At 44.1% G+C, this 71,796-nt stretch overlaps 2 protein-coding genes across 2 annotated transcripts; both read right to left on the bottom strand.

Annotated features, from left to right (window-relative positions):
- Window positions 1–5,908: 5,908 nt before the first annotated feature.
- On the bottom strand, window positions 5,909–29,882 carry SMC3 (structural maintenance of chromosomes 3). Its single transcript, XM_054637537.2, has 29 exons — window positions 29,727–29,882; window positions 25,786–25,861; window positions 24,248–24,286; window positions 23,361–23,428; window positions 22,933–23,004; window positions 22,666–22,745; window positions 22,029–22,107; window positions 20,658–20,775; window positions 19,935–20,110; window positions 19,241–19,321; window positions 18,813–18,977; window positions 18,544–18,665; window positions 17,977–18,190; window positions 16,259–16,362; window positions 15,943–16,042; window positions 15,332–15,492; window positions 13,910–14,051; window positions 13,462–13,612; window positions 12,293–12,445; window positions 11,229–11,380; window positions 10,851–11,009; window positions 10,047–10,154; window positions 9,563–9,671; window positions 8,831–9,078; window positions 8,497–8,709; window positions 7,667–7,858; window positions 7,327–7,504; window positions 6,686–6,792; window positions 5,909–6,376 (listed from the first exon to the last, which is right to left on the bottom strand). Exons 1-29 carry the CDS (start codon window positions 29,739–29,741, stop codon window positions 6,305–6,307), a joined length of 3,654 nt encoding a protein of 1,217 aa, XP_054493512.1. The 5' UTR covers window positions 29,742–29,882; the 3' UTR covers window positions 5,909–6,304.
- A 12,062-nt stretch (window positions 29,883–41,944) lies between these two features.
- DUSP5 (dual specificity phosphatase 5) lies at window positions 41,945–51,878 on the bottom strand. Its single transcript, XM_054637305.2, has 4 exons — window positions 51,302–51,878; window positions 47,014–47,156; window positions 45,384–45,603; window positions 41,945–43,603 (listed from the first exon to the last, which is right to left on the bottom strand). Exons 1-4 carry the CDS (start codon window positions 51,693–51,695, stop codon window positions 43,203–43,205), a joined length of 1,158 nt encoding a protein of 385 aa, XP_054493280.1. The 5' UTR covers window positions 51,696–51,878; the 3' UTR covers window positions 41,945–43,202.
- Between the last annotated feature and the right edge of the window lie 19,918 nt (window positions 51,879–71,796).

Consider the following 71,796-nt stretch of genomic DNA (forward strand, 5'->3'; position numbering starts at 1 on the left):
AATGTTGCCATACTTCCATGTTGTGCATGCATCTACCCAAGATACCCATCTGAATCTTTTTTTATCATCAAAGCCATCTTACAAGCTTCAGCATAAATATCTTTGTGGGGTAAGAGAGGATTCATGAAGGCAACAAGACTGAGTAATTTAAAACTTGGTCTCACAAGCACTGCCTGGTCCTCCAGAGTATTTTTCTGTTTGAAATTTGTTCTCCGAATGAACCAGGGAACAGCACCAATCAAGTAAGATCAGCTTGAGCCTCATCCTCAGCCTTTGTCTGGTATGGCTCATGCAAAACTACTAGGGATCAAAAATCCTGGAGCACTGAGCAGAAGGTGTTCAAAGAATTGTCATTCATAAAAGAAAGAGGCTTGACAAAAGATTGTTTGAAAGGGGCTGTAGCCATAATAATGAGTTTCTTGGTATCCTTTCAAGAGAAATAATCCACACTATAACTCATCAAATATCCCCAAAGTTGTTATCTAAGGGCAAATATACATGATACTATTGTAGGAAAGCACAACTGGGAAATAAGTGTTCAAACCCAGAACTGACATGGCACATGTTTTTTTGAGCCTTCTTAAATAAAAAGTGTTTTTAAAGTAGGTCATAGATATCACCACTGTGCATTGCAAGAACTGAGTGAATGCCTCCTCTGCATTAGAGTGCTTTTACCATCTAAGTATGCAAACCCTATGCTGTTCTGTCCAAATTCAGACAAAATTTTGAATACAGCTGTAGGCTAAACTTAAGAAGACTATTTCCTCACTATGTCTTTATATATTCTAGATGTTTATATATATGTTAATTATACCTTGTAAAATTACATATTTTATAATTTATATATATTATAAAAGTTATAGCTGTTATGGCAGCAACATAGAGTAACCCCAGCAGTTTTTGGTATCTGTACTGTCAGACTGAATGTAATTACAAAGGAGTGAGAATGCAATTTATTCCCAAGTAACCAGTGCTGCAAACTACAGCTGTACTTGAGAGATCCCAGCTACTCAATATTTACAAGTGTGAATTCTAAAACTGGCCAGAAATTCATTCACAAGCTGACTTCCCCCAGTTTAAGCAAGGGGGTGTTTTCCTCTGCACTGTGAGGGCCTGCATCCAGCTGGCCAGATCTAAACACTGAAGGTCACAGATGCATTTTTATTCTTCAAAATGTAAGCAGAAAAACCTGTGAAGGAACAGAAGCAGATTTTCATTGTGCTCAAAGCTCCAGCAGCATCTGCCTACAACCTTTAATGATATCAACAGCAATTAGATGTACTTCTGACTCAAACACATGCTCTGTCTGGAATGCCTCCTATTTAAAGCCCAGTACACGCAGATTCTATATCATTGCCATCCCGTAACCCAACAAACATCTAATAGCCATAGCTGCAGAAGTGAGGTCTAAATGCTCATCCCACCCGATGTAAATCTCATTTCTAGAATGGTGGGAACTGTCAGGCATCAGAACCTGAGAACCTGCATGTCATTTCTCATCATTACATTTCTCCACAGAGGAATTAAGCCATCCCAAATGCAAGCCATGACTACAGTAAGAAATTATAAGCTCTTATCTGCATTAGCAAACAGAAGTTTGAGGTACTTAATAAATAAAAGAATAAAAATAATGTCAAGGACAACTGAACAATGACTTTTGTTCTTCACTATTGCTGCATTATGTAAGAAACATTTGCTTGAGACAAAATACATAGGCAGAAAACTAAAATCAAAAAGCTGAACTCAAGGCAGTCAAGGTGACCAAATCCAAGAATTGTCCTCTTGTGGTTGCAGCCAAAATATGGGAAATGAAAGAGATCGAGAAAGAAAGAGTAAAAATGACACTAAAGGAGGAAAAAAAGCAGAGTAACTAGAAATAAGGATCTCAGCCTAATTTAGCTTCCCTCTACACTTCAGTTGACTGTAAAGAGGGAGAAGAGGGATACAATGCCAGGACTGAGGTGAGAAATACCTCCAACTAAAATTGTCCCCAAATATATTTATAATTGCACACGAAGGAAGTGGCTATACATTTGCTTTTCTGTAAAACCAAATTCCCTCTTTCATAGCCCTCCTGGAAGTTAAAATGCTATCACTGGTGAAGTGAACTTTAGCACACATGTGAAAAAATATTTTCATCTTGGTACTGGGAATACTTTTATTGGCTATTAGTGAGACTGTAAAAGCATCCATTGTGCCCAAGGAAGAAAGCAAGCAGATGCTGGAAATAAAGATCAATGTCTGAAGACTCTCAGCTTGCAAAATCAACAGCTATTTCCCCCCAGATGAAGAACTGTTACCCATCAGAACCTGGTGCTCCAAGCACAGAGCAGCTGTTCTTTGGCTATGCTCTTGTGTGCCTATGGAAAAATACACTCAAATAGGAGCAGCTGAGAGGATCCCAGCAGTTACTGACTTCAACAGTCAGGGTAACTCATTTCGTACCTCGAATTTGACAGAAGAACTTTAACAGGAGCAGCCCACCCCCTCTGATCATTGGTGCCTTGGGAATCAGCACCTCCCACACCCACAAGTTCATCTGCATGAAGAGAACAAGGATCTCATTCACTAGAAAAAATTATTAGTAATTTCTCACAGAGGAACCAGAATCATGTACCTTTGTGATAAATTTTCCAATTTTTACTTTATTTGAACGTTTATTTAACATAAATTTATATATACTTTTTTTTCTAGATTGGTGAAGTTCTACCCAATAAGGACATTTTCGCAAATTATTAAGCTGTTAGAGGCTTTTATAAATTTTTAAAGCAAAAACTGTGAATTATTTCCTTTTACTTACATTCATGTCCATGTAAAACTAACTAGTATTTCTCAATTTGTTCAGAATCCTCGCAACAGCTGTAAGAGTCTCTGGAACTCCAAAAATCCTCACAGGAAAGCTATGATTTAACCCTCAACTTTAACAATAAAGCAAACTTCCATTTTGCATTTAGTCCAGTTTGGCTCCATCTCCTGCTCAAAGTTGCAAACTACATATTGTAACATTTAGATAAGCTTAAAAATATGAACGTCAAAGGTGTTAATCTTACAAAGTACTTGAAGAATGTTTGCTAGAGATGAAAACTATCCTAAGATATTAGAAGTGATCAGTGACTCAGGTGTTAAGTTTCACATACTGATAATTTGGAAAAAGAACAACTGAACACCTATATTGGTGAAACCAGTGGCACTCTGGATATCTACAATTCCTGAGATGTCCTACATTTAAAAGCTTGTAGCTTCACTGAACTCTGCCTTTAAAAATTCCAGGACACTGAAGAAACTCAGGGATGCAGCAACTCTCAACAAAGCTTATTTTTAAGACTCTAGAAAATTTAAAGCACTGACAGACTGAAAAGACAACTTGTAAATTCTGATACTGTATGGAGCAGATATGAACCATCACAAAGAGAACACCACCTTGGATCATCCACCTTGGAAACATTGCTCCAATCACTGCATTCCATAGCAATCTGAAGCAAACAGCAAGGAAAAGTTCTCTGCTACTCCTGATTTTAACAACAGTCTGGGGAAAAAAACCTCATTTAGGTTATAAGTACTGGTATTTTTTTAACAACAATACTTTCACCTTCATGTAAACACTTTCCTTAAAAAAAATCAGTAACAAATGAGGTTCTACTTTTCCTATTTTCATGCAGTTCTCTCCCATGCAATTAACTCTTCAACACAGTGGGCTGACATGGATTTTGCTACATCATCTGCCTGACTTCATCCCTGTTTGAGGCTCTCTTTAATTTTAACTGTAGCTTCTAACTTAGCAAGCCAAGCTCACTGCAAGGCATTCACACCACTTTAGAGGCTGTACTTGACATCTCAAGGAGGTGCTGCTATTTCAGCCTTTCCCATTCCAGTCCCCTGTGTACCAACATTACTGCAACATACTCAGTACACCCGATGAAACAACTGGTGGCATCATGTTTTTTCACACTGGCTACACAACAGAGAAGCAGCACAGCATTAAGGAGCATGTGGGAAGGAGTATGCTCGCAGGGCAACAAAGTGTCAACTTAGAAAGTAGCCTCTCTAAAAATGCCTTTTCAAGGACAGAATGAAGTTTAGCAGCAATTAAACAAAAAACCACCACCCCCCTCCAAACTTACCTTAAAGAGGGATCCTGAAAATCTTGATAAATCTCCCAAATTTTGTGCAAGTAGTTCAAACCTTATTCTTTAGCAGATGAGAAACTGAATGATAGCTAAAGGCCTACTCTTCCTCTGCACTACTAACAACATTGTGTTCAGTTGTTTCCACCAGATTGCTGGTTACCCATTTTCCTACTGTGCTTGTTAACCCATCTTAATGCTACACCCAACCCAGAGATCTCCTAACACAGTTGAAGTTGTTCAAGTTACTGAGCTGCACTTAGGCTTCTCTAGGCTGAGCATTGTAGAAAAAAACCCCAGCATCACCAAAACAAAAGCCCTTGCTCTAATCTACTTCCACTTTAATGAGATTATGTGATAAAATTCATGATCAGTCTTAGATGGATTTAGTATGACACTTTTAATAAACACAGTAATTAGCTTAATGGCATGTGAACTACTACTCTCTTCCAAAAATTCAAACAACTGTTGTGCTGATATCCCAGTAGTAGCAAGCCTAATCAGCTGAGAGCAGAGCTTACTACTACTACAGCAAGTTATGGATCTGGTGGTCATGGATTAGACACCTCAAGTGTGTCCTTACAAACACTGGACCAAACAGCACCAAATCAGTAACCTGAGGTGTCAACCTGTGGCCACATTCTTTGGGTCCTTCTCTGAACTCTGAACTGGCTTCACCTGTGAGTAATTCAGGAACATTCTGGTCTGCAGCAGCCACCCTAATGTGCATATTGAGAGCTCTGTATGAAGAGGACAAATTTCAGATTCTTCAGGGTTCTCAAATAGAGTCTCTTTCTATGCATTTGGGACACTTTGTTTCACATTTTTTACTTCTCTCTTCTCTTAGAGGAGTCTTCTCTGCAGCTACTGAGTCCCTGGAACTATAGAAAACTTTATGTCACAACATCCTCTTCCTCTAGGCCTAAGACTTACTGCAGATAGTTATTTCCCACATGTCTATCACTACCTGGGGAAGTTGCTCCATATCAGCTTCAGTACTCTTCTCTCACCCTACCTTGTGATGCAAGGATAAGCACTCCTGAGCCCAGCCATCAGTTCATGCTCTCCTTTCCTGCACTTCCTGAAGTCCTCAGTGTGTGCAGACCAAAACCTATCAGAGAGCTTTATTCTTCTGCTTTGTTGAACGTGCCCTACACAGAATAAATGCAACATACAAATTCACTTTCTCACTATACTACTGAAAGTTACATAAGCTACTCTTAAGGTTATTATGTTTTTATAAATGTAGTATTTTAACATCAATGGATTCTCTTTTTACAGCTGCTTTGCTACCTACAAAATTAATGGTTTGTGGTAAATCTTTAAGTGTTTCAGGAGAATGCATCAAGCTATTCAACATCCCTTTGCCAAAACTGTAGACAGCAGGAAAAGATTTAACTTCTTGACTGGGGACTGTCACTTGGCTCAAGTTATGCTGGTCTTGTAATGGGATGTAATGGAGGGGTTGTTACACAGGACAATGTGCAAAAAGGGGCTCTGATTTGTTTTGACACAGTTCTAGGGTCTTTTCAGGATTCTCTGATACCTACCTTTTTTCAGTTCAATAACCAGAACACGATGGATTTGGACAAGCATAGATTTGGGGCAGTTTTCTTCTGGCACTGGCAATGTGCAGAAGAGGGGAAAAGAGTGGCTTGGGAGAATTGCTTTGTCTCATATTCTGAAATATGCCACTTCAATATGACTGAAGTGTTTGCTCCATCTCAGTGGATTCCTCTTCAGAAAGACAATATAACCCAAAAACTTAATATATACAAGTTACAGCCATAAAACCAACCATTTTAATTGAAGCCATTAAAAAAAAAAGTGTGAGGCAATATAAATGATAAAACTATACTTAAGAAGAAATAGCTAGCACTTTCTGAAAAGCTTTAAAACAGCAACAAACACTTTACAAAAGATTTGAAGGAAGAGAATAAAATTTCCAAACTACAGGTATTGTATAAAGGTAACATTAACAATTATCTTATAAAATACAGCAACAGAGACAAAATGGATACTCAAGCTCATTTGAAACTAAGCCTTCTGGGGTCTTGGTTAAAATGTGTGTTCAAAAACTATTTTAAACAAGGACTAAATACTTCATCTTTTAAATGTACAGGTCCCTGGCATAAACATAGCACTATACACATCTTCCAAATAAGCAGTAGTAAATTCCTTTATCCATGCGTGGTGTCGTCTTCTACAAAGTCTTTGGCCATTTCTGCTGTGATCACATCAATATGACTGACCTGATGGAACAAAGAATCATTCAGTTATTACAGTACCTCCTGCAGAATAAGACAGACATTTCTGAAGGCTCCAGGACTCAGCAACAGGTCTATGATTGATTTATAATCCCTTTAAAGAATGTGACACTGGACATTTGCAGGCATTTAAACTCGCTTTCAAGAACAAGAGAACTCTTTGTAGAAGACTGTGTTATAAACAGAAATTTATCAGCTGAAGTAAGTCTGATTCACTCTGAATTCTTGCTAAGTCTCAAATGCACAACTTTTTTTAATTATGGTGTTTACTGAGAAGCCTATCATACTACTTACCTTATTTCTGAATTTTACACCATAGAACTTGTCAGCTGACTCAAGCAGTTCTGGCCTAAAAGTTGTTGTAATAAACTGAGCATGTTCAGCTAGTTCCATAATCATATCTAAAAAAGAACACAAAAATTCTTTATTAATGTAGCATTTTCAATAAAGTGAGACAGACAAAAATAGCAAACTCTTTGTCTTATTCAAAATGAGGTTTTGGTTAATGAAGCAAAAACCCCATAAATCAAGAAAGTATCCATACCAGTTTTATTTCCCAGATAATACATACAAGTACTCTCATTAAATTCCAGTATGAACTCTGACAAGTCCAGCCACTTAGCAAACCTAGTATGATATTAAACTTCTATGATGAAAAACAATGAATGCACTTTTCTATTCATTTTTAAAATCAAAACAGACTTCCAAACAGGACTGTTTTTCAACACACTGAAGTGCAGTAAGGAGACCCTTTAGATGCAGTAACAGAACAGAGCTTCTACATAAAACCAAGTTCATGAAAACTTCTCCATACACACACTGGGCTTCTCAAAAATGTGTTTTTATGATCAAAAGCTTTATTCTTAAACATCAGGGATGAGAAAACAAACTATTACCTTCAACCACAATGAAGATTATAAAAGGCAGACAAGTACCTGACACAGCTTTTCTATGCTGGGCATCCAAGGCTTGGTCGATTTCATCAAACAAGTAAAATGGAGCTGGATCACATTTCTGGATGGCAAATATTAGGGCCAGGGCCACTAAAGATTTCTGTCCACCTGAAAGTTGCTGCATTTCTCTCATTTCACCCTGCTTTCCTGTGAACGATACCTAAGAAAACAATGCAACAGCAAGATGATTTCAAAACATTAAACCACAGCATCACTTGCTATTAAACAAACAGGATCAACTAAATGCTGCCTTTTAAAAATATAGTTAAAAGACAACCCAAACGAACATTCAAGGGACTAAAAACCAAATATTTTTCCTTACCCTTATGCCAACTCCAGTGAACTGATCTACAGATGGAACACTGCTCTGAGATCCAGATCCCCTTTCGCTCTCAGTACTGCCTTCACCTTCATCCTGGGACTGACTGCCTTCCACATCTCCTTTCTTCATCACCAATGTGGCCTTGCCACCAGGTACTAACTTTTGGAATACTTCACTGAAATTTTTTGACACCTGAAAAAGAAACAGTCATTTTTACCTACTCATTTTTACAAAGTGAAACCTACTCATCAAAACCTACTCATTTCTACAGAGTGAAATCAAATGCAGACAAGTGCTTTTGCATGAACACAAAAAGTATCTGCTTTAAAGAAGAGATTCATGTTCTTAAGCAGAAGTGAGAAATGTATGCTGTACAAAGCTTGGCTTAAAACAAGAGTCAAAACAACTGTTTTTGTAGTAAGAGAATTCTCAAAATTTTTTTCAATAAAACGGTCCAATTAAAACATAGACCTGTAGCAAAAATAAGATTTGAATTCCTTTCACTAAATCTGGAGAAGACATTTGGTGCAGTTTTTTGTCACAGTTCCCAGAAAGGTTTGTACGTAAATATATAGGAACTCACTTGAGAGGAAGTATTTAAGAAGTTTAAAGCAAAGCTAGAGTTGTATTGGAGATGGGCACTTACTGAAAATGGTAGCCTTATTTACTTTTCAGTATTTAAAAAACCCACAAGCCTCAAGTTACATGACACAGTCTTCTCTTAGTATAGATTTATTTAGTATCCTCTTCTTCTCATATTGCTGCTACACCATGGGACAACTTGATTGATTTCAGCACCAGTGTCTTTATAATTGTTCCCATTTTGTTACCTGTTTGAAAGTCAGCTGAATAGCCTCATATTTCCTGAGTTCAAGGACATTCATCAGCTCCATGATCGATTTGTAGCCCCTGTCCAGTTCCTCTTGTCTTTTTATCAATTTTTCCTTCTGCTCTGAGAAATTCACAAACTGATCTAAAGCTTTTTTATTAACGTGACTGTATTTCTTCAGTTCAGTATTGCACTGCTCCAGCTTGCGGAATAACTGTAAACAGAAAACATGAACACATCAAAGTGACTTGCAATTCTAGCCACACTTGACACTCAAGATGCAGGTGACACCAATGTTTCAGGTCATAAAACATGAAACCAAGCACACTACTTACCTGCTTTAAACTTAAAGTCTGATACTTTTCAAAAGCCTCCTGTGGAAGTGAACCCAACTCTCGTATTTTCTTCATGCATTCCTCTTTCTTCTTGAGAAGCATGCCTTGCCTGTTTGTCATTTTTTCAAGTTCTTTTGTATCATGGTTAATAGCATCCATATGCTCCTTTTCCATGTTCTTCCAGCGTTCCATGCTCTTCTGAAGTTCTTTAATCCCTGCTTCTGTTTTGTCAATAGAGTTATCCAGATCTGCAATATTGGATAAGAATACAAAACCCAAAGCTTTAAGTTTTACACACCTCTATAAGATCAGTAATTATCCAATAAAGTATTTATGAAACAAAAAGATAGATAGACTAAAGAAGATCTATTAAGAAACAGAGGGTTAAAGTTCAGGCAGAAAGCTGAAAATCCCTCTTTTCTTTCCCATGAGTATATGGCTTAAAAAAAACCCAAACAAATGTACTACAGTCATATTGTTCAAGTCTAGAAAGGGAAGCAAAGGAAGTTTCAAGCCAAACTCAAGCAGCTGAGTTTTAAATGGGTTAGACAAAATTCAGGAACAATTATACAAGATCTTGCTTGTAGGACAGTTGCCTTTCAACTACCACACCCTCAAGTTGGAAGCCCAACACAAGTTAATTACATTGGGATCTATTTCTGAATCAAATATGGTATGTGTGAACTTTCAAAACCCTGGAGAGTTTTCTTTCCAAAACATGATGTTACCAACCATCTGACCGTGCCAGTGTATCCTTCACTCGTTTGTTGATAGCCTCGAGTTCTGATGTTGTGGCAGTAAGAACTGTGCCACCTTCTGTCTCTCGAAGCTCATTCAGTTCCTATGGGATAAATAAATACCACCAGGCTTCAGCATGAATGGGAACATAAGCCAGACAAAAAAGATACTTTCTGGTACTCTATATATAACTATTACATACATATACTACTCAATATTTTCATGATGTTCCAAGGTCTAATAAGTTAGATTTTCAAACAAATCTGGCATTATGATGGTCCTATTAATATACAGGCCATGTATTCACAGTAGCTTTTGTCAAAAACTTGCTGAAATTCAAATAAATACTTAACTCAGTTTATACATAGGGGAGCAAACCCCACCACAGATACATATAAGTATTTATGATTTACTTGTGTTAGCCCCAGAAATAAACCAAACCCAGACTGCACAAGCACATTTAAAAGAAAACCCTTACTTGCTCCACTTGGTCCAAGCGTTTTCTCAGATTCTCATTGAGGTATGTTTCAACTCTTGTGATAATGCCTTCTAATTTAATCCTCTCATTCAAAAGCTGTCTGTTTTCCTGAAGAAAGTAGAGAAGTATATTAGTTGCCTTACCTGACTAGGACTTTTTTTACCTTGTTATAGAAAAAAATTAATACAACAACAACAAAAAAACCCTCTTCACACAATTCTGTGTATTAAAATCTCACAGTTCTCTGGACTGTTCCTCTAATTTTAACGGACAGAAAAAATTCAAAAGGTGTCTAGTGTAAAAGTCAACTGTACAGATCAGTGAGTTTATTAATCTTTATTTGTATCTGAATTCAATTCTTAAACCCAGAAATGCTTTAGAGAGTATATTAAGAAGCAGTATTTTTCCAGCAACATGTGTATCAATCAAAAGCTTAGTTTTGTCTCACCTACCACTCACATATAGAAATTTTCCTTTCTCATACTGTGCATCCTCCCTTCACGTGATATCTATTTGTAATTTATTGTTGGAAAATCAATAGCAGAAGCAAGAAAACTGTGATGATTTCAATACAAATAGCCTTAATTCTCATACAATCAACTGGCAAATTTCACCTGGTGTGGGAGAAAAACTTGCAAATACCCTTTGCAAATGACAGAACTTTAAACACATCTACCTACCTACTACTGATGAAGCACTAATTTACTGACACTGTATTCATAAGTGACTTTTCATACAACAGGACAAAAGTTTATTGCTAAGAAAGGTAACACATTTAATAGCAAGATATTTTCATTTCCTTACTTGCTGTAGCTGTCGAATTTCATCATTAAGAGCATCCACTCGTTTCTGATCTTCAAGACTGAGCTGAGACAACAAATCCGTCCCCAGTTCTGCTTTTAATGATTCTCTAGTTGACTCCATGGCATGTAAACTTGCCTCCAGGCTCTGCAGGCTACGTTGCTGTGGGACAGATAGACAGAATCACTCCTCAAAACAATCTCTAGATTGAGATGAACTTCACCTGTTCATATTAACATATCTCTAGTTATCTAGTGACATATCTCTAGTTATCTCTTCATATTTCATATTATGATGTTAACCAGAAGGGAATGCATGTTTATCAGTAACATTAATGAAACAATTAAACCAAGCAACAGTTTTCAATATCCCCATACCAACCTTAGGCATAAATGTCTTTTCAGACTGCTGCCTTTTCTCCTTCAGCATTTTCATCTCTGACAAAATACTGTCTCGAGAGGCTTTGAATTTTCTCTGCTGTGTTTCAATTTGCTGCATTTGGTTCATTAGCTGGTCAATCTCATTATTAATCCATACTGTGGGCTAAGGAAAATTCTGTCCTTGTTTTAAAAATAATTTTATTCCTATTAGTACCTTCAATTTTTTTCTATCTGATATATTCATCTTTCATCAAAATAGCAAACAAATCAAAACTCCACCAAACCATAACGATCACTTGTAGAGGAAAAATCAAGAATCATCAACAAAAATAACTTAAGCAGCTTATCAACTTATCAAGTAACTTATCAATACCAGGAACTAAGCTAAATGAAGATTTCCTTGCTTATTTTATTACACAACATTTGGAAGAACACAGGGATACATTTGAACATGCAAGGAAAGCTCAGATCTTATAAAATACAAAACAGATGTCTCTAATGCACTGATGCAAGTCAAAAAACAAAGGAGTTCAGTTTGAAGGACAGAATGACCTGAGTGATGTATAAGAAAAATGTATAAACCTCCCTTACCCCTGAATTCTATATATTGCATCTCAAAAGGACACAGTCCAAAGAGACTGGAAAGATCAAACTGTAAAGCAACTCAGAGCTTATTACAGCACAATGCTCTCCCACCTCCCCTCCACAGCAGAAGTGGACTGTGTAACACATCAATTCAGGACACAAGTACTAAAAATATAGCCTGAGTCAGAAGAAGCAGTGAAGATTAACACAGATAACAAGAATATCTGGTTATGGCAGTTACTACAACAGACTCTAAAAGGAATAGAAAGCCTCATAATCTAGGGTTTAACCTCACTTCTAAGCTTTAAAGATCAATATCAAATACAGTAACACAGAGAACCAGGCTGCACACAAAATAGCCAAAACAAATGCCACAGATAAGATGTAACAAGTCAGTCTCCTATTTTCCATCTATTACTGTAACCACAAAAGAAAAGCTTTGTCGTCACACAACCTTCCCCATTAACAACAAAAGGATATTTTCAATGTTTCTACGTAAGTTTTCATTGAGCTTTGCTTCGAGTTCACTAAGTTCCTCTTCTGCTTTTCTAACATCTTTTTGCAATTCAAGCCGAGACTTCCTGGTGTCATAATAACCTCCAGTCAAAGCACCTCGATGGCTGACCTGATCACCTAAGAGCAGAACAGAATGAGATGTAAAATGCACACTACACACTTGCCATAAAGTCCAGCACAGTTTCCACAGCACAACTTAGCAGGTTAACCAGAACATTTAAACTAAGCTACAAAAGCACCGAATGTTTCAGCAATCATGTATGTTTACAGTAAATAGGGAAATGTTTATTTCTCTATTCAATTTAAGTGCTATTTCCTTTCTCAAGATCTTCACAGACTGCTAGGATCTCCTTTAAGCATTGGCTTTTTTTTTTTTAAATTTTAATTAGCTTCTGAAACCATGTAGCTTGAAAGAAGATAAATACTTATATTAAGGGAAAAATGCAAATGCCTAGCACTACCAGTTTGAAAAAAAAAAAAGAGATGAAGTAATTAGCAGCATCTGTGGCTTATAGAGTATGCTGATACTGAAAAATTAGTAACTTCTTCCTCAGACACCCTTAGGAATTTTTTCAGATTGACTTTAAGACACAAAGAGACAACAATAAGCCTGCAAGGAATCTGCCTTCTTTAATACAGGCAATTAAAAAAATTATAGATTATTTCAGAGAACATAAGATGTAAATATATCTGTTGCACAGAAGAATTCACATTGCCTTTATAAGGAATTAAGGAATGGCCTTAAGGAATTAAGGCCCTTCATTCACACCCTAAACACTGGTCTGAGCTTGGGGAAAACACCATAAACACCCCAGGAAAACAAATGCCTGTTAAATTGGATTAAAAAAACCTGGATGAATGCAAACCTAATCTGCTTTGCAATTCTCAGGATGGAGACACATTGTTACTAAAATTTAGAACATAAGAAAATTCCATACCTTGTCAAGAAATCCTGTATTTTTAAGCACGGTACTTAACCAAGTGCAACCTTGTACATAGATCTCAGCCAAGTATACTATTATTTTTAATAAATCTTATTTCAACAGCACTGAATAGACTATGTTTAATGAGCCCCATGTTCCCAGGAATCCTATTTTTGCAATAAATAACCTATAAAAAATTGCAGTATTTACCTTCCAGAGTAATACAATCCATTGTGAAAGCTCTGGCCAGCTGAGTAGACACTTCCATGCTACGACAAATTAAAGTCTTCCCAAAAACATGTTTGAAAGCTTTATCAAATCTTGGATTGTATCTCAGTTTACTGATCATAGGAATAGCATCCTAAGGTGAGAGAATTACAATTCAGCAATTAAAGTAATTCTTGAGTATCAGGTTACAATAAAACTCTACTTATAAGTATTGCTTTTTCACTTGTAAAGTGCAGTTAATAAAGAGCAGATACCTTGTAGAAAAATGTTTTTCTATAACATAGTTTATGTTCAGAAGTATACATTTGAAGTAGTATTTAACTGCAGACAAACAGAAAAGCAAGTGGTGGGCAATAAGCAATGTACATAGTTCAAAGCATGAGGCTTTGTGGTTATGAAGCAAAGAGGTTCAAAAGTAATTCTAACTCACATTAGTCTCAGGATAAGCAGTATCTCTAACATCCAGCTTGTTCAGAGGGAGGAAAGTAACTTCTCCAGGAAGGTTCATTTTGTTAAATTCCATTAGGATCTTTGTACTGACCTCATCAGAATCCACAATGTGATAAAACAACCTGTTTAACAAGCCAAACAAGTAGGCAAAACTTCACAATGCTAAAAGGACAAATGTATTTGTGTACAGACAGTATTCTTGCAGATTCCATTACATAACACATCACTATAAAGTTGCATTGCATTTCCAACTCCATGCCTTAGGAAAAGCCAGTGGGTACTCTTTTCACTTCAGTTAAAATAGGATTAGCCAAGAGCTTTACATTCCACTGTCCAGCCAGGAGCAGCTCAGTATGTGTACAGTGCCACTGTGTCCACACCTCTGTCCTGCATTTCCATCACACAACATTCAGCCCCCCCCTCTCTGCATGGATCTCCAAAGTTTGCCTCTGCTGCCTCTATACACCACACACAGAGACCCCATCTCCCTGTGCACTATAAGGGACTGAAATAAGTGATTTTTCCTTTGCAAGTTGAACTACAGCTGCTTGTTACATTTTCCAAACTATGGGGCACAGGATTCAGAGAGAACTGTGAAGTGCTTGGAAGAGACACCCTTGTTCACACTGATACAAGTTTCAGAAGAGACTGCATTTCCAATCCCAGTAGCATCAACATTTCAATGTGACACATTGCAAGATCATGTCACCTCTGTCCTGCTCTTATGCCATTAGCTACACTTCATTAGAACAAGAGCTTTCATGACTACTCCTAAGTTGGAACAGGGACTGATCACACAAAAAGACGATCTTAATTAACTTGAAGTGTTAGATGTTGCAGCAAGTGGTGGATCACCCAACAGGCATTTACTTCTGGAAAACATTTTACACAGATTCATTAACACTCAGCATCTTTTCCGATAACTTTTAGACAGCAGTTTTTGACAGTTTAGAGACCATTCTCTACCATGAGATTTTCTAGTACAAGTGAAATAATTCTTACTATTTACTGAAATATCAGCCTTGCTTACTGTAGAATTCTCCACTGGAAGATGCAGTCCATTTAATTCAATATAATTCAGTCTCACCACCAATGACCCTGGCAAGTGTCAGGAGTGTGGGTCTGGGACCTTTTTTGGTTTTTGGTTTTTTTTTTTTTTTTTTTTTTTTTTTCCCTTTTTTTCTCTCTGGTTTTGTTTAAGGGTTTTTTAGACAAAGTCAGGAGCAGCTAGAATTATCATTTAAATAGAATTCTTCTTAGTTCCTTCACAAAGAAACAGCAGCTTGATCATGACATATAGAAAGCACTTTGACAAAAAAAACCGCAAGACATCAAATTTCAGTAGAAGCTTGCAACAACAACTAAATTGTGACACTGCACTAAATAGCACATAATTAATTACCTGTTCCCTGCAGTGACTTCAACACAGGTGTAGAATGCTGGCTCACATTCAAAGTTATTCATCACAATTCCATGATAGCCATTCAGAACGTGCTGGTTTATGCCTTTCCGACGGAAGTGCTCCAAAACTTTGTTTATGCTGTCTATACCATTCAAAATGGCCTGTTAAAATACAGCTAATTACTGTATTGCAGTTAAAATGCATGGGCATAATATTCATTCTAGCTTTAACTTTGTGACAGGTGTAATCTCCTTTATGTCAAATTCCTGTTAACTAACCTACAGCTCTAACAGAAGATACCTAAATAAGAGACCATCATTTTTCAGTTTTGTTTGAGGGTTTTTTAATCAAAAAGATATCAGAGGAAATTCTTAAAATATTCCATTTCTGCCTAGTCTCCTCATATCAACTACCTTGACCCCACAAAACCCATTTTCAAGTAGTGCTAGAGCTATGAATATTTGAAAACTTCAGCCCAGAATACAACTTGTCCTTTTTAATTGTGACAGAAAGACCATAATTATAAAAGTACCTATCATATCTTTTAGATAAAACTGATTTGTCAAGAATGATATTCTAACAAGGAATTATCAAGAGTGAGGTTATCTTACCTTTCCTGTTGCTGCTCTGAGAAGCTGCTGTTTCTTTTCTAGATCCTCCCTTTTTGCAGCAAGAGCTTGTTGTTCTGCATTCTCTTCTCTCCATAGGTAACTACAGAACAAAACCAATATAATTTTGTAAGTGTGAATGCAATCTGAATGTTTTATTATTATTTTCTTAAAGACACCTAATCTAATGGGAAGGAAAAGTGCAGAAGTTCATACATGGCCATATTTAAAAAACATACCTACATGCCATGTTAACAACTACACAGTTGGGGTCCTTCACATTAAGTGAGATTGAGACATATTTCAATTAATTACTAACTTTCTTTCACTCTGTAGTTCATCCTTTTTATTTTTCACTTCGTAGTATTTTCTGTCCAATTCTTCAACACGAGCCTTCACTTCATTAAGATCCTGGTCCAGTTTCTAATACAAAGAAAAGAACAGTATGAAACTACAGCTCTCTATATTAAAAAAAAAATTAATCTGTTTTATTCAATACTGAACTACTAAAAATTAAAAAAATTGCTACAAACATTTTAACCAGCTTACAACAAACGGCAAAAGCAGTAAGAATAAAGACAGCTTTGTAAGAAGCAGTACCAAGGTGTAGGTGCCACACAGATGGCAAGGCAGGCACTGAGTTCAACTGTGCCTCTGGGCATTAAAGTGAAATGGATCCCTGTAAGTCACAGCGAGAACAGGAATCAAAACAGTGACTAACATACATATAACTTCTCATGCTCTGAAATGACATTTGTGATAAGTACAACTAATCTTGTGTACCATGTCAACCTGCTATTAGTCAAAAGCCTTAGCCTGCTCTCCAGCAGTACTAGACTTTCAAGACAGCTGCTGTCAACAGTGTGCTGTTTAAGCCAATGCACAGACATCCCCCCTTTGCTCACTTAACACCTGCCATTTTCAGAGCAGTTCAGGGCTAGCACTCGATAGTCTTTACGTATTTATATGTGTACAAGGAGGACTAACTGTGTTGTAAAAACACAGCCAGCTCGTTCTAAACTAACCTTGCACGCTCTCAATCACATTCACCCAAGATGCCTTCTCTTTGAACAACAAAAAGCTATACAACTTTCCACCTAAGCATAAATCAACCTTCCTTGAGGAGGAAAAGGAAACCAAGACATGTTTATAGAAAGGAATCAAAATCCACAACAAATTTAACCCCTTCAATTCTACAGAATTACCATTGAGCAGTATAGTACAATTGCAATCAGCCAGTGGTAAATGCCATTTTCTTCATTCACCAACTCAGACAATCACAACTTTGCTAAAGTGGATCCAAATCAAGCAGTATTTTAGCAGAACACCATCATCTTTGTACAACTACACTCCTGCACAGTGTCAGACTGACCCTCAATTTCAGTAGGTATATTACACAAAGACCAAGACCATCAGCATTGGCACTGTATGTTCTCTCAATATAAAAGCAGGGTTTTCACAGCTAGAGCTCCTGGCAGGAATGCTACCTTTGGATTATTTTGCTATACTTGCACTATAAGAGCCATTTCTGAATGGAAATTAAAATCTAAGTTATGCAGGTAACAGATTAATCTTCTAATATGCCTAGAGATGTAACTTCTAACCAGCTGCAACCATGGTACAAGGGTGCAGTGCCTGCTTCAAAGTCAAAAAGACCCTGTTGCTTTCCCTGTTGGGAAAATGAGAGAAGTGAAAACAACCAACACAGATTTCCATAAGAATGTAACAAATTGTTTTCTATTAAATGGCTATGTTCAACATAGACAAGAGCAAGGCAGATAGAAGCCTATTCCTGATAAGTCAGGCCAAACACATTGGGGAAAGTATGAGAGGACAAAGGCAACATTAAGAGCGAAGACAGTGCAATGCTAAAGGAGTTGAAAGTTTATCTGTAGATGTTTTCAATAAGCATTTTTCAAAGCCAACACTCAACCAGAAAGTCACATCTTCCTTATAAATAGGCATTGAAGTCTGACTGTCCAAGACTGAGTATTTAACCTTCCTCTAAAAAAAACTGAGAATAAGCTGCAAACTTACACTGTACTGCTCCAAGTTTTTCTCCTTGTTTGCCTCTGTATCCTCTAAGTCCTTGTGTATAGCTGCAATCTGCCGCTTCTTGTCATTGATGGCTTGATCTAAGGACTTCAGTTCTTTCTTTATCCACTTATCCCTTTCCTCTTTGGAAGTAAACTGGCTCCCTCGACCTTGCTTTGCATAGAGATCTGTTCTTTCTTGTGTAGCCTGTGCAAGTCTGTTTTGAGAAGGGAAAGACATGCCGTATTATAAAGAAATCTTGAATTTATTAAGAGCAAGCATTAAAAATCACTATTGGAATTTTCAAATGTCATACCAGGCCCTCAAATTCGAGCACCAAATCAGTAACAAAAAGAAAAGGATCATGTATAAACAACTAAATCATCCACAAGAAGTGGTTAAGCTTAGAAAATCATTTTGCCAAATACTGTTCCTACCCCAACAATAAAGCAGGCTTTTTACAGACCATCTCCAAGTGCATGTAGCTACCATGCTGTCAAGCAACAAGTACAAATTTTTGTTAACTGCAGATGGATAGCATTGTTAAAATTTGCATAGAATGCCACACACCTAGCAATTCCCCTCTCTTCTTTTTCTTTTACGCTGTTAAATTTTGGCTCTGTTTCTGCCAATTCTTTCTGCTTCTCCTCGATTTTCTCAAGAAGTTTTTGCCTCTCTTTTAGCAGTCTTTTCTGAAAGTCAAACAAAGCAGTATTTAAAGTTAGCATTTAACAAACCTTACAAAATAGTGACAGGCTTCAGTCTAAAACCAAAACTTCAGTGTACATGAACACTTCCTTGTGCCATTGACATTTTAAGACTTCACTGGTGTTACGTACCCTTTGCTCACTGTTGCCAGCTAATTCATCCTGTAGATCTTTTGCCTTCAACTCTAATTTAGTCCTCTGTTTAATCTGCTCCTGTCTTTCTGCACTAAGTTGCTCCTTCTCTTCTTTCATTGCAGAAATCTTTGTCTTCAGTTCTCGAACTTGCCGTTCTATTTCCTATGCAAATTTAAGTATAAAGTATCTTAAACACTGAATGAACATTTCACTATTTATCAAAACCCACAAGATTGTTATTCTGCAGATGACAATACAGTAAATGTGTGAAAACCCCCAAGTTTCCAAATAGCATGAAAGCATGCAACTGAATTTAATAGAGATGCCACCAGCCCTCATCCTCTCCCTCCCCACCTCCTCCAAAAAATCCCCAAAACCACAAAGGAAAACAAACCACTGGAGAGCCCTTTTAAAAGTATTTTTACCTCCATTTTATCTCTAGCATCTTGCTGTGCATCTCTCAGTTGCCTCGATTTTTCTCCACTCGTCTCTCGTTTAGCAGAAAGCTGTATGGAAATATCACCAATAGCTTAAGCCAGATTCTGCTTCAGTAGTGGTTTCAGAATGAAAATAATTTATTAAGTGAAGAACAGTGATGCTGACAAGTACATACAGTGCAGGTAGTTCAGTGTGCAGCTGCAGAATGCTGCAGATTAAATTCTGGGTGGTGGAAGCCACAGGCAAGAGAACTAATGTCCCTTTGCAAAACGAAGAGCACAGGAACCTGTGGCACTCAGAGACACAGCAGCAACAGAAGCCCCACACTTCCACTGTGATGGGATAAAAACTCAGTTTCCTCTGCTGGGGTCCCACCTTCCTTTGTTATTTAGTTATTGCACCAAGATTAAACTACTTTAAGGATCAAGACATCTGAGACTCTGCTATGGGAAGCCTGGTCTGACTGTGAGTGTGGTGCAGGGAGTCAAGTGAGGCACGTGCACTGGGAAGCAGTTTCAGTCCTAGCTCAGGTGGTGCAGTTCTGACTGCCAGAGTGGCTCCTGGATGGCTGCACAGGAAAGGTTCCTTAACACTGCCAGGATTCTATGAAGGATCACAAGGAGATGGTAGCAAAAACAAACCAACAGCTCATTACATTTTGTACTAGCCAAGATATTTTACCTCATCAAGCTTAGCTCGAGTTTCATTAAGTTCCTGATTATAAATGGTGTATTCCAATGCTCTCCTCATTTTATCCCATTTCTGGTACTGTGCCAGCTCCTCTTTCTCCTCTTCTAGAGTATGCAGTCGCTCCTCAATGTATTTCAACAACTCATTGATTTTCTCTCGCTTGCCCTCTTTAGAAAACATGACAAGACAGAAATGCAGTTAAACACTGTAATACAATCCCCCATCTTTACAGCCACTGAATCTACTCCAGTGATTCCCAATTTATCAACATACATGAAATGTACAAACACCCCATGTCCTAAAGTTCTCCACAAAAACATCCCAACAGCAGAACTGTTGATACTTGTTATGTAAGACAACACAAGCATGTACTCTCTCGGCTCACACACTTAATAAAGACTGCACAACATGAACTTTAGTGTTTGCACAGCAGTATACCCTGATTTCTGGATCACTGCCAGCTGACATCACTCATATGTTTTGAAAGGTAAATTTATCTGTATTAGCTTAGCTAAAAGGTTTTATTACTAAAAGCACACAGAAAGTAACTTATTAAACCTTTTGAGATATTGGAAATTCAAGGAAGAAATATGACAAGCTCTGCATTGTTTAACATACCACAAATAACATCTATCTAGCTTTACTGAAAAAGCCAAAAGTTTTAGAATTAAATTAATTACTATGGCATAAAGCAGTAATTTCTTGAAGTTTTACCTGTTTCTTTCATTAGTGAAATACTCTCCTCTTTACGTTCATCGTACACTCTGGTACCAGCTACTTCTCTTAGCAACTTCAATCTTTGAGAATCAGGAGCTGTGGCCATCTGGTTGATCTGAAAATTCAAGATCTATGATTTCAATAACCTGCTCTGAATGTATGGCTAACCACAACAGAGCAAAGATTGCACTCTTTTGCTCTGCCTGCTTGCCTGAGGTTTTGGCAAGACGATTGAGATACATAGCATACACCACACTGCTTTTGAGACAATTACTTCAGGACCGCAAGTACTCTGCTTGTAATGAAATTGGTTGCTTTTCAAATGTTTCCATTTGTTGCTAAAACTCAGGATACAAGTACTATCTACACTGAAAAAATCATAAACCACTCAAAATTATATTTAGAGAAACTCAAGCTTGTGCTTTTAAGTCCTGGTGCTAAATCAAATAGTTTAAATGCCTCCATAAAACCACAATAAAATGCAGGGGTCATAAATCTTAGAATAATTCACATCATGAAACACTCATTAATATGACATCAAATCAGTCATACAATTACACTCAACATAAAACTCACTTCCTTTCAATAGAATTTCAGTGGCTGCATGCTTTTCTAAGAAGGTAACTGTTTCAAATTTGTCTTATATTAAAACCAGTTTGTGTATTTTGGCTGTTAATTACTGTGCACCAATCCCCACTACCACTGACTTTCCAGCTCAAGCAGTTTCTTTCAAATGCACACATTCAACTGTATAGGAAAATTTATCCTGGTAAACATCTGGCAGACTGTACTATGGGTTAGCATTCGTGACATCAAGCACTCCTCCAGTCTTCTCCTCTTGCATTCCTCTCCAAGTATGCCTTCCAGGAACCTCTGGAGGTGACAGTTCCCAGTCTCCTTGATGATCCACCCTGTGAGCCATTACAGGTAGTCTGTGCTTTGTCTCCAGATGTGGCTGTCCTTTGAAAGTTCTAGAAAGCTGCTATTTTCAACCTCTTAAAATTCTCTACCATTACTTTGCTGCCTCATATATAGGCCCAGAAATCTTTGAGTTTATACTGAACTAGTTCACAGGAATCGAGTTTGCTTTGTATTTAAGTATATGGAAAAACATCCTGATTGTAAAGATCACCATGATAAAACACCCTCTGCTAAATAGCAACATTTACAGACATGATTTCTTTTTTTAATCAACATAAACTACTAAATAAATAATATCTGCCAAAGAAGCATTGACATACAAGAACTATTTCAAGCTGAGGTAGATTTAGGTTTTGGTTTACTTCTGAAATAATTGAACTAAGTTTGGCATCCAGGAAACATGATACCCTCGACAGTGATTTTCTACTTTGTGAAAAAGAATCTTACCTTTCCTTGTTTGACAATATAGTAGGGATTACTGCGAGAAAATCCAGCACTTTCAAGAAGATTCATGACATCATTTTTCCTGAAATGTTATTATGAATCCATTAAAAACTTACAGTAAAAGTGAGAGCTATAAAATGCAGTAAATTATCACAACTATACATCACATAATATCACCATGTGCAATGCATGCTCTGTTTGAGCAACCTTGTTTATTTGAAAATGGCTATTTCTAAAATGAAATGAGAGAATAAAAATGGTAAATATCTAAAATACTATAGAATTGGAAAAAGATTAAGAAAGAAGCACTCGAAGCACAGAGGAGGGAAATACAGGCAAACATATCACAAGGAAGGATATAAAACCACTGAGAGTGTGGCAACTCTTCTATTTCAAAGAAACCCTGAAAGAAATACTATGCAAGCAGTTAAACACCACAACAATGGATGGATTAAACTGCCAATTCAAAGTGTGCTGTCTATTGCACAAGGGCTGATATTCCAGCTATCAAACTACTGGCACTCAGTATTACACAACAGAAATAAATTATTTCATGCTAGGGATGCAAGTGTTGGGTTTGCCTATAGAATTTTACAGAAATACTACTGCTCTCATTCAGATAAGGAAAAGAAGTACCTACGTCACCATTTTCTTGTCTAAGAAATATTGGTCCTTCTTGGCTCCAATGACTCTGCGAAGTGAGACTTCCTCTTTATCAATCTTAAGAAAACAAAACCCAGTAAATACACATACCTACTGCAAGCAGCTGTAACTAACACCAGAATGTTTATGACACCTTTTAGCAGAAATGACCCAAAAGCAGGTACTATGCTGAAGCCTTCCATAAGGCTGAGATCACTTGAGTCTGCAATGATAATCTATGTCCAAAGCGGGTCTCTGAACTTACCGGTAACCTGTTGTCGGAATTGTCAAATATAATCTCCACAAATGCTGAAATAACTCGAGGACCTGTACCTTCCTAAGAGAAGAGATGTTCTGGTTAGACAGCTGGCAGATTTTGAACTCTTTTTTTCTCCTCTTTTCCTTGACAACCCCACTTCCCCTTTCCTTTCAAGGACTTGAGATGCAAGAACATCTACAAAATTTCCAGCACACGTTTTTATTTCTGATAATCTTGGCTACACATTCACTGGTCTGCATTATCAACATAATGTAGTACTGTGTAAAAAATTCCCTTTTGCCAACTGAAACAAAGAAAATTACTTTCAAAATAATTGCCTTGAAATATCCACAGCCCAGCAATTTACATTTTTGTTGTCCCATTCAAATGCATTAGCTTATTCTTTAGTTTTGCTGCTATACACATTCACTTACATGCAACAAAGCCAGTCTCTGCTCTGGGCGAAGATGACTAAACTCATCACTGAGGACAAACTGAATTGCTGTAATAAAATAGGAAAGAAACAGAAAATTTATTCTTTCCTTCAGGGAGACATGCAACAGTTTCATTAACTCGAAACACACTGGTTTACTGTTGTATAATACAATCAAGCTGTTGCCAAAATCTTACAATATTTCTTCATTAAAAACCTTAATCTGCTGGATCTTTATCACTCAACCTGCTGTACAGCAGGATTTATCTGAAGAGGTCATTGTTGCCACATTACTGGTTCACAGCAAAATCATTAACAATGCTGAACAATTAGGGATTCATGAGCATCCTTCTACATATACACAGCACACAGGCTAGGCTAAAAATATTGCTAAAATACTTAGCATTAGACAATTTATAAACACAACCATCACAAAGTATACTAACACCTTTAATTAGCATCTTTGTTCCTCCATTAATGCTCCCACCTCAAAAAATCCCCCTCATAACCTTATACTAAAAGAATATCTAAGCTGTTCCAAACCGCTATTGAGTAGAATTTAGCCACTAAGGATGTCTAAAACAACTGCAAATATCATAATCATCTTTCATGGAGGGCAACTTTTAGAATCCATTTCCTCCTGTAAATACATTTGCCAGCTGAAAGTCTTAGAAGGCCCGTAAAAAGAGAAGCTGAATTCTAGGGAAAAACCTGGACTAAGTATTAAACATTAAGTGCATTGAGATCTGCCTTTCATCACTGTCAAGTAATCTCCATTCTGCCACTCCTTATTGAGGAAGATCATCTGTTAAACCAAGCTCTAGCAAAAACAAGCAAAGAAACCTGGTATCTTCAGCATCCCTTGGCTAACAAGAAATCCATGCTTACCATAAAAAAAGTTGCTTTTTCCAGATCCATTTCTTCCCACTGAAAATTAAAACACAAAGTATGACATAAGTTAAGCTGACATAGGTTAACACTGCAATGTACTTTAAATGTGACACAAAAATATTCAAGAGCAGAACCCAAATATAACACAGTCAAATGAAATCTCCAGGGAATGAGATGAACTTGGTGGATGGACCACTTGAGTACAAGACATTAGCCCTTTGCCCACTCAAACACATTACCTGGACTTACAAACTCCAAAACCACTCCACAATGACAATAATAGCTAAACCAATCCTATCTATTGCCATCTTTTTGGTTCTTGTACTGACAATCTGATGGATAAGAACAGTAAACCCAAGTCAAATTCTCCTGGCTCCAGAACATTTATCCAGAGGAAACCACTTGCCTAGACATTCAGGTTGACTGTATGAACTTCATGTAGCACATTAACTTCTTAATACTCCACTTGTTAATCATAAAATACTGGAATAAGAACTACTTCTACATAGAAAATTAAAGGTGTAAGAACACAGCACTACACCAATATAATCTCAATGTTTATACTGCAGTGTTTCAGCAAGGCCCAGGGCCTTCTCTTTAAGATCAGCACCTGCTGCATCAGTTTCAAATCCACTTGTCTTCCAGCAGCAATGAACGTCCCAGGCTTTTCACCTCTGCCTGCCTACACAGCATCCAGACAAACCTCATTCCAAAAACTGTTATGAAGTCTTTAAAAAGAAGCTAAAAACTCTCAGTGGAAAGAGATTTTTTTAGTGTATTTTAAAAACAGAAATACCTGGATAAAGTTTTAGGTCCTGTAGAAATAATATTATTAAACAAGACATCTATACATGTCATATTTTGTGGGTTTTATTTAGTGCCAGAGTTAAATCCTGGCTACTAAGATTTTATGTCCAAAATTGACTGCTTGCTGTTGGGTCAGCATTCTCAAAAGTTGCTGCACAATCACTAAAATCAATGCAAACAAAAAAGGCAGAAATAGAAGAGGTGTGAGAATGGTGGGAAAAAACATGCTATTAAAATAGGAATTACTCAAGAACCTGCACTTCAAAACTTGTACTTTTTGACAGTCTACAGTCCAGAAATTCATCCTTTAAAACTGGAAGAAAGATGATCTTCTTTCTCTGCAAGAGTTTATAATTGCTCGTGTGCTTAGAAATGATGACACTTGCACAGACCAAAAAAAATGAGAATCCTGTGCAAATTCTCTGTTGCTGTTCCTGCAAGGACAACCTTTAAAGGAGGTCTGGCTGATACAGAGATGTGCACCAAGAAGGAGTTTATGAACTTCACTCAGTTTCTGGAGGTTCAGCTTTGTCCCAGCAAAATTGAACGTTAATAGTTGTTTGCTGTAAGTGGAACATTACAGACAGCTGTACAGAAGTTCCCAAACCAGAAAATATAATCATCAAATGGAACCAGAATATTAAAAACTATAAAGGAGACTAACATGAATATCATCTGAAATAAAAGTGCAATTTTAACTAGTGAAAAAAATAGTTATCATTACTTACCAATGACATTGTGTTTGGAGCTGAATGGGTCCACAATGGTTTGGTCCCTGTAGCTTCGAAAGCCCTGAATGATTACCTGGTGAAAAGCAGGAGTTATTTTAACAAAGTTCTCTCTGTTTTTGAACAGTTTTTCTACTATAAGGTTTGGCAGAATATTTATATAAATTATTACATGCCTACCCTTCCTGCACACACTCAACTTTCCAGCTCAAGATCAGAAACTTACATCAAACTTGCCCCCCACCTAAGCATCGATTTAGGGACAGATTTCTCCCCTAGCAAAAGATGCTGGTATTTGTGCAGGCCAAAGCACGGCAAGCAAGGGAGTTCCAAGAGGTTTTTGGAAAAAAAAGTATTTGCTTAAAGTATCATATACAGGAAAGAAAACTGAGTATAACAAGCTATTAATTATTAATTAATTTTTATAATGCAATCTACTTAGAGCATGAGAATTTTATTGGCGAATTCTCCAAGCAGTGCCATTGCAGGCTGCAAAAACTGTACTAGACTGCCTATTTCACATGCAATAGTCTCATTTTACTATGCAATCTAAAGGGAAACATTAAAAGCAAGCTTGTCTTGGCTCCAATTCACAGCCTAAAGAGACAAAAACGTACACAACTTCAAGAGCTATGTAGCTAACAGTCATCTGAAAGCAGCACATCGAACTTCAACTCTTCTAACTTCAGCAGTATTTTGAGGTTTGCCAGGCCTAGCAATACACCAGGTACAGAGTTACAATATCCTAAAAGTTCAGCTCTGCATAGCAACAAAACGAATCCACCTTCCAGCACCAAGCAACCTGCTCCACACATCAAAGCTGTGCTGAAAGCACAGCAGCTTTGCTCTGCTCAGTATGACAGAAAGGCAGCAGGCACCTGAAGGTTTGACATCTGCAGATCTTCCAGCAAGAACACTTGAAACAACACTACAGTTCCCATTTAATAACTGTGTTCTTTGCCCAGCTCTTCCCCAACAGAAGCAGGATACAGTTAAAGCAGTGACAGTGTTTCACTAGGAGAGCTACAATACACTAAAAATTACTTGTTAAGAAGACACAAAACCAGCTTGCACTATACTTCTCAATGTTATTAGTGCTGAAGATTAAGATATGAAATGACTTTGATTTTTTGTTTGTAAGGTCTAGGGTGCAATCACTATTTTCTATTTGTCTGAACATGTGTTCCTTCTCTCACACCTTCAAGTATTAAAGGAGCCCATATTCCAGAAAAAGAGCATAATACTCTTTATTCAAGAAGCACATACAAAACTTCAGCAAAAATCCTAGAAGTAGTACTGCAAACATTCAAGCTAGCCTTTCCTCACTACTACAAAGGCCTCTATTAAGTATACATCCCAGCACCTCAAGAAACAGCTACCTTCAGAACTGCATCCATATTCTGTCATATTCTGGTAGCATTAAACAGTGGGGGAAAAAATCCTGCCCACAAAAAGTACTGGACAAAAGACTGGGAGAAGAAAATGCCCATATTTATTCAGGTCAAGTTTGATCTTCGTTTTTCTCCTATTATGTGACAGGCCACTCTAAGTATTGTTGTGGAAAACTCCTCTTATCACCTGTTGGCATTAATGGATTAAAACCATCTCACTAATATTGAATGAAAATGCCATGTCAGACAGCAAATCAAAAATGGAATTTATAACAATCAAAATGAAATAAAACTTTAGGCATTAATTAACTTTTAGTCAGAACTCAAGAGCCCTTCTCTTCCCAGGCACTATGGCTTTCTGTCAAATTCTCTTTGCAAAATTATTTCATTTCTGGAATCTGAAGCTAAGAACACAGGTAGGCAGCAAATTACTAATCCTTGACCCTCAAACATCAGTGAAAGCAGAAGGTATTTTGGAAAAGACATTCCAATACAGCTTCCTTCAATACTCTGCCTACCTAGATCTCTTCTGAACTGCAATTATCTGTGCTCCCTCTCCTTAGGCCAGAAAGAGTTTGCTTTAACCACCTGCAGTGTATTCGGATCCCTTTTGGCATTGGAAGCAGTCAAGGATTCCAGAACTGAATGGACCAAGCTACAGAAAGCAAGTTTAAGACAGTGAAGGGACTGAAGGCCACCTGTGGCTGGGAACACGAACACCCGACCTCCCCTAAAATACCAGCCTCCCTCATCTGCCACATGCAGGCTTTTGCAGCAAGCTCAGTGCCAGCAGCTTTCAAAGGAAAAGCAGGAACAGAATATCTTAATCAGGTCTGGCCACTGACCCTAGCCACAGCAACTACGTTCATTCATTTTCATTTAACATATTTAACAAAAAAGTATTTTAAAAAACCCAAACATTTCGACACAGTGCTGCTTCCAAACTCACTAGATTTCAAGGGGAAGGGGAGAAATTAAAAAATGGGCAAAAAAGTTGGTCTCTACTACTTTTCATTTTTTCACATAATATATAAAGAACATCTGAATTGGAGTAATTAATTTACTTCATTCTCATAAGAACCTGAAAATCTCTACAAAATTATAAACCCAACCAATTATTATTTCTTGACTATTGCTACAGAAGCACAAACTTTTACCACCCACACACTTGGGCACCATGGGAGTGGGATACAGGCAGACTCTGAACACCATCATCTTCTTCCCGGAGCTTTTCCCTAGATAGGTTCTCACTTCATCCATCCTACATATTCTGAAACCTCCTGACTTCTTCATTGCCCTGTATCGACTCAGATTAAGACTTAAAACATTTTTAATGTTCAAACTCCAGGAACAACTTCTGTAAAGCAACAAAATAGGGAATACTGATGGAATCAAATGAATTCTCATCCTTTTTATTCTCACATCCACACACTGTTACACATTCTTCTATAGCTCCTATAACAGTATTGGTTATTGGCCACCCAAATTCCCTTCCTTTTGTTTTCCCCCAAATGAAACGTTTCCCCTTGCTCTGAGATAATTTGGACTTACTCTATAGATCTCCACTACTGCCTGCTTTCAAGTGATTCAAATCTGGAGAACAAAAACTCTTATTCAAAGTCTTTAAAGCAATGTGCCCATCTATGATGATTAATCAAGAGTGATTTACAAAGTACAATCAAAAGGTGTTTGAAACACTGCCCAGTCAGTCAAACAGTAGATGAAAACCCGGTATCTATGTAGAACACGCACTTTCAACGCTAATAAAGTATTCTTCTTAAGAAAAACACCCGCAGGGTGTGAGAAACAGGTCAATTTTGAGTCCACCAGGAAATGAGAATCCTGGTAGGCTTTGAATGAATACACATATCCAGCAACACGAAAGCAGTAATAAAAATCTGCTGCTAAAGCAGCTGCAGGGAAACTGCAGAAGTAATATAATGATGGCCTCAAAAACGCTTTGAAAAAGGTGCGCACCAGGATCTTTTAAACTGAGCACCAGCCACAGATCGTTTGGCAAGGGCGAAGCATATCAGGTGAAATGATTCATGCCCGGAGGCCTGAGAGAGCACCCCAAGGCAGAGACCCCACAATCTGAACAGCTGAAAGATGCTTCTGACAGCGGAGCAGAACCCTTTGTTTGGGTACGAGCCTTCCACGGCCGGGACACCAGGGCTGGCATACAAAGGGGCCCCGCGAACAAGTCTCGGCTCCATGAAAGAGACCCCAGCGGCACTTCACACCTGCAATGAATGAAAGGGGAGCAGAGAAGGAGAGAAAGCGCCGCCAGCCCAGCCGGCGGTAGGACCTGACCCGTGACCGGGCCGGGGGCACCTCCCTCAGCCTGGACCTCGATCCGCCCCCCGGGACAGAAAAGATCGAAGCAAAGGCCTCCAAGCCCGCCGCAAGCCCGCGGGTCCCCTGCTGCGGGCCGGGCAAAAGTGAAGGTGCAGAGCCCCCAGCCCCGGGGCGGAGCGGACTGGGCCAACCCCCTAGGCCGGGCACAGGCCGCACCGCACACTGCGGGCGGCGCGAATCCCGCCGGCTCACCTGCTTGATGTACATGTTTGCCGAGGATGGGGTAGGCCCGCCAGGCTGTCGTTCAGCCCGCCCTCGCCGTCTCTTTCCGGTCCGAGCGCTCGGCTTGACCGCGGGTCTCCGCCGCCGCTTCCCGCCCCCTCAGCCGCCCCCCGCTTCCCGCACAGGGCGCGCTCACCCCTCACGCAAACAAAATGGCGGCGGACCCTCCCCGTCCCGTCCTGGCGCGAACCATTCAGCGCCACTTGGAGGGGGAACTGCGGAGCAGAGAACGCGCTCCTGTACCGCCGAAAAAGCGACACCACGTGGAGCAGCGGAAATTTCCTTTTTCTGATCTTCTAAAGTGCCTCGGCGGTGTTTTGGAGGGCGCTGCGTAGCGGGGAAGGCAGGTCACTCTGTCTCCCGGGCGCCGGGATCCCCCCAGGGAGTTAGGAGAAGTGGTTTCTCCCGCTGAGGGGCGGATTGGGCGCCAAAGGCAAGTTGAGGCGAGCGGAGCGGGCGGCGGCGCGCACCTCTAGGGGGCGCTGTCAGGGCCGCCCTGAGGGGCCGCTTACGCGGGAGATCAAATAAAGGCTCGGACCGAGGACCCGGCTTCCGTTCGAAGATCTAAAAATTATTTATAAAAATGATAATAAAAAATAGGCATCAACATTCTTAGGGCTGCGCAGACGCGCTCCTTGCCCCAGGGCACCCGTTCCCTCAGCCAGCTCCTCCCGGCTGTGCAGGGCTGGGAGCCGAGCTCCGCATCCACAGGGAAAAAGTCTGGGCGAAGCCGGACAGGTGCCCGGGGTGAGCTGGGCAAACAGCGAAACATTCCCAGGTGCGAAACATTCCCAGGAAAACAGCTTGGCTGAGTCCCTGCCCGCTCCTGTACCTCGCCGAGCCACTATCCAGCTCCCCGGAGGAGCTGTCAAACACACAAAAATAAGCAAAATGGTGGGAGAGAAGCTTTAATTTTCACCTAATCTCTTTCACTTATGGTGATTTCAGGTGTTGTTGTGACAGCAGTCGGGGTGCGACATCTCAGAGAAAATGCAATTTTCGATTTGACAGTGCTCCTTCAAAAGTGCAGCTGTAGCCAGCACTTCTAGACATGCAATAGAATTCCTCCTCTGAGCCTCTTAACACTGATAAAAACTAGATTTAAACAGAAGGGTCTAGTTTCTACCTCTCCTAGAATAATAGATGGATGAATTACCTCTCTTCTCTAATGGGAAAATCTCACCAGTCTCAGACATTCTTAAGTGCCATGTAATGGCAAGTAAGACCAAATTAAATGGTTTTACTAACAGCCCTTCAAGAGGCTATTGTGACAGATTTTACCAGCACCTATGAAAGAATGGTCCATTGTTTCTTCAGAAAACAAAGAACTTAAAAAACTAAAGCGTTTAATGGTTGCTCCACAAACAAATTCAAAACGAAAATTTCCTGCCTGTCTTATTTGGCTTTTAAATAGCTTAGTTCAATGTGACTGATGGAAAAAATATTTTCGCTATTTGCATTTTCAAAATCCCTTTCATCTTAGGATTTCAGGGAATTTTAAATCCTCAAATAAGTCTCACAGCATCTTTCTGGGATTAGTTTGTGATACTAAATTTACTCTTCACTTTTTCTGGGGTGAAGTGAGTTAAAGATATTGGTAGTTCAGGTCCCAGATACCTGACCCATCCAAGGAGACTCCTGGCAGGGGGAAGAAGAGAGTTTAAGAAAAAGACAAAAGTCAGATTCCCCACTTTTCCTTACTACACTATTAATCATGTACCTGGTTAAAAGAATTATTTACATCTAGTTTTGTGTTAACATTTTTATGTTAACCAAGTCGTCTTGAAAACCCTGTGCCAGGATATCTCCTCACTACCAATCTTCTCCAGCTAAAATCACAGGTGGGTGTGGACAGACCATCCCTGTTTCTCAAGGCAGTAATAGGCATGGAAATGTTCTTAAATTGGCAGGTTCTAAAGTTCATTCCTCTTTGTCTTCTGCTTTTAGAGGTATGGGATACCTTGAGTCACATTTTAGAGATTTCTTTTGTAGTTCAGAAGCTTATTTTCACTTAATCATAGACTCCCAGAGCAAGGAATTAATCTTCCTGCCCTAAAGAAGGGGTTCAGAGAAACCAGCTGAGGAAAATTTGCCTTTTCCCTTGACTGTTTCAATGACATTGCTGTGCCTGAATGCATCAAGTCTTCTTGAAAACCCTGTGTCAAGCCAAACAACCCACATCTGGTGCTCCAGACAGTTTCCTGTTGTTGAGGTGCACCAAGAAGTGCACAACTCTATTATGAACAAGCACAAACAAGGACCTGGGATCTCTTTCATCCCCAGGTGTTCATTCTCTCTCGAGGACTTTGGATATACAGCACACTCCAGCAGTTTGGAGAGGGCTCGTGTGCATACAAATGTGCACAGACACCACATTATATTTATTCATAAGAATAAAATCACATCCCACTGATATTCCATCAGCAAACATTCTCACCAGTGTGACGTGCTTGCAAAAATAGCAACTGCATTCATTAAGGATTAAGTGGCAAATGATTGTCTGGTTCAATGAGTGTTTCAAACACTCAAATAAGGCCCCTGCACACAGGTTTTGCCACATAGCTTTTAGAGATTGCACTTGAGGGAGTGGAGTGGTGGGGTAGGTATTATATTTTCTGTTACTCTTTCGGTTTTGTAGTACTTGCTGAAAATATGCTTCCAACCCAAGTGTGATGCATGTCATTTTTATTCTGTCAAGCTGCTGTGGCTGTAGGAGTGCAGAGAGCTGGCAGCTCGTAAAACAGCGCTCTATATTCAGAACCTGCAAACACATAATCAGTGCTTGCTACTCGAGGAGTTCACCTTGCTTCAGTAGGTGCTGCAGAGATTTTTTTTCCATGGCCCTGCTTTATAAGCAGAGTTTTTGTATAAATATGCTTGAATTAGACATTAGCATCAGAAAGGAGGAAGTGGGAGCACTGCTTTAATTCATCTAGTCTTCATCAGCATAAAAATATGTTACGCGTTTCTTTCATGAAACTTAATGGGAACATATAGATGGGATTTCAGTTCTGTAGAATTTTTTTCTCTCTTCTCAAATAGTAGAATTTCTCTCAGAAAAAAAAATGTTAAACCTATTGTGAGGAGGGACAAAGCACTTTAAGTGTTATTAACCTCTTCTATTACCACTTTCAGTTGTGAAGCAACACGTGTATGGGCTGCTTTCATTCATGAATGGCTGCAATCACTGAGGTATTTATTGCCTTTTTCAAATGCCTGTAGAAATCAGCAGGTTCATTGCAACATCGCTCTCTTGTGCTCCATCACATGAAATCATTATGGGAGGCAGAACTTCTGGAGACAGTTCTTCTTAGTGCTGGTGTTGCAGCAGAATCTCAGGAGAGAACTTGGATTTCAGTTGACACTTTGATTAGACCCTGCAGAAACCAGTGTCCAATGGCACTTGGAACTCACAAACAGATATTCTGATGTTCTACTTCCAGGCTGGGGAACAAAGGCAGATAGAAAGTATCTTGCCCAAAGTCAAGCAGGGTAGCAGTGGGACAGCCAAGAATATCTGTCCTCCTGGAACACCCAAGCCTGAATCCTAAGGCAGCAGGGCCACAATGCATCTTTCTCTCACCTCTGAACTCACTGGAGATTCCAGCAGGCAAAGTGAGAGAAACCAGTGCATTCCTGACAGACCCTGGCACACGCATCCAACCACCAAGCTTTTGAAGGACAAGGAGCACTTAGGGTGAAAAAAATGCAAGCAAACCACACATGGGCTTCCTTTCCAACAATTTCTTTTTGTCTTGAACAAATTACTGAGCTCTGTTGCTCTCAAACCCTGTAGTGACCCACGCCTTGCAATGCACAGTCTGACCCCTCAGCAGTACCTGCAGAAATATCTGCAATTTTGACACTGAGCAGCTGCCTGCCACAAAACTTAGAAATGGGAGCCCTAAGCCTGCAAGAGCCTTAAAAGAATCTCAGTTTCCTAAAGGGTGGATGTAATTACAGGTTCAGATGTTGGCTGCACAGCATTAGCCAGTGACATCTCTGTTCCATGGTGGGTACCTGTTTCTACCACCCACAGACCCTTTTCTTGCTCTTTTTTGTCTCCTGCTCCCTGCCCTACAACAGTGTGCCCTGAGGGGTGCCAGGGTGGTGAGGAGAATTGGCTGGGAAGCACCTATGTGAAAAAATATGCATGAAAAGCACCAGAGGGTTTGGTTTTTTTGCTTCTCCTTTTCTGACTCAGTTTCTAGTCACTTTAAACAACTCAAAACAATCAGGCAGCCTCTTTTTAAAAATTAAAAAAAAAAAGTTTCTCTTGATCACTATGATCCTTTGAATGTGTGAAGTTAAATAATTTTTGTTGACTGTTAAGTGTTCATCCATAAACCCTTTAATTCAACAACATTTTAGGAAAGCTAACGTTTGTCAAGAAGAAAGTGGCGGGGTAAAACATCGGCATAGAATGAACAGAAAAAGGCTTCTTTTTGAAAAGAGCATAGGCTATTACAAACGAATCTGCCGCAGGTTTTCTAAGGAAAACATTTGTTTAGCTCATGATCTTTCAGCCGAGGCTCTCTGTGAATTAATGTGGCTGTGGCTGATGAATTTCCCCGGCCGCACGGGTTCAATAAGCGCGGGCATTGCGCACACGCGGAGCGCTCCGGGAGCGGGGCCGGCCGCGGAGCGACCCCGGTCACATCCTGCCCCAGGGGGAACCAGCCGTGCTTTCCTGTGCTGCCATGCAAAAAAAGCTTTGTTGCATTTGGAAATGTTGTGAAAGAAAGCATTGCTCTCTGTTTTTTCTATTTTTAACCCTGGAGAAGGGAAGGGATCTGCATTGAGCTGTTTATGGGGTCAGCTGTGCTGGAGGACACCCATAGATGCAATCCCAGACCTGGTTTTGGATGGATAAACACGAAGGAGAAGCCAATCAGGGATGCTGGATCCCACAGATCTGTTGCACCCAGTAGCTGCCCTGGCAGCGAGGGTGGAGCCCACAGCACCCCTTGGCTTCAGCAGGGGCTTCCCTGAAGAGAGCCTAGCAAATAGGGAGATGAATTAAAAGCAGTCAATTTTACTTTCAAAAAGTCTCCTAATGTTCAAGCGAGCAGTAAATGCAATCCCAACAGCAGGAGAGCCACACAGACATAAACACATGTCCCCCATCTGCAGGACTGGCTGCTTGCTCTGAGGTGTGCCTGCAGGAGGACTGGCTCTTACCCTCACACAAGAGGGGTGAGGAGCCAAGGGGAAGTAGCGGTGCCTGTCTTGGCCCTGGAGGTGTTGCTGGTTTGATGATATAATTGACCAAAGGGATATTTTCCAGCCTGTTCCCAGCAATGGTAGAGCAGAGTCTCACTGAGGGCCATGGAATCCCCCAGGAGAACCTGGGGGATGAATGCAGAGAAATCTCTGAGTGTCTGCACCCAGCACATGTGCTGAGACAGACAGTGGGGCAGAGGCAGAAAGAGCCTGTGTGGGTCTGTGACCCAGACTGCCTCATTTTGGGTCAGCTTTTTCAGTCTTTGTGGCCAGTACAAATAAAATTGTGTCTGACAGAGATGCCAGACTGGATATCTGATTTCCACAGAGCATCCTGAAATTCTGAAAATACCCTTTCCCCTTGCCTCCGCTCCTAATTAGCACCCTGGAAGGAGGTGGCTGCAGTAAATTTGTAATTAGGTTAGAACAAAAATAGTTATTTAGGCTGACCACATCCATTCAACTAAGTAATACATATCTAAAGTGATCAGAATCACACTGCTTCACCCCTCTTTAAACCATCCATGTACATCCTCGGGACCCACAAACAAATGTGATTTTTTAACCAGAGAGCCAAAACGAGCCCCACGAAAAGGCAGCCTCCTTTCTGCAAGGCATTTTCACACTGAGGCAGGTGAGTTGCTGACCTTATGGCATCTGACTGACTTTAACAAGCTGCAGCAACTTCACCTGGCACCGGGTGGCCTCCCCTAAGTGTGAAATTTCCCCCGTGCTTTGAAGATCAAAGGAAAACAAAGATAACTTCCAATTTTGTCATGGAAACTGAAACCACGGCCCCAGGGACTATCTCTGGCTTCACTCCCCATTAGCGCTCAGCATTTCTCAGGCTCTTCTCAGGCAGAGCCCAGGGACACAGCAGGACATTGTCCTATCACACCCAAGCTGGCAGCCTTCACCGGTGCAATTTTCACCATTCCGTGGGGATAACAGGATCTTTATTATCTTTTCCAGCCCTCCAAGGAAGTGTCTTACTGTTTACACCATCTCTCCTAGCCCTGGCCTGCTGTGCCAGCTGCCTCTTCTTGCACCCCCAGCTCCCTCACAGAGGGAGGGTGAAGAAGGAAATGAGAAGAGAAACCAGGATGGGAACACTGTCTGAAGCCTCTTGGCAGGCTCCTGTGCTGTCTGCAGACATTCCCCACGTGTCCCGGCAACCTTTCCCCAGGATCCCACAAGCCACAGCACTGAGTGTGGCAGTAGCTGCCTATGCAGAAGTCTTCTGCTTCCCCCTTCTTCATGGCTGAAGTGCATCCCCACCAGATCTCGCAGACAAGTCCAGAAAAACTCCTCTCAGCTGGGTTTAGTAATCAGAACTGCCAGGGGCCACTTCAACACTGAGTAGCACAGGGAACAACTTACCCTCCCCTTCTCTCCACTGGTGGTCCCTGATCAATTCTCTCGAGCATATCTGCCTGCCTCTGTCATGCTGACTGCAAGAAAACCAGCTGCTCTTCACAGCTGGATTTAGTAAACTGAGCCATGTCAATGCTTTAGCACTCAGTAGCACACAGATTTCTTGACACCCACCCAGGGCTCCCATCGCCTGGCAGAGTGGCTGTAGTGGCTGTCTGAAAGTGCTCCACAGTTGGTTTTGTTTTTAACTAAGTAATACATTATATCCTGGGGGAAAAGAACAAAAAACACACCAAAAAAAAAAAAAAAAAGAAAGAAAAAAAAGAAAAACCCCACAACAAACTCTTCTAATAAGTAACATGTGGACTTACAAGCACAGTACAATAAATACATCATGGTAACAAGATTTTGTGCTTAGGAGAATCTTTGTCATGGGTCTAATATGCATTGTAAACCTGAAAAAAGCTTTATGCCTTTCTCAGAATGAGATTGATATCATTATCCCTGATGCAAGGCAGGATCCAGAGACATACAGATAAGCCTGTGAGAAACATTTAGAGAGAATTTCAGGATTGCTCTAGCAACAAAATGCTTCTTGCATGAGCAAAGCCACATCAGCACAGCTCTGTTTTACCAACAGAGCAGAAATATCCTCTGCCGAAGTGAGCTGTCCTGTGGAAAACACAGTTTTGCTGCTATAGTCCTTTCCTATATACTCAAGGGACCCATCTGGTCAGCTTGGTCAGTCCAGGTCTCACTCACTTCCTTTGTGCTTTTGACAAATGTGGCTGTGCCAGCAGGACCAGCTGCATCACTTGCCCTGGAAATCCACAGGGAGAGCCCACAACTGATCCCAGACTGCCTGACCCCTGGGCTCTCTGTTAGCCACAGTAATTACTCAGGGCAATGTGGGCATTGCTGGGGAGACCTCGGGCTGCAAGCATATCTAGGAGATGAGCTCAGCTCTGCTCCATCCCTGTCAGGAATCTCTCACCCTGGCCAGGCTCGGGGCCCAGCCGGATGGGAGTTAATGGTCATGCTGGAATTCGTGTCAATTGGTTTTCCAGTCAACTTGACTTAATGTGATTGGAGGCATTAGAGCAGAGAAGATATACCCATTGTTCCAGTTGAGTCCTGGAGACCTCAAATGCCATTTCAATGCAGAAGCAACTCTTAGCTCCAATTAGAACAAAGGGCTCCTTAAAATAAAGATTTCATGGAAAGATTCATCCAGGGCCTGATCCGAATCCCATTGTGTTGGGGGGCTCTTGTCCCCACCAAGGCAATAGGCTTTGGTTCAGGGCCTGGAGGCAGCTCACAATGTATGGGCAATTTAATAACCAGAGATGACTCACCCACTGTCTGCTTAACAAAGGGATCTCAGAAATGGAGCATCACTGTGACAGAAATAAACTACTATTCACACATAACCCCCCAACCCCCCTCCCCAAAAAAAAGAGAGCCCATAAAATCTACATTGTCATGTCACTTGGGAGACATAAACCTGGGCCCACTAACACTTACTCAAATGTTTAACTTTACTAGCACGATTGGTTTAGAAAACCAAATGTAGAAAAAGGGTTATGCCAACGGGGTTTGAAACTCAATTTGAGGCCTTTATCAGTTTGCCTTTCATTTCTGAGCTCTAACAGTCCCAGCAGATCACAAACCTTTGTGTGGTGCCTGAAGTCCTAGTTGTGACTGCAGCTAGCCTGGGCTGAGGCTGGGGCAGGATTTATATTAAAGGTGTTTCCCTCTTCTCCTCATGCAGAGAGTGTCTTATGGGTCCCATGGCTCCCAGGAAAGCTTGTGTCCTAGAGATGCTTTCCACCCATGATCTGCCCAGCACAGGTCATATTCTGGACATGAGAACAATCCCTTACAGAAATATGGGAGTCCTCAGGCAATGCTGTCCCTGAGGCCCTTTAAGGTTCTTTCCCCCTTTCTATCTACCATGGTCACTCCTGATCTTGAGTTGCTGCCTTTATGGGATTGTTTGGTGTCCTGCAGGGATTCCCAGAAGCTACCAATAACAGCCAGTGACTTCCATAGGCTAGTACATGAAAGGGATGTCTAGGGGCCAGACTTCTCAATAGCTGGACAAGGCTGGAAGAAGTGCTGAGCATTTCACCTATTGCTGCAGAAGCCATTTGTCTTGATAACTTTTACATTCCCTGCAAGTGTTCATAGGCAGGACACAGGGATGTATCACCACTGCTGATGGAAAACATGAATGGATTTAGAAAGCTTTACTTAGATGCCAGAGTACCTTCAATTTTGAAGCTGAAATAAAAAGATTGAAATGACCCCAAAGTTTCTAATGCAATGGTAAAATAAAGTAGGACTTTACAACTGAGGCTCTGGTGTCAGAACTCCATTTGATTCTCTCTGATGACTCAACCTATTTCACAAGCTATTTTCATATTTCCTATTTAGCAAACTTACTCATGTCTCAGTAAAAGCCTATGATGTGATAAAGCCAAGAAACCGTAATGTGTGGTACTGGTAACACCTCCCACGTAAAAAAAAAAAAAAAGAAAATCCTACTTCCATATTTATGTGGCTCTGCAAATTGGTTCCTGCCTTTTTCTCCCCAGAGAGTGAGCTGGCAGCGTGTCTACTCTCCAATTAACATGAAACTGTGAAAAGTGGAGATGGAGGGTCAAATTCACCATACCTGGGGCCTCACACATCTTTTTTTCCATGTTACAGGCACATTTGGACCTTTGACTTCCCTGCAAGGCAAGTGTTGTTTTTAGCATACAAATGACAACGCCTGCAGAATACCTTCTTCATTCATGCTTTGTCTCCTAAAAAAAGAAGCTCCCACCATAAGGCAAGAAGCTGAGAAGAGCTGCCCTAACTTGTGGTGCTCAGGGGCTGGGGATGGGCACCTCAGGACCAACTCCCCATGGAGCAGGTCAATTTTACCTGGGTTTTACTGGTAAGGATGAAATTTCTACCTATTGGAAAGATCTTTAGGTAGGAAGAAGCTGGAGAAAGCCTGTGCTTTGTAACCAGAATAGACTGCAAATCACACCAGCAAATGTATGGACTAAGAAGACATTTAGGGACACTTAAAGCCAGCACCCACTCATCCAACTCCACCCTAGATTTCTTCACAATCTGATTTGCAATGATGTAAAGATATGTATTTTTTGTGGCAGTTTCTTGAATGCTTGCTTCTCTTGGAGACAGAAAGAGAAGGCAGCATGTGCAGAGCAGAGCCAGAGGCTGAGCAACTGCTCTCATGCTTGCAACATAACTGCTCCTTGCAAGCCTAAAAGCAAGGGACCAAAAGCTCCATGGCACAAGCCCTGTTCAGTCCCCCAGGATCTAAAGCAGGTCCTGAGAGGCACCCAGCTGTCCAGGACACAAGGGTGCACCATCAGGAGTGTGAATGGAGAGATGCCACATCCCAGCACAGTGCTGAACTAGCACTTCCATAGGCAACTTCCATAGAACTTGCAAAATCTCCTTTTCTCTGACATTTCCTCTCATCTTCTGTGGATTCTGGTATCATAACAGATAAACTCTAACTAAAGCTTTGTCTCAGAGTATAGTCCTGCCATCTTTCCCTCATTAGCCTCTTCTGAAGTCTGAAAGCATCCTGATAGCAGCCTTCCCTTTGCTGCTATAGCTAAAAGGGTCTCTACTTTCCATCAGAATTTTGGTTTTGAGGCCCCTATTCCTCTGTGAAGCCTTGCTGGCAGATGGACACAGACACATTGAACCAGCCAATTCAGCCTTCCACCCTTCAGCTCTGACATTCCCCACACACCTGTCTGATCTGAGCTTCCATCCTTAGCAATGAGCCACTCTAACCCAAGCTCATCTGGGCTATAAAAGCCTCCTAAATCTTCCATCCTACCAAATCTGGTGAATTTCCTTAGTGCACAAACCAAAAACATGGGTGGAACTGTTCCTTTCCCCAAGGATGAAGGTACCTATTGGGTGCTGCTGTCTGTCTGGAAGCAGAGAACCAGGGGCCCTGCCCTGCATATGTGACTTCAAATACATTGCCTTTTCCCAGGTAGGTGCTGCCCAATTTGACACACTCACCTTCATATATCAGTGCTCAGATCAGAGCTCTCACACTAGCACTGAAGTAGCAGAGCATGAGCATGGGAATACAACCTCTGGGAGGCAGCACTTGCATCCCGCTCTGACTTGGATGCTGGGACTTCCTTTTGCAAGAAGGAGAGGTGAATTAAACCTCTCCAGCCAAGAAGAGGGGACTCCTGTCCTGAGCAGGAGCATAAACATCAATCTCCTGTGTCCAGGCATGACAACAACTCCTCTTCAGGCTCCCACAGGGCTGTGGCCTTCTATCCTTGCTGAATCCCAGCCCAGCATCTCCCCCTGCTAACACTATCCACCAACACACCGTGCTTAAAGCCCAGGATAAGAGCTCCCTTCCCTCTCTGCTAACACCTGGCTCCTGCCCCTGGCCTGATCTTTTCCAGCTGCCTTGGTCAAAGGTCAAGGTCAGCAGTTCCTCTGTTAACCCCTTCACCCACTGCCTTGTGCCCTGCAAATATTCCATCACTGACTCTGCTGAGGGTTTGAGGGTTTCAGCTTTCCAATACTTAACAAACAAAGCTGGTTGTCTACCCAGAAGGGTTCAGTGCAGTTTTAATGAGAAATGTTGGCTGGTTGTAGGTCTCAGTACTCTGGACTCTCACTAAGCTCAACAGCCTTTCTGCTTGGGTGCTTGTGTGGGCTGAGAGGCAGAAGGCTCTTTCCAGAGTTTCCCAAGGGGACCAATTAGATCTTTCAGAAAATTAATTGATCTGCTCTTACTAGATCAACTGCCTTACCTCCCTGGCTGCTGGTTCCCATGTTCAGGTTTCCCAGAGCCCAGGCAGGGCTGCTGACACATCCCTCTGACACTGGGTAAGAACTCCAAGGCACATCTCCAGTAAGACCTTCTCATCTGTCAGATTTGCTTCCCTGGAGGTAAGAAGTTACAAACGGATGTGTATGTGCACTCATGCTCTGTAACCCATATATTGGCCATAGATTTTTCAACTCGATAATTTAGAATTGCAGATCATAAATGTGCTGCAGTGATGAGCCAGAAAAAGCCTAGTAAATTCAAGAAGAAAAGGGGTATGAAATGCATCAGACATGTTGGTTCTTCTGACTTAATTTTTTTTTTTAATTTAAAAAAAGTGAAAAGACCCACATGCCCTGGCTCCTGGCACCCAGAGGTGCTGCACATCACACACAAGCTTTGCTCTAAAGATCAGGGCAAGTAGGATCCTTTGTCATGGTTGGAAGGAAGTGGGGGCCGTGCCTAGTTCAGATTTTCATCTTCAGCAAGATGGTAAATCTTAAATAAAACACGCATGAATCAAAACAGAAGTGCCTGCCCGGCTGCTGGGAAGTGACGCCACCGTGACTCATGTCATTCTGTTTGAAACAATCCTCCCCCTCACCTTCTCCCCTCTCTAGTGATGCACCTTGGTGGCTCTGCAACACACAGCACAGTGAGACTTGCCCATCTCTCCTACCTTCTTACACCATGGTGTTTTTCTCAGGTGACCTCTCCTGCCACCAAGCTCTCCCAAAGCACTCTCACAGATCAATCCAAGTACAACAAACAGCTTTATTTTCCTGGCATTTTTTTTCCTTTATTATTTTTACATACCATAAAAACCATTGCAGGTTTGGTTTTTTTTTTCACATTCACGAGATCTCCTGGAAATTATTGCCATTTCCCATACATATTACATATTAAAAAATACTAAAAAGGTCAACAGACAGAGACACTCATTCTGAACTCCCTGTGGACACAGAAGCCAACGTGAGCAAGACAGAAATAATTTTTTTTCTGGACAAAGGCTGACTAGAGGTGACCACACACTCTAAGCAAGTCACATAACACTGAAAAAGACCACTTGACCATACACGATACACAGTGGGAACACTTGGGAAGGGATGGAGAAAAAGTTGTTTTGGAGCTGAAAGCTTGTCAGGATTTTTTGGTGTGAAGTCCAGCAGTTACAGTGTTTCACAATTGGGATGTGAATGTGATGAGGATTGTTGAGACATTCAAGTATTCTAGGGCTGTTCTTAAAAAACAGATGGGAGGATAATAGCTCAGCAGGGTAGCTGATAGTCCTTAAGTCCCTGCTTTACTTAAAAGCACATCCAGTACAAAGGCAAATACAGAAGTACAGGAAATGCCACACCTGAATGGACCCACTGGTCGGGGTTGGTATCCAGTTACACTGTGGACAATACCTGACACTTCGGAGGCTGGAGCACAAGAGGGGATGTTCACCTGGTTGTGCAGCAGTGTCCTGGAAAAGGTGCTCCCCCTCCCCACTCCAGCCCTTTGCTACCTGAAACATGACACAGGAGAGGGGAGGAGGAAAGCCAGAGAAAGATTTGAACAAATATTCACTCCCTCCACCTCTGTGGTTGCAAAGGTAGTGCTTTTCATTTTGCTTGCTTCCCTGCTGCTGCTGTTTATTGCTTGAAACTTTAAGTAAGGGTCTTTTCAAAAACAAGATTGGAAGGAGATGGGAGCCAAGAACATACTAAATGGATTTCTCATTGTTCCCCGGGAATCTGGAAATACAGTAGTGGGTGCACTTTGTGTGGTTAAAACCCTAAAAAAGCACTTTGTATTTTTTTTAAAAAAGGACAATAAAAGTTCAGAAAACCTGCCATGCTTAGACCTCTTGCATCTTACAGTCACAGCATATGGGAAGTATGACCCATGACAACCACTCCATCTCAGAGTAAGCGGATGAAGTTTCTCTATTGCACATTCATGAAATGTTCTTGTTGGGGATCACAGTTGGGATCAGGACCACACCAGCTCCAGGCCCCCACGGTTCAGCAGGACGAAGATGCCGTCATCGGGCTGAGCTTCAGCTGGTGGACAGGAGAGTGGATGGGCACAGAACTCAACACTGAGGTAGGAAAGGCAAAGCACGAGCCCTCAAAGTTTTTGCCTAAAGTCAGTTCCTCTGCAAAGAAAGATGCGGCTTCTCTCTTGCACGAGGTGACAGGGGGGCTGGGGGTGGAAGACAAGATCTCTGACTCATATTGCAGCAGCTGGCCCATGAAACCGAAGTTTGGTGAGATCAGGCTCCGGCGCTGCTTGATGTAGTCAAAGGCTTCGTCCAGGCGCAGCTTCCTTGTCTTCATGAGATAGGCCATGCAGATGGTGGGGGAGCGCGAGATGCCCGCCTCGCAGTGCACCAGGATCCTGCCGCCCGCCCGCCGGACCTGATCTGCAAAGAGCCACGGCACACATCAGCTCTGGGGGCATGGGGAAGACACTGTCACCCAGCCAGGCTGGGGGGACACAGCCAGCCTACAGCAAAGAGAGGCCTGCTCCTCTCTTGGGTACTAGGGTGACACGGAGATTAAAAGACAAGGAAGACAAAACCCAGCTTGTGACAGAGCTGAGCATGGTTTCAGAATCTGTGGATCTTGATTTGGTTCTTTTTGCATTTTTTAGGAAAGTCTATCCCTGTCTCCTTCCTTGTGCCTACTTCTCTTTTGTAGCAACTGACATTCAAGAACATTGTGATGCAGGCAATGCTGTTGCTGCATTTCTCTGCCTGCAGCTCAAAATGTTGTGTAAATCCAAGCTTGGCCAGCCCTCCTGCTACCTGGTCACTCAAAAACTGCAGGGGCTGTCATCACCTTTGCCAGAAAAACAGGATTTTTCTTCAAAATCCTAATTCCCTGCTTGGCCAGTTGGCAGCAAACAGCAGTACCAGGAGGTACCCTTGGGTGGAGAGGCTGAGCTCAGTCCCTGGGGCCTCACCACAAAGCACACAGGCACTGGTAGGCAGCTGCTAATTATAGCCTGGTTAAAGGATGCTTGGACTTAAGTCAGGATATAAAAGGCTTATGCAAAGCACCCATTTGACACAACAGGAGCCACTGCGGTTACTCACACAACACAATGATTGTTATTAAAGAGAATGTGCTTAAAATTAGCCCTTTCCACACAAAAACACTGTTCAAAAAATAGATTTGTCTTTGCTCTATTGCCTTGAGCAACATGTTCAATCTCCAATTTATGGATAGCTGTGAGTGTAGTGCTCAGGGAAACACACAGAGCTGAGGAAGTTATCATTTGCCTGCCTTCAATTGTCTGCCAGGGGACTACCACCACGACCAGTTATATTTATCTACTGCACAAAATAAGGAAGACATGGATTTGAGTCATCCCCAGCATCTACACCACATGCCCAATTTTAAAAGAAAGTGAAAATTAAAGTTGTCCTCAAAATCTGGGAAATTTCAAAGTGACATCCATCAGAAGGGGTTGAGGATAGCACAGAAAGGTGCCATGAATTATTATTTCCCTGAAAGGTGTGAGATGTCCGGGAAGAGGAAGGACTTAAGAGAGCACCCTCAGGTCAGGTTTTTGTAATTCTGCCTGCACTGTTGAAGGACTCAAACTCAGCTCAGCAATGAGTCTGTAACAGTGTTTTATTCTCTTTCTCTCTTGAATATTCCTGGAGAGCAACAGTACCAATTTCAACATTATCTCCACCCAGGCTAAGGCTTCTCCACCCCACAAAACCGTGTTGTGCTTCTCAGGGAGAATCCTCTCTCCTGTGCTCCGTGGCACAGCTCACCTTCACTCACCCGCTCAGCCAAACACAGGAAGATTTGAAATGGAATAGCACAAACTTTTCTAAAGGCCTCCTCATTCTTTTTTGCATTGGGGTATTTGATTAAAGGGTGAGATACCAGCATGATCAAAAGGAGGACTATAAAGAGCTCTGTGATAAGGGGGGACAATGGATTTCTAAGACCCCACACCTTTGAGATATCTCAGCACAGTAAGGCAATGAGCTGACTCTGCTTCACCTGGTTGTTACTGACTCTGGCATGCAAGTCCAAGGAACTGGGGCTTTTTCCTTCACAAAATTCAGTGGACTTCAATGTGTATTTTATTTTAACATTAATTAAATGTATTTTTAATTGATTTTACATTTTAAATGAGTTAAAAATACATGAAGATCTGAACATTTGTTCATTTGTACCTACCAATGAAGTCTATGGCTTCCTGGAAGTGAGAGCTGATGTCTGCTGTGTGACTGTCCTCCACTGGGATCCACTTGTAGCAATATTGGTCTTTGAAGGACTCTGAGCTTTTCCTGGAGACATTTAGCAGGGCTGTGATGTGTAGGTTGGCGAGAAACTCGCACTTGGAAGCATGATAGGCACTACCAAGGTACAGAAAAGGCAGGATTTCAACTGGACCACCCTGGAAGAGAAGGAGCAGAAACATGTAATTCTTTTTTCATAAGTCCTGAGACCCAAGAGGGACCAAGGGAGCCCATGTTAATGCCTGCTCCCTCCCTCTGTCCTAATTTTTTTCCCTGCTGGATGTAGCTCCCACAGCAAGGGCCAATGAATCAGTCCCATGGCCAAGCCCATGCAGGAAAAATGTTTTCATTTTCTTGTCCACATTTGCAAGGTACAAAGTCAGACCCAACCTACCCATGTGCAGCATGTTTGTGGCTTTCTTTAAAGTGCTGCCCCTTGCAGTGCACCCAAAGTGCTTTCATAGGTGGTGCCCATTGCCACTGAGGCTTTACCGAAATGGGGCAAGGCAGGGAGCCACATCCAGCAGAGAGGAAGATTAGGACAGAGGAAGAGGCTGCTTTGGCTCAGCCAGGGCTTTGCCCCTCTGGTCACATCTCCAAAGGTGAAACAAAAAAAAAGCAAAAAACTGGACATAGGCTCCCCATCCCCCTTCACCCCACACCTCTCTGGAGCACAGCACCCACTGCATCACCCACCCTGAGACGTCATCTCAGTTCCTCCTTCCTCAGCACAAGCAAAGGCTGCATGACGAGATGGCAAAGCAAAGCCACCACGTGACACAGCTTTCTGAGCTGGCAGGTAACTTTCCATGATGCACAGGAGATGCTGCCACCCCCCAGCTGCACGAAACTGCCTTTCCACTGCCCCTGACCTGCCCACACGGTGGGTTCCCACGCATCAGGGACAGCTGGCAGCCAGCCACGGTGGCAGGAGGGCAGCTGGTGTGGGAGGTAGCCCGGGGAGCAGAGAGGCGTCACAGGGGGACTCCCCTGAGCAGCAGGAACCGCACGCCCGGGCGGAAGCGCCCTGACCGCAGGGTGACATCTCGGAGCACACATCATCCCTGGGCTGGGGGGCACACCACCACTTCCCCTCTGGAAACCCCACTTCCCCAGCCCAGTGGTGGCTCTCACTTCTCAGAGGCTCTGGCCCCTTGCCAGCCTCAAATTCCTCCTGAGATCTCAGAGGAGTCATGGGCAGAACGTGCTCAAAAGCGGCACTCCTGGCAGCCTCTCCCCTGCCCATTCTCAGTCTCCTCTGGAGGTGTGAGCTGCTGACAGCTCACTCTCTCTGGGTGTGTGATAAGAGAGTTCATAAATAGTTTTGGGGGCTAGATGAGTGTTTTGCCTCCTTCTGCCTAATTTTAAAGCCAAGTGGAGGTGATGCTGACCAGCAGCACACAAGGGCAACTTATTCAGCTCACAGGCTATCAGCCTGGACTGTGACAACTTATTCACAGCCCATGGCAGCACCAGGCCCACTGACACCCTGCCAGCCTCCAAGAGAGCCTGGTGGCAGCAGGGAGAAGTCCCAAGAGGAAGGTCACCCCCACAGCCATGACACACACCTGGTCATAAGCAGGTTTGTGGTTGGCACTCTGCTTCTCACAGTGGCTGGCAAGGTTCCTCTCTGCTTCCGTCCTCTCTGGGGAAATGAGTTTTCCATTCACGCAGCACTCAGGATATTGAGAGTTAAAGGTTTCATATCCCCCTAGGGAAACAACAAAAAGAAGAAAACATTAATATTTGCCCTCCCAAGGACTGGTTTAATTCAAGTGAAGGACAAACAAAGCTCCAGCAATGCAGTGGGACGGCAGTGCCCAGCAATGAGTCCAGGGGAGTGTCAATGAAGGATAGTGCTCCTCTGGGAAAATGGGTTTGCTTAAAAGAGTTTGGGCATCCAAGGAAAAACCTCTGATACCACTGACAATTATTAACTTGCCAAAACCCAGTGAATCCAGACTAAAGCTGTTAGCAAATGTAATTCTATTGAGTCTAGCAACCATTAGCCCCAGTACAGTGGGGACTAAACTCCCTCCCCCCAGGTTATATACATGATCACCAATTCCAGCATTTGAGGCAGAGATTTCTGTACTCAGAATCATCTTTTCTAAACCTGTCGTTAATATATTCACTACAACAACACACAAAATATTTTATTTGCATTTTTAAATGGACATAAACACAAGAGGGGGATGCTTGCATGTGTCTCATTAATCACCACAATGCATGAAGACAGTGAAGTAATGAAGATGGTCCCACTGAAACCAATCTGTTAAATAACAGCTATAAAACTTAATGAAATCCTGTGACAGCATTTGACAACTGAATAGCCCCACATGAGCTGTTCTGCACGGTTAAGTACTGCGTTCATTTCATTCAGTGTGCTGCTAATGAAAAGGAATTAATCCTATTATTACATTGTTACTCAAAGTTTTCAGCAGCTAAATTGTTGCCTGTTTCCAGGCTGGGAATATTCTGCATGGAAGAACATCATCTCCAAAAAGTACCCGAATAAGTCAGGCAGCAGAAGCAGCCAGGAAACGTCAATGGTGTGCCACATGTCTGCCACCTGTGCTTTCTCAGAGCAGAAATGAATGGCTCCTGAACAGCCACATTCAATAATCCTTCAGTGTGTCCCTCAAGTAAACAAGGCTTGGAAGGCAAAGCCTCCCGTTGTGATTCATTCACCTGCGACTGTTTCACCCTGATAAGCTGTGTCGGTGTGGGTGCCTGGCTGCAAGGGAGGGCTTTGAAACAAGGGAAGTGCAGAGGATCAGAGCAGCTCACAGCCGGGGCTGCCCGGCACAGCCACCTCTGACGGTTCAGCCCCACAGTGCCGGTGTCTCATCTCTTTGCAATGTTTGAGCACTTGTGTGCTCAAATTCATGACGTGCTGCTGTCGCCTACTCATTCCTGCCGTGGGGTCCTCGTGTTGCAAGTGGCCAGCACGATCCAAAGCCCACTGAAGGTGATGAAAGTCTGTTTTCCATGACAGAGGGCAGGAGAGTGACTTTACAGCAAAGGGGCACTCAGCACCTGCACCTTTCCTCCTACCCCCAGCCACATTCTGCCAGCTCATCCCAGAGCTCACAGCATGAGGCAGTGGTCCAAGCAGTCAAGTGACCGTGGAGACCAGGGTGGTGGTGGGAGGTGTTTGATAAAATGATATCCACAACAACTGGGTTGAAAAAATGATATCCCTAGCAACTCACAGTGTGAAAAAACAACAAACACGAGAAGCTCTGCAGAATTCCCTGATCTCCAGCTGCCTTTCGTGGGGTGAACTTTTAAATCCTCTTGTTTTACATAGCTGACCTTATCTTCCCCCCAACCCCCCAGTCACTGCTATCACATAGGAAAAGTATATCCAGTTTATATAAATAACCACGATCCCCATTTACACCCTATGTTGCTGTTTTTACACTTGAAGGAACACAAAAATCTGCCCAAGCCAAACTTGCATGTGTGTTCCAGCAGACATGCATGTCTCGTGTCTCTTGGGGCAGCTAACACATGCAGCTGGTGAATGGTTAATTACAAGCCTTGGGGATCAGGATATTTGCAAGCCATTCTTACAGTGAGTCATCTGCTCATCCCATCCTCCAGCAATCTCCTCTCTTCCCCCTCCCCACTCAACCTACCTTCCCTGAGGTCATTTCTGCAAATACTCGGTTGCTCATCATGGAGAGCTGAGCTGCACTTCCCTTTTAATCGATAAGTAATAGAATCATTATCGGCACCAAGGGACTATGCGTTGGTTTATCTTTTTTTTTTTTCCCTGACACACAACCACTCTCACTGTGCTGGGGCTGAGCTCACCCACAGTGAAACTGCACCTACACAGATGAAAGATGTGACCCTGCAAGCCAGAAAGCAACGGGGGAACAGGGCCTGGCACGCAATGACTGAGTTCCAGCTGCTCTCTCAGGGACCAGATCCTCAGCATCTTGATGACCTCCTCATATCTTATTGCCATGAGACCTCCTTAGCACTTAAGTAGCCAACACCTCCTCCCAGCTCTACATGCCTAGGGAGAGCAGGAATATAAGGGGAAACCTCAAGGAGGATTTTTCCTGGTGGTTTTACAGCCTATTATTTGCAAAACTAGTAGCAGAGACCTCCAAAGGGCCCTTTCTCCTGATCAGAACACAGTGTTCCTGGGTGATTTATATCCCCCCTGTGCCAAAAATCTTCCCCCAGGCCAACAGCTTCCTGGGGGTCGGTGGCCCCAGTGAATCACCAGTGCTGCCCACTGAATCATGGGCCTGAACCTGCAGCCCCAAGCACTTCCAGAAAAGCAAAAGGAAACTGCAGCAGGAAACTTTCTCATACACTGAGAGGAAATGTCTTTAGCCTCAAATCAACAGGCTTTCAAGATAAGACACTTCACAACTCACAAGATGTACAAAGCAGAGGCTACACTAACCCCTCACTCCGGATAAACTGCCCAGAGCCACAGTCACCACTCCAAAATGTGGGGCTGGTACATGAGGAGGAAAGGATGATGGTGTGGCCAAACAAGCAGTTTGAGAGTCAGCAGAGCTTAGTATGGCCCCTAGTTTACCGCAGACTTCCCACAGTGACCCTGAAGATATTTCTTCATCTCTAATTTAGTGTAGTCTCTAAGGATTTGAATGACACAGTGCCAGTATCTCTACCCTCCAGCAGCAGAATTTGTGCTTTTGGGGTGACTGTCAGATCCAGCAAAGGCTGATAGTGCCAGGACAGAACCAGGGTGGTGGCAAACAGCCGAGGAGCATCCCCCTATCTCGGTACCAGGCAAATACCCAGGCTGAAGATGCCTCTGCCCCAGCGGGAGGTCGTTACAGAAGGCTAAAACTGGGTACCTCAGGTCAAAAACTAGCGATAAAAGGCTTATTAAAAGTGAATTAACCCTGGCCCATTAGAACACGGGGGCAGGCTTCATTCAAGAAACATCGCCTGGTTTTCCCCTCCCTTTTATGGCCTCATGGTATGGCAAGGGGGTCTTTGGAAGCTCCATCCTCGGCGTGGTGCCGCTGCGGGAGCCCCGCGGCCGCCGGGCGTGCGGAGCCTCGGGCGGGAGCGGCCCCGCCCGGCGCGGCCCCGCTCCCCGGGCAGGTGGGGGCTGCGTTGAGACAGCCGGGAGGGCAGAAGGACAAAGGCGCTGCCAGAAGTGGGGGGAGGCAGGGGCGGAAGGACAGGGAAAGGGCGGGCTGCTATGCTCGCTATGCTATTTATCGTTTTATTAGCCCGGGTTACACGGAAGGAAAACAAAGAACCGCAATCGAAGGGCTGTAATACACGTGAGGGGAGGAGGTATTTCTGTCCCCCGGCGAGCACCGGAGTTTCGCCTCTGTCAGAGTCCCGATGTGCCCGACAGAGAGAAACCTCTCCGCCCTCGGTGGAGGGGCGGGCATCGGTGCCAGAGTTTCGGGCACCCAACACGAGCGGCCGTGTGTCACCGGGCGGACAGCGAGTAGCGGTGGCCTCGTCTCTCATATCCGCAGGGCTGATTTTGTTTCCCATGCAGCGCCGATGTCTCTCCCCCTTTGATAATCTGCAACTTTTGCTGTTCTTTACTAATATTCTCTGCTTTCCCCCTCGGCCTCTTAAACGCTTGGCGGGGGTGAGCGGAAAGGCATTTCGGCTCAGCCCGCAGAGTCTATCCGGGATTTATTTCCAGTAGGTGGAAAAGAAACAAAATCCCGGTGTTACCTCCCTGCCCTCCACCAATAATCAGGTTCACTGCAGGGCGAAGGAGGGGGAACGGGAGCACCTCGGGGCGGCCGCCGCCAACCAGGGGAGTTTTGAGGGTGGATCGCGCCGCTCTCCCCCAGCCCCTGTCCCTCGGGTCCCCCCGACCCCTCTCACCTTTCAGGAAGCAGACCCTGGCCCCGGCCTCGGGCAGGCTGGACAGCAGGGCGTTGAGGACGATCTGGGCTGTGCTGTCCTTCTTCAGCTTCTGCCAGTGGCCCGTGTCCTGGTCCAGCACCACCACGGCCGCCAGGCGGGCGGCCCCCGCCGCCCCCTCGGCTCCCGGCAGCAGCCGCGCTCGGGCCGCCGCGTCGGGCACCACGAAGTGCAGCGGCACGGCCCCGCCGCGGGCCCGCCGCATCACCACCGAGTTGAGGTTGACGTTGAGCGAGCCGCGGAGGCAGGAGGCCGAGTAGGACAGGTAGGGCCGGCAGTCCAGCACCAGGCAGCGGGAGGGCTCCTTCCGCAGCAGCTTCCGCAGCTGGCGGCAGTCGAGGGACGTGACTTTCATGCCGGCCGAGGGTCGCGCCCCGCCGCAGCCGGGGCGGGAGCGGAGAAAGCGGCCGGAGGGTGCCCGGTGCTAGCGCGGAGCCGGCGGCGATGGGACGGGACGGGAGGAACGGAGGCACCGCGGGGCCGCACCGAGCCCGGGCAGGGAATCCCGGCCGCCGCCGCCGGGCATTTATATGAATGGGAGGCCGGGCCGTGACGACACTGCCCATATAAGGGGAGTGACGCGCCCGCCTCCCAAAGATGGACATCCCCCGCCCCGCGCGCCGCCCCCTGGCGGGGATCCCCTCCCCAGCGGCGGTGGGTCAGCACCGGAGCAGAGGAAGCTGAAAAACGCTGCAAAAATTCTCCACTCATCGGATGGGGCTCATCCCGACATCACCCCCGCCCCCTCCCCAGCGCGTCAGGAGAGTCGGGAAGCGTGAGGGGGGATGGAGGAGAAGGAAGGAAAGAAGGGAGGAAGGGAGGAAGGAAGGGCAGCGCTGGGGCAGAATTCTCGCACCAGGTTGCGAATGGAGTTTCAGTTCCCTTTATTCCCCCCTCACTGTGTATCCTCACCCCCAGAAAAGCCTGAGCCCAGGCAGACCTGTCTGCGAGAGCTCTGCTGCTCGCGGGATGGGAGCTGCCCGCTCCTAGATCTCCTCGGAAAGAGTTGGGTCCCCTGCTTAGGCCATGGTTTGCATTAAGGCAGCTTTGGCAACTGAGTGATCAGCGAGAACACTGATCCTCAGGTTGTTGCCTGGGGAACAACCCAGAGGATGCTGGTACTTAGCCCAAGGTTTACAGCCCAAGGAGCAAACGAAGAGTAGCGGACTGGGCAAAGCATGATGTGCCATTTCTGCAAAATTAGTGAAAGCTCTGAAGCAATGGGGACAAGGATGAAATGGCCATCTTCAATAAATGTGAAAATTGCTGGTATGGCTGTTTGAGGGGAGGGTCCCTTTTCCTGTGGCTGCAAGAATGTGTCTCAAGGACTTGCAAGACTTACACCACAGACCACTGACTGTGCCTGTGTCCAGAAGTGATGACACTAAGATGCACAGGAATTAGGAAATTTGGCACTTACTCTTCCATTGTGGATAGTTTTGTAAAGGCACCAAAATGATGAGTGGAAATTCCTAGAAGAAGTTAAGCAAAAGGGTGAACTCCAGTCAAGCTCATTAAAGCCCAGGCAGATGACAGTGGAGCTAAGAGCAGGGTGTCATTTATTCTGATGGTGCCCTGAAAGAATGCTCACCTCAACAGCAGGCAGGAAGTGCCATCCCTGCCTCAAATTGCCTGCACCTGAAACAGAGAAGCGCTAAAGAGACTGTGTGAAGAAAAGCTGATTGAAAGAATGGCAACTACTGGTTTTGAAGCAACTCCTCTTCCTCTTTCAATTCCCCTACAGTCCTCCCATCTGGCTTCTTCTAACCTAACCCCCCCTCACTCCCCTCCTCTGAGTCAGCCAGGGTATGAGATGGAACAAAAATAGAAGTAGCTTGTGGGTAGGGGCAGATGTTCACAGCACATCTCAGCGTGGGCGTTGTCTTCACCTGGCCACTGCCATCCCGGCTCCTTCCCTTACTCTGCACCCACCCTGGGAGGCAGCTGGGCACTGGCAGAGCCACGTGGCTGGGTGAGACCCACGTGCCAGCACGCTTCCTCTCAGAACTGGACCACCACAGCTGTGCCAAAAGCCTTCACATGGACTAGATGGGAAATCTGGCATAGGCAGGGGTGCTGTGCTCACACAGGAAAGCTCCACACCACCTGAACACAACCTGCCCTTCCTGCCTCTCAGCCCAGAGATTCAGGGGCCAGTTCCCTCTCTGACAAGCAGCCTCCTTCCCTTGGGACTCAGACCCCAGGAACCGTTCAGCTGGCAAACTGATCCCAGTGGGGCATAGGGAGGGAAGAGGTGCTGTGAGCAGATGCTGGTGTGCTCCTCCCTCCTGAGAGGAAGGAGGGGGCCAGCACAGTCACAGTATCATTTCCTCTCAGGAAACCCAACTGAAATGTGGAGGGGTGAGAAAAAGAGCTTTTTCTCCTTCCACACTCCTGCCTGAAGTGATACCTCTGAAGCCGGGGCAAATTACCCCGGCCAGAAAATCGGTTCTCCAGGGAGTACCTGAAGTTTGGCCCGTGCTGGTGGCAGGGTGTATATCACCAGACCTGACCTGCAGCTGACCTTCCTCCTTTTACACACCTAATGCTGAGCATCCAAACAACTGCCTTTCAGTAGATTACAACTCTGCTTTTGTTTCTTAATGGAGTGAGTCACGACCACCTTTTTATTAGGAGAAAATAACAAGGCTAACAACAGCAGTACTAATGCTTCCTCTGCTGCAGGGTGCTGGATGCAGTGTCCCTGACTTCTCTGCCCACCAGCAAAATGTCTCAGCTGTACTTGGAAACAGATGAGCAATCAGGGCTGAGCTGTCAGGACTATGGGATGGACATGGATACTCTTTCCTGCTGGAGCAGCTCCTTCAGTTGCCGAGTGCTCCCAGCTAGAAGAAAGAAAGGGCCTGGATTCCTGTAAATGGAAGTGGTTGAGTAAATTAAACCACTCTCAGCTTTAGGTAGGAAAATCCCCTCCTCCCTGCAGCATTTTACATCATTCCCACTTAGGTTCTGTTGCATCTCTCTGCTCCTCCTCCCGCTTCCCCTGATAATCTCTCAGGCTCTTTCTGCCTTTGTCTTGGGCTTTTATCGCAACTTTCAGATCAGCTGGTCCTTTCCTTTTCTTCCAGGCTGTGTTTCCCCTAACCTAGCTCATTCTTCCCTTCTCCCTTCCCCACCTCCTCTCAGTTCTTTGTTTCTGCCCGTTCTCAGCGCTGCAAAGGGAAACTTTCTCGCGGCAGCTGGGGAGTGGCCACCCCATCTCCCGAGGGGTGCAACTGGACCTCCACCCAAGGGAACAGCATCCAGAAGGTATTGCCCAAGAGTAAAAAATGTCTTTCGGACAGAATAAAACTCAAAACGAGTTTTAAAAGGAGGATTACATGAATAAATGAACACCATTTCTTGGGAAGCAAAAGAGACAGGCTCAGCCAAGTTTCTAGGGCTTGACTTGTCTCAGCTGAGACGTGGGATGCCCTGTTCTGGATGTTACAAATGTGCTTGTGACTCCAAAGAGGTAAGACCAAACCTCAGCAAGACCAGAGGTGAGAGAAAGCCAGTGAGCTCCTGGAAAGGACAATGAGGAGAAGACCAAAGATCTTAGAGGAGATAGGTCAGGGAGGTGTTACAGAGAGTAACCTGAATGCCATGGGGTCCTAGTCTGGGGCTTGAGCTGCATTCATACCCCTGCTGGGGAACAATCCTGACCCCACATCCTCCTGTTGGTTGTGAAATGCAAGAAATTCCTCAGATGAACAAAGCATAGCACAAGGCAGCAGAGAAGACGGGTTGGCATTTCTTTAATGTTATTAAGCTTTCCATATCATCAGTTTCTAATTTTGGAGTGGCTGATGTCAAAACACTTACAGGACAAGCAGTGAGATAGGTTTGTGCCAGTAAATGGAGAGTCTCAAGACACTGAAATTTATACCCAGGGCTAAGGTCAGCTGAGCAGTGGCAACAGGAGATTGTCAGACTCAGACCTCATTGGTGTCATGACTTGGCCACTCATGAAATAAACTCTAGGATGTAAGATCAGATCATGATCATTCATCTCGTTATGAATTTCTCTCAGCCCCAACAGAACACCTGTTGCCAAAAGCTGATTCTACAGGGTGAAAAGCATTATCAGACACAGACATGAGTTGCCTGCACTCAGCATTTCTGAAAATAAGGCTGAAAGGGAATCTCAGTCTTAGTCTGATTTTTACCTGACTCATGCCTATGTGACTGCGACTGCACTGACTGCTGGAAGCTGCTGTCAACAGCTACAGTCAGCAGTGAAAGAGGAATGAACCAAACCTCCTGTCACCTTTTAGAAGCCTCTGTTCTTTCTGTTCCACTAGCTGGTGGCTTAACCCTGCATACAGATGGAAGATAATTTTTAAAACAGGGAATCCATCTATCTGCACAATCAAGTTTCAATTTCTCTGCTTGCCTGATATGGCCCCCAGCACCATGAGCCATATTGGTGGAGCACTTGCCAGACCCAGTTATGAATGCAAAGAAGCTGTCTTCCCATTTCCAACCACATACTATCCCTGGGGTAGCTGCAGTAATTGCTTACATGGGGAAATGATTTCTGTAGTTAGCTGCCTTTAATGAGAGACAAAGCCCTTTTGTTCTTTTATCAACTTGCCAGTTCTCATTTGTTCTTTTCTCTTCCTGCCACTGCTTCCCCACATATGCATTTCTTGCCTTCTCATCCTGTCTCTTCCCTTTTCCTGGATGTATTTCCCAGGAACCTGCTCCTATTCTGCATAGGCAGATCTCCTTGCACTAACACAGCTATCACCAGCCTGGCTGGGGTTTCCCTCACATCTCCCAGCTATTCCTGCCTTTCTGTACCCAACTAACCTGCCATACTGCAAGACCTTGGGTGTGCTTATTGCTTCTTTAGACTGTTTTGAGACACCAAGTAACGTAAAATATTCCTACATATGCTGTTTAATTGGCTATTAGGACAAGCATATCTTGAAGGAATGCTGTATACTTCAGCCCAGATCTTTTGGAAGCAAATCTCATCGTTGCTGAATGTGATTCCCTCTGCCTTGGTCTTTCTGACTGACTCATTTCTTAAGCACCAGGTTGTTGCCTAGAGGCTATAATCACATAAGTATAATCCACTGCACAGTGTGTGCTACTATGCCCACTCCACTGAGAATGAGTACAGCTCCTGGGTACAGAAATGACTTTTTAAGCTCAAAATGGAACAGCTCACGCTTTTAGCTGAGAATGTTTTGGAGCCATTTCAGTAGGCTACACAGATATAAGCAAACAAACACATTCAGTAAAACCCAATACGGCTCTGTTATCTATAGCACTGCCAGTAACAAGAAAAATTCCCACCCCACAGCCCCTGCTTGTTTTTAGGGGTCCCCAGTCAGGACAGGGCAACCAATGGGGTCATGGTGCAGACTACAAACCACCTCATTTACTCCAGCACAAGCATGGCATTGCACATCCCATGCCCAAAAAGCTCTTTATCTCCCACCTTTGCAAACAGAAAACACAAAAAAAGTAGATCTTGGCTTTGGACATCACCCTAGATGGTGTTTCTGAGTGCAGTTTGGGTCTGCTCAGGGTGTCCAGAGGGCAGCTGTGGGGAAAAGGGGAGCAGCTGGAGCCAGTGGGCTGGGGGAGGCTGGGGCCACCCGGAGCAGTGGAGGGGAAGCAGATAAAGCAGAGCTTGCCCTTCCCAGCAGTACCACGGGAAAAGGCTTACCCTTACCGGGAAGGTGGGACAGGCCTGCAGGAGCAGGGAAGCTGAGTGCCCGCCCTGGGGTCGCTCCCTGCGGCTGCGGTTCTCCATGACTGAGGGCTCCAGGAACAGGCTCAACAAAACTCTGCCCAGAAAGACTTAACAGAATCGATCCTGCCTCGGGGAACAGGTGGGCTGGATGACCTTGCAAGGAGTCTTCCTACAAATCCCTGTTTTACAAGATTATGTGGGTCACGTTCAGGCGCACATGCCTGTGACTTGGTAACTGTCCTAAAATTAAATGGCAAAGTTACCTGAATTAATAACTTGATAAATTTATTTCTTTCTGCTGAGTGTGCTCTCTGCTTAAGTTGCTCTGTGGTTACTTCAAATATTACTCCCTCCCCTGACACTGAATCATCCAGAGAACAAAAAATAATTTGAACAAAATATTTTTTTTCCCCAAAATAAACCCAGTGAAATAAACTTTTAAAAGAGAGGAAATACTTTACATCTTTTATGTTCCTTTCTCCTAGGTATCTACTTACTTAACCCCATTTAAACTTTGTATCAGCTTATTACATCCGGTGAAAGTACACTACGGCTTATTAAAATTTAAAGCTGTTACTCCAAGGGAAAACACTGAAAGCTCTTTTATGGATTAGCCAAGCCGGCAGGATGTGGCTTCGACTTTGTATCCTTTTGATGGCACAGCTCACTTGAGCATCTTTATAAAATAAAACTTCCCCATCACTTTGGGCCCATGATAGTTTTCTTTGCACCAAAGTGTTTTGTGCAAGTAGGACTGCATTCCACCCCTGTATTTCACAGGCAGAGTAAGAGGAGATCATATTTAAGGTAAGGTAAAATGGAAGTAAATACCAGCAACAACACCATTCCTTTAAAAATAGAAAAGTTAAAAATAATGGCTGATACCTGCCATGTTTTTGCTGACCTCTGTCCCATAGGGAGAACAAGATCTGAGACCAGCAGAAGATGAGCAATGATCTGTATTGGTATTATCAAACACACAGTTGTACCACTGCAGCACCTTCGTTTCTTCTAAGTCAACTTTGTGTTGGAAACCCTTGCCAATACAATGCTGCTGCTTCTAATATGAGCCTTCACCACAGTTTCCTACTGACAGAAAAGTCTGTGGGGTGACACAGCTGATTTCCTCTGCAGCCATGGCAAACAGCCTCTTGCACAGGAACTCTTGCACCAGAAACTGCCTTGCCCATTGGTGTGCAAGCTGCACCCCAGCAAGCAGGGCTTGGGTCCTCAGTCCTGTGATCCTTCAGCTTCCAACCCATTTAATCTCACTTCCTATTACTTCCAACCTGAAGCTTGGGAGTCTGGAAGAGGCCGGTGTATCAAATTTAAAAGGGGAATTTCCAGGTTTATTAAGAGTCTCTTGTTTATTAAAGAGAAAAAAACCTTCAAAGTCAAGCCCTTCCCATTGCCCTGACAAAGTTTGTCCTGGGAAATGACTGTTCTGACAGAGACTGCTCACAGTGAAGGATCTTTAGGGCTACCTTATAGCCTACAGCTAGCAGAGGGTTCTATCCTACAATTCTGATGAAGAAAGTCAGTCCTTCAGAGCATGAGGAAAATGCTCCCCCTATAAACTGCTGCTTGCTCCACCCCTTTTGCACCCTGCAGATTCAGCTTTGCTTTCCTTTGCCAAGATATCAGCAGAAAGGTCCCAGCAGAGCCTGTGGTTGCCATGCTGGAGGGGCTGGACCATCCATCACCATCACCACTCCAGCTCTGGGGTGAGGAGTGTAACCTCTGGCTGAAGATCAGCACAAAGACATCACATTTCATATCACTACAGCTGTTTGCTGCCTGACTGTGTGCTGGGGGTCCCATGGAATGTGGCTTTGGGGCTGCAAGCTTTGGCAGTCTTTATTATTCCTGAACTGTGAACAGGGACTTCAGTCACTCAGCATCATTCTGCTCTCTGCCCACATGCAGGAAAATCTGGAAATCCAGGGGTAGAAACTGTGCCTCAGTGCAAACTCACCATCCCATCAGCACAAAACAAAGAGGGCATTTGGGCTGCTCTGGAAGCATCTGTGTAGGCAGAAGTTGACTCACAGGGAAAAAAAAGGTGGGAAGAGAATGGAGCTGAGCTGGGAAACAATTTGTCACTTGCCAGAACATTTGTCCAGCATTGCTTACAGTGATACTGGAAGTCCAGTTTAGGAGTGGGTGGCAAAGTGAGCCTCCATGGCAGTTGCTCATCACTCTTCCCACCAACCTCCTCCTCCAGGAACGTGGCACAGACGTGAATGTTTCCTTTCCTGCACCCCTGGGATCCCTCAGGAGCCCCTTAGCAGACAGTGCTCTGGGAAGCAGTGCTGTATCAGGAGTGTGGATTAAGGGGCAGTGTCCCATTTGGGAAGGCTGGTACTGGGACATATACCAAGACTTCAGCAATAGTGCTTTGGGAATAGGGACATCTGACACATCTTCCACTGCTGAATCACTGACAGTTCCAGTTGTTTACAACACATCCTTCATCTACCAGGAAAGGGAAAGATGTATATTTGGACTGATTTGGAAAGACCTGAGCCCAAGGGGCTTAAAGATACACAAACCCAGGTTTTCCTTTAGAAATCATTCCAACAAGGGAGGTCAGTCCTAGAGAAACTGTTCACTGTGCAGACATGGCATTCCTGTCCTACTACTGAGCCTACAGAAAACAGGCTGCTCAAGCTGCCACTCCTTTTTTTATCCTAACAACCCCAGAAGTGCCTACCCGTAAGGAACAACTAGAGCTTTTCCAGGAATAAAACACATTTGTGATATTGCAAGTCTGCTCCTGGGGCTGTGCCTGGCACCATGTTGAGCTATGAATGTATGGTGACAGGCACTCTTTTCCACACAGACCAGAACAGCACTTTCTGCATTCTAGCTAGCCAGAAACACCACCAGCCCCTACAGGTGTCCCACCAAGAGGCACACACATGGTGTGACACTTGAGCACAAACCTCCAGAGGCAGAGAGGGAAAGCAGAGAGAGATGTGCAAACAATGGAGCTTCTTAGGGCTTACCTCTGCCTGGTCCCTTCTGGTGGTGTGGCAGCAAAGGGTCCACAAGGGCAGTAACAGGCTGAGACAGGCCTGGAGAATCTCAGCTCAGCGTGGCTTTCCTGTATGGTGACTCTACTTTGTCACAAGGTTAGTGTGACAAGACTGTCCGTGCATTCTTCTCCTGATGTCTTTAAAGAGGGGACAAATCCTCACTGCAGCAGGGAGAGCACAGAAGATGATCAATTTGCATATTTTGGCAATACCCCAGTGTCATTCCTAAAGGCAGGTTTAAGTATCCGCTCCCCTCTGCCACCGTGGATCCAAGCCCTCTCCTCAGGGTGTCCCGGAGCAGCACAGGGCTCCTGCAGGGACCATGAACAGAGCTGTGATGAGTCCTCCCTGCCACATGCAGACCTACAGTAGATTTGGGACAAGCCTGTGGAATTTCTCTCTGATTGACACAGATTCTGCTGACATTTCTAGAGGCCTCAGCTTGACCAGCTCACACTTTGGCCCTTCTTTGCCCTTTCCGTGCTGCAGCTTTAAGCCCAGAGTGATGAATTTGCGTGTGCTGGCCATTCACCTCAGTGTGGTGTAGGTGGCTCTATTTTAAGATAATTCCCAGGTTTAAAAAAAAAACCCACACAGGAGAGAGGTAGATGTGTCTGCTTCTGCTGCTCTTGCTGTGGGGACAGACACCTGCAAGAGGGAGATGGTGCAGGTGGGTGCTGGGGGCAATCACTCCCCAGAAGGAGCAGCAGGTGGGCATCCCTCCCTCCATTAACGTTCACCTTGGCACCAGTCACAGCAGAGGCTGGTGCTGGAAGGTGCTGCACAGCTCAGCCCCCTCCCTACAGGCTTATTCCTTCACAAGAGGGCATTGTCCCTGCTGGCAGGAGCCTGGCCTCATGATGCTGAGCTGGACAAAGGCTCAATTTACCCTGTGAAAGAGCTGGAAAGCAGGAAGGGGCCAGAGGCAGCCAAAGCCCATTCTCCCTATCTGAGACACTTTGGATTTTGGTGCCATGGGTTGGTCAGCTGCAGGCACAAGTGCTCAGGGCTTAGAGCTGCCTGCCTTCAGCAGGAAGTTCTCTGGGACAGTGTGGAAGTGGGAGGTGTTGGGGATTTATTCAACAAGAGGAGCACTTCAGATGCTTCAGACATGAATATACTCATTTTGTGTTTCACTTGGCATTAAAGTCTCCTGCATTGCAAATCCACCCTGGTGCACAAGAGGAAAAGTGGGGCCTGATGTTTGGAAAAGTCATGTATGATTCTGCAGCTTTTTGCTGCTGGCAATGCTCCGCCTACTTCAGAGGACAACTACAGTGTGTTGTTCTTTACAAATGGTTTCTGCACTCCAAAAACACAGAAACTCCTGCCTCCTGTCATGCACCAAGACAACCAAGACAGGAATTATGGGGAAGATTCAAACATCCCTCTGAATGCAGACCTGCAGAGAGGAGGAGGAAACCCATGTCCAAAGCCAAACACAGAACCATTGCTTCTAGGACAAGTCACACATGTCAGTCAGTGATAGAAGAAAGACTCTTTGACTGCCTCCCTGGAGGGTGGAAAGGACTCTTTTCCACCACCTCTGGTTAAAAAAGACAAAAAGGGTTGAAATTAGGAAGATAAGGGGAGAATTGTGGCATTGTCTAAAGTTAGGCAAGAACGTACAACCACAGATGACTTAATTGATCCTAGAGAGGGAGGAGCTCAGGGAGCTGCACAGGTACCTGGCATGGACAGAGTCTTGAAACTATTGTGAGAAAAGCCTTCCTCCAGGCAGAAATGAAGCAGCCTTGTACCACACCAGATGATGGCTTGGGCAGGTTGATCCTGACATCCTCCAGCGGGCTGTACCTGGACACAGGCACACAGACACACAGAAAAGCCTTGCACTACTAAAAAGAAAAAAGAAATACCACCCCAAACCAACCCCAAAGGATTTAATTGGGGCCAGGATTTAGGACTATTTAGTACCTACCATTTTTACAGCAGGCAATTCTATCCGTTTGTTCAGCTTCAATTCTTTGTCTGCAAATTCAGCACTTAGGCAGAAGACATTTCTCCAGTCCAGTCTCAGCTGACAGAATCATTACAATACATATTTATTCTAGTGTGTTGTAGCTGTCAGCCTAAATTGGATCATTTTGGACACCCCAGGAGAAGGCACAGTGAAGCCTGTCACATTGGCTGCCATGCAGATGTTGTCTGGGGAGGCAGGAGCTGTTGTGACATGCTGAGCTCAGTGCAGAATGAGGTGGCCACACAGCCACAAATAAACCCTGTCTAGTGATGGACACTCATTAAATACTTGGCTGCAAATGATTCCCAGTCCTTCCAGGCACCCATGTCAGCTGGATATGTTAGAGAAAAACCAGAGGAGTTATTGACAGGACTCTGACATTTGGGATTAGGAGACACTATGAGAGAGGTGCTGTCACATCAAGTATCTCCAGTCAGCATAGGTCAGTGGGAGATACAGCCCATCAACAGCAACAATTGTGGTGATGTTTCCTTGTTGTGGAATGCTAATAGCTCAGGCTTATAGGACTGCCCTGCAAAAACATCCAGATACAGAAATTCTCTCTTTCAGCTCCTTAAAGTTTTTTTCTTCTCTTTTTAGATTAGAATTCAAGAAGGGACATGGAAGTAGAGATAGATTTTACATCAGATTTTGGTTACATCAGGCTTTTGTCTACAAGATTAATTGCAAGGTTGTTTTAGCTGAAATGTGCACTGCAAAGGATTTATAAAAACAACTGTAATTAAACTTATATTGAAGCATTTTTCTTTTGCTTCCAAACACAAGAACTGGATTGCATCTCTATATAAAGCTGCCAGCCAGCTTATTCTGCAGATCTTAAAAAGATTCTCTTGCTGTGCATTGCTGTGGGCTTGATTTTTGAAAAGTTCCTCCTAACAATGCAATCCCAGCTTGATTACCCATAGAGTGCTCATTCCTGAAAAGGGATTTTTCTATTTCAGTTTCTTCTTCCAGCAGGGGATTCCCTCTTAATCAGCTGCAGAAAAAGATTGGAGAACAGAGTTGGAGGCAGAGAGAGGAGAGCGTGGGGGTCAATTCTTTAAAGTCAGAAGGTTATTTCTCACCAGCTGCTGCAGAATAAGTGATTTTGGCCATCACTTCCCTGAAGAAAATAAATTGCAGCCCTCCAGAAAATTTAGCTGGATTACTAGAATTTGAACTTGAGATGCTCTTAGTCATCTGGCCAACTTCCACTGCTCACACTGGATGAGACCAGCATAAAAGACAAAATGGGAAGCAGAAGTCAACCAAGTTCATGTGAGAAATGAGACTGACATTTTTAGCAGCAAGAATTATTAACCACTGGAAAAAACTACCGAAGTGGAGGAGTTTCCCTACCCTGATGTCTTCAAAACGAAAGATGCTGTTGTCAAGTAGGAGTTACAGGGTTTGGACCAGGAATTGCTGGATCAGTTCATCACACCTCAGAACCCATGAAGTGCTTGTGCTGTGCAGACCCAGGGATCACATGGCTGTCCCATGATCAGACACACTGGTTGGAACCATTAGCAGCTGGCTGTAGTGTATTACACATGAGGTGTTTGTACCAGCTCAGCCTGGCCCCTGTGCAGTGAGCAGGCAGGAGAGCACATCCTGGGATGGGTGCTGCTCTCCCAGGAAAGCTGCTGGTTTACAGCTCTAAGTGTTCAAAAGCTGACCAGGGCGTCTTCCTGCCTGCTTGCAACACCAGTCCTCAACTAAATCAATACTTTTAAGGCAAACTTTGCAACATGTCATCAAAGTAACTGATAACTTGCAAACGAAAAAAAAAGTATCTAGGAACACCTGGCTTTGGCACTGAATCCACCCAGAGATCAAAGCACTTACAGAAAGGAAATAGATAAGGAAAAGGACAACATCCTGCAGAGAGGGGAGGGATCAGAGCCACCAAGTGTGATCAGGTGTGGGGCTGGAGTCAGGGATCCTACAGCTCCTGATGCTGCACCAAGCAGTGCCAGTAGCAATCTTCTAAGAAGGAGCTGACCTCCCCAGCCCTCACAGTGGGAATGGGGCCCCTAAAGACACCACAAAGTCAGGATTCCACCTCACTATGGCCACTGTCACCTAAAAGGATGAGATTCACATACAGCTGACACAATATACTTGAAAAATTCTTCCAGTTCCAGCATGTCTGAATGACAGAGGATTGGTTCTTGGCAGGTCCTCATCAGCACCATTCCCCATGGTCCCCTTCCTGCTCTTCTCTAGCCCCAGGGCCCAAACATGGGGAGTGCAGTTCAGATCCTCAGACAACCCAGAAAAATGGGGAGAAATCTCTTGTGATTAAAGCCCACTTGAGACCAACAGCTGTGAAGACAGTCTCTGAAGTACAGCTCTGCTTGCACCCAAACCAAGGACTACCTTGTCCTTACAGAGAGGTCATTTCAACTTCAACTTCATTTCTCTTGGTCATGGTGTGAAGAGCACTCAAATGTGAGAGCACACAAATCTCTTGCCTGTCCATGGGTTGAAAGATCACCCATGCACAAGCTATTAACTGAATCTGTATTAATTTCCCATGTCTAAAAAACTGAATGGGTGCAATGTAAAATCCTTCAGCAGGTTCTCCTCCATCGAGTAGGAGAAATCTCCTACTGCCATATTAGAAACAAGCACAAAACCCAGCTGGCTCATGGTTGCACTTCCAACCAAGCCTCGGCCAGCAGACAGCATAAAGGGGAACTTTGCTTTGACTAACACCCACCCCAAGGTCTGGCTGCCACACCTGTGCTCCTGCACTTGCACCAAGACACCCCTGCAGCTCTGCCCTTCTCTGTCCCTCATTCACAGCCAACCTCCACACAGGAGAAGAGATCCCCAGGTAGAGCAGCCTGTGGGTTCTCCAGTGCCAGCAGCTGTGAGGGCACATATTCCAGTTTAGGTAGGCCATGACTGATACCTCAGTTACCTTTGATTTCACTTGAGCAAATTTAGGAGGTCTTTATTGTTCATCTAGAGCTCAGCATTACTTACAGAGCTGTGTCACCTCCCAGATTTTGGTAGGGTTTTTTGCAAACACCAACCCTTCTCACTTTAATTCAGGGTGCCTGTCAGCAGGGCTGACATGCTCTCCTGGGCAGGGGGAAATGTTTTACTTTCCCCAGGTCTTAAACTTGCAGGAATGCTGGAGTTTGAACAGTGTGTAATTCATAGTTCCTATGGTTCCTTCAGATTCCCAAATGACACAAATTCACTTTGCCTTCCTACTCTGGAAAAGAGCCAGAGAAGCTCAGCCTGCAGAGATCCAGGGCACCATGGAAAGTCCTACCAGGGCAGGGGAGCAGACACAGCAGCAATCATACAAACATTTGAATCTGTTTATCGTGCCTGATCTCTCCAGCCATGTAAACTGTCAAGAGTGGGATCTCAAAGGTGTAGATGAAGGGGGTCTGCAAACAAAAGTAATCTTCAGGACATCTTACTGCACCTCTCCCCACGTGCTGCTGCCCAGCCACCTCCTCAGCTGCTCCTCACTACAGAGTACCCAGCAATTGCTTGCCCAGGGCAACAGCAACAAAACATTTCATGGCTTTGTGAATCTTCTGATGCAACTGAATTGTTGGAAACAAAGCAGAAGAGTGTTTTCCCTAAAAGTTCTTTGAGCTTCTAGGGATCATATGCACACTGGAGCTCTCCAGTGGGCTCTCCTTACAATTTGTGAGCACAGAATGAAAACATTTCTAGTGGAAAGAGACATGGAGAGAAAGAGGCAGTGCCAGAGATAAAGCGATAAGAAAAACAGGGTGTCATCATCCACCTGATCCTGCAATCATTATCTTGGATAGCAATTCCCACTGCTTTCATCAGGTACTCAGGCAAAAGGAGAAATGTGGGATCTGGCCCAGCATGTGTGATGATATCAGTAGCTCACTGTCACGGAGCTGGGAATTACTGCCAGCACACTAACAGCCCCTGCCACCCACACTTTTATTCTGTAACATCACACTCTCTAGAGATTCTCTTGCTGCTGCTACACCCTGCTCAAAACACCATGGGCAAAAAGGTTTAGTGGAGAGTCCCCAGCTTGGGGGCTCCTCCAGCCAGTCAAGCCCCTTTGAGCTCCTAGCAAACCAAGCCATAGGGCTCCTGTGTGCCAAAATCCCATGGCAGGGCTCAGCAGCCAGAGGCGTGGGGAGGGGAGATTAGTCAGCAGGCCAAGTGGCTGGGCTCCCCAGCCCCTTGATTTGTTTGTCTGATTGCAAATATGATGCAACCTGACAGCAGCACAAGGGTGCAGGGGTTTCATTATACACCCACGTACCACCTACATTTTCTGCCCCTGACCCACTGAGGTCCAGCACACCTGCAGCACAGACAAACATCAGCAGGTTTGGGAGCATTCAGCCCACAGCTGCATCTCTTGGCACTACACAGATCATAGTCAGACAGCCTGATTGCCTTCTTTAAAAAAAAAAAAAACCTGAAGTATATAATAAAGAGGAAACAGCTTTCATCACCTTTCACCATTCATACCTGGGCTTTCCATCTCTCAAGGCAAAGGCAAAATGGTTCTTGGTCCTTCTTGCCTAGGGGACCACAGTTCTTGCTGAGAATCAACTTTGGAGGCTGGGCTCTGGTTGTGGGCATATGTGAACCACTCACACAGAAACAAACTCATGCATCACCAGTTCTGCTGTTATTATTGCAGTTCTGGCCCTAGAGACATTCCTCATACCTGTTTATCAGTAGGGACTGAAAACCCCTCAGCTCCCAGAATTTCAGTCCTTGTTCCAGCGAGGAGAGATGCAGTCACATCACTGGTGCAGATGCAGCATTCCCAACACCACCAGCAGGGCAGGAACCATGCATGTTGCTTCCCTCTACACTTTCAGCAATGATCCCCATGGCTCCACAGTGAGCAAACAGCTCTCAACATGAAAGCAAAGAGGAAAGGACACAGCCTGATTGAGTTTGCTAGTGATTAACAGCAATCTTTACGTCGAACTAGGACTCTTTATATGTTAACCAACTCTCATTTTTCTCCCCCACTCTTTCCAGGTGGACTCACTCATGGGTCTGATAAGAGCCTCACCCTCATTAGGGCAATTAATTAGATGGAGAAACACACCACTAAAGAACCCAGAATCCAAATAAGCTTTATATTCTCTTTCAGTATTTCCTGTCTCAGGCTTTGCTGAGATTTGTGTTTTTCTGTTGTGTGTACAACTCTCTCCTGCTGGTTGCATCCCTTCCCACTGATCCTTGATGGATGTACCCAAACACAAGGGCAAGCAGTCACTGCCTTAGGCCAGGTTGTACGTCAGGGCTCTCTGAGTGCTCTTCCAGTCAAGAACCTGTGAAGCCCCACGTGGCAAGAGGTGTTCCTCAGGCACTGGGGCCTTGGCTGAGGCAGAGCCCTGGTGTCTGGCATGACATATCTACCACAGGACCCACCTTCTGCTGGCCCATGACCAGGCTGCCCAGAGTGTTTGAGCTCAGACAAATGCCTTTTCCTAATTCACCAAAACTACGCTGCCACCTGACCAACACTGAGGCACGGCAAAGTTCAGTGCACATCTGATGTCTCTTTGGTATCTCAGTACCTTCCCAGATCTGTAGGATTTCTCCCTGGTTCCCCCTCCTCAGTGAAGCACAGTGGAGAGAGCAGAGTAACAGACCATAAAAGCCATGTCCCTCCCCTCCAAGGAGCTCTCCTTCACAAAACTGCTCAAAGAAATGAGATGTTTTGGGCCCCTTTGCATTGCACTGACAGCTCTCCAGGGCAGCACTTGGACCAAGAAGGGCAGCATGTTAATCTCCTGGCTGGTCTAGCTTTCTGCATGCTCCAGTTGAGTAAAGAGTTAAATCAGGGGAGTGAAACCACAGATGAGACAACACTTACTAACCAAAAAGGATGTGGGGAAGGTGAATTGGAGACTGGACTCTGAAAGCAGATGAGACAGGACAAATGAGTGGCTGCAGAGAAAGGGCTACCTTAGCAGAGAGAGGAGCACTCTGGAAGGGGACAAGTGTGTCACCTGGAGACTTGCAGATCAAGGTGAATGAAACACAGGCTCTCAGAGCTGAAAGAATGTGGTAGGTAAACAGAAGCTGGAAATAAGCACAAAGCCATGGGTTGCCTTTTAAACCTGGTATTCAAAATGAACAACACAGCAAAGTCAACAAGCTCCTGAGAGTACCTGGTTTCCAGGCAGTTGTGTCTACAAACTCATAATGCACTCAGGCTCTGTGGGAGAGCTGAACCCAGACTGAGGTCAGTACTGTGCAAACACTGCAGGGCTCAGGTAATGAAAAGCTCCAGAAACCAACCCCCACCATTTGCTTTGCACTGGAACAATGTGAACCCACAGCTGCTGCCCTGGTCTGCCACGTGTGGGGCTTTGTAGGAGCACCCCATGCTGCCCCTTCCATGCACATGTGATGGAGTGCCTGGGCAGGGTGTGTGGGGGACAGGGAGCAGTGGTTCAAACCCTGCCCACCACCTGAACATAACCAGCTTTCCACAGAGCTCTGGCTCTGAGAGGTGTTCTGCAGTCCCTGTCCAGGTGTGCAGCAAGCAGCCACCTGGCTCCCCCTCACTCTCAGCAAGGGGACAGCCAGCAGCACACTGAGCAATGACCCAGAGCAGGGCCACAACCCCTTCAGAGGAGAGGAGGTTTTCCATGGAGCCTCACAGCAGGCTGGATTTGTTCCACACCTCCTGTTTGGTGAGTTCTTGTTGCTCCTTCACACAGAGAGGTTATGGCTGCCCTCTCACAGCAGCACTGCCAGCAGCCCACAGCCCAGACAGGAGCTGGTCACATTTAAGCCCAAACCATCTCAAGGGTCCTGTCCTTTGGAGTGCTGATGGAGAGAGCCCATGGGGACAGACCACCCTAGACAGGGCACCACAGAAGGGACATAATCTACTTACTCCCTCTGCCCAGCTGAATTCCTGTTTCCTAGTTCAATGTTGTTTTAATACCTCTAAGACAAATGTATAAAAACTGGGATGATGTTTCAGCCCTCACCCATGCATGCAAGAGAACCCCTCATTCATGCCATTGCTTACTGATGCCTGTGCAGATCACTCCATGGCTGGTGGTGGACTTTGGCAGCTTCTCCTTGTGGCAGGGGTCCCCTTGTCCCTGTGCCCCTGTGCCACCCCCACACAGCCCTGAAGGTGGGCAGCAAGGTTAGGAGCTTCAAACACTCACCCCAGGCCTCCACACAGCCCCATGGCTCTAACTGGCAACAGATGAATCCAGACTGTTTCCTGAGAGACAAGAGTTTCAACAATCCCTAAAGCCTCTTAGGCAACAGCAATATCCTAAATGGGAGCTTTATTCTCCTGCACTGCTCAACAGAGTCTATATTCAGACTGGAAATGCTGGAACACTCACTCAGGAGCCCCCTCAGGACAGGAAACCTTCCCTGTAGGTATGGGGTGTCCTGGATCATACCTGGGAGCTGCAGAAAACTCTCCCACTGATGAGCTGTGAAGGCCAGGGGGAGTGGCATGTCCCAAACCAGAAAGATCCTTCTTGGCTTCAGCAGCCCCCCTTGAGCTCTGGATTTTCAAACTTGGCTGATTGTTCCTGTTGATGGGACAACTTTTGTGTCTTGACCTGTCCCTGCATGGGGGGCAACGGCACATGGACATGTCCAGAGCTAGGGGTGACCAAGAGTGTGACTCTTGGTGCATTCTAGGAAGCCAGAGGTTTCTCTACACCTGCAAACAGGGGAGAGGGAGGGCAAAGCACCCCACTGTCCCCTGTCTCACACGGAGGGCTTATTGCTGATGGAGGGGCAGGAATGAATCTGCATTCACTGCAGCCACCTCCTCGAGTTTCACACACCTCATGAGCCTGTTCTTGGCCTCCTCCTGGCCAGGGATGCACAGTCCCTGCTGCCAAGGGTGAAGGGTGAGGGAGCCAGCAGCTGCCAAGGGTTCACGTGAGCTTGCGGCATTCCTGCAGAAGCTTCTCTAATCTCGGTGACCTCAGAGGGTGGATGGCAGCCAATTGCCATCACTGCATCCTTAGCAGACCTTGGTTGCAAAGGAGGAACCACTGGGGGAGTTAAAAGGGGGAAAAAAAGAAAAGGGAAAGAGAAGAAAAAAAACAACTTGCCTGGCCAGTCTAACTGCATTTGGTTGATCTGATTTCAGGCGTCTGCTAAGACACAGCATGCCTATTTATCATAATCAGCTTAGGGCACAAGGACAGTGTTAACTAGGCTTTACTGGATTAAAACCTGCCAACTAATTCATAGCACCCACCCAACCAGTACAAGTGGGCTTGTACACAGTCTCTGTGCTTTGTCCTAAACATTTTAACTGGCATTAAATAAAAGCACCTGCATAAGGTGGAAGGCTACAATGGCCCTATTGATCCATCAGCATTATGAGCAAGAAAAGGGCTCAGGAAATAGTCTCATGGCCCAAGTGCAGGCAGGTTAACATAGAGCAGAGCTGTAAAAGCACTGAGCACAAAGGTTGTGTCTTGATGTGTTCCTGCCCATTCAAACTGCTCAAGGCTCACTCTGAAATCACCAGAAATATGCCTTAGAATCAGCTTCAGGATTTAAACTAGACTGGAATTTGCAGATAAAACTTGGTTAAATTAGCCTGGAAGTGCTAATGTAAATGGATACTTTGAGGGTTTAGGTATAAAGTAGTGCAACATCTATTTAAAATCCCAAAGAGCAAATGTTAGCTACAACAGAGCCACATCAGATGAGTGAGTGAGCAAAAAGTGTGAGCAAAAGGGGAATTTCACTGTTCCTACAAAAGGAAATGTAAAAATAGAAAGAATGCTTACAAAAATCCATAAGAGAAATCCCCATAGTGGAGTATAGCTGGAAAGCCTCAGTGTCCATGACAACACCCCTGAGCAAACCCAACTCTCCCTGCCTTCTGGGCTGTGGATCCTTGCACATATTATAACCTGCCACCTAAGACTGTTTGGAGTGCCTGTAAAGCAGGAGACAGTCAATTTAAATATTTAAGGTGCTTCCTGAGAAGGTGATTACACTACAGAGAATTGCTTCATATGACAGTAAAGTTCTGCTGGTCATTTACAAAGGACTCTTTGGATCAATTGAGATAAGTTTCTGACAAGAACCAGCCATTCTTAAGTGCTAGGAATCCTGGCTAAGAAAAAACCCCAACACCCCCAAATCCAGATGCTTTCCTGCCATGGATATGATCTCATCCATGGTCCTCAGGGAAGCAGTGCCTAGATCATGAAGTGGAAAGGGCTGCTGCTTTACCAGTGAGTCACTCAGCTGTGCTGGACCCCCTACCCAACCCTCTCATCACACCTCCACTGGTACACAGGGCTTTTACCTCCACTTTCTTATTGCTGCAGGGTTCTGTGTATTTGACCACAACATCCCAGTGCCCACGTGGCAGGACCTGACAAGGTTTTGACTGGCTTGTGAGATGCTCTGCAAGCCCAGCTCCTGCAGCCCTACAGGTTACCTCGAGGCAGCTGCTTTGATTAAAGACAAATGCAAACCATGTCCCCGGAAGGCTTCAACATAAAAAGGAACCAAGAACCCCAGTGTACTCTCTTTGCATGGAAAAACAACACTGGGGGACAAAGGGAAGTGGGTTGACTTGGGATTTTTACATGTTTGAGGTCAGCAGAGCTGGTATTTGTGCATTGACACATTAGATAATTAAATGCAGGCAGAGTCAGGTGTTGGCTGTAAGCTTCTCCTTCCTCCATTTAAGCCTCCACCTCCTAAAACAGGAGATGAC

This window comes from Agelaius phoeniceus, chromosome 9 (assembly GCF_051311805.1).
Source record: "Agelaius phoeniceus isolate bAgePho1 chromosome 9, bAgePho1.hap1, whole genome shotgun sequence".
NCBI lineage: Eukaryota > Metazoa > Chordata > Aves > Passeriformes > Icteridae > Agelaius > Agelaius phoeniceus.

Coding starts and splice junctions, on each gene's coding strand:
- SMC3 (XM_054637537.2), bottom strand. Junction 22,108..22,665: donor TTAGACAAGAAAATGGTGAC/GTAGGTACTTCT, acceptor ATAACATTTCAG/GAAAAATGATGTCATGAATC. Junction 9,672..10,046: donor GCTTGGACCAAGTGGAGCAA/GTAAGGGTTTTC, acceptor TTTATCCCATAG/GAACTGAATGAGCTTCGAGA.
- DUSP5 (XM_054637305.2), bottom strand. CDS start 51,695: ATGAAAGTCACGTCCCTCGACTGCCGCCAGCTGCGGAAGCTGCTGCGG. Junction 47,157..51,301: donor CAGGGTCTGCTTCCTGAAAG/GTGAGAGGGGTC, acceptor TTGTTTCCCTAG/GGGGATATGAAACCTTTAAC. Junction 45,604..47,013: donor ACAAACCTGCTTATGACCAG/GTGTGTGTCATG, acceptor CTTCTCTTCCAG/GGTGGTCCAGTTGAAATCCT.